Source organism: Elaeis guineensis, chromosome 16 (assembly GCF_000442705.2).
Source record: "Elaeis guineensis isolate ETL-2024a chromosome 16, EG11, whole genome shotgun sequence".
Classification (NCBI taxonomy): Eukaryota; Viridiplantae; Streptophyta; class Magnoliopsida; order Arecales; family Arecaceae; genus Elaeis; species Elaeis guineensis.
This window is the reverse complement of record NC_026008.2, coordinates 22538404-22610492: the sequence shown is the minus strand read 5'-3', so window position 1 is coordinate 22610492 and position 72089 is coordinate 22538404. Positions and strand designations below refer to the sequence as shown.

Sequence of the window (72089 nt, the reverse complement as noted above, 5' to 3'; positions counted from 1 at the left end):
ATGACTTCACTTGTGGCATCTTGAATCGAGATGAGATCGGCTCATCCAAGATGTGCTGAGAGAGAGGCTGGGCAGTATGGAAGTCGTAGTCACCAGAGGACTTCCGACCTTCCACCTAAAGTCGGGCAAGTCGACGGTCAATTTTTTGGAACTTGTGTTTATAATCGTCTAACCGTCATTGCTAGGAGACTTCGAGGGTGGAGCCCCTTGAGGAACTTGAAAGAGTGGCAGATGGTGTCCATGGTCGTTTCTCCTTCCCAACACTGTGGAGATGGGAAGGAGAGGGGGAACACCATGAATGGTGGTTGGCACGGTGAGAGTGTCGAGAATGTGGTTGTCCATCTCGATGAGAATGTCAAGATAGTCGCTCCGAGGAGGAAGAAGGTGATCATCACGGAGGATGACGACTGTGCCTGGATGGCACCGATTGTGCCATCGATTGCTCCGCTGATGGCTGCTGCTGCTACTGGGTTTGTTGCTATTGCAGGCTTTTGACCGTCTCCATCAAAACATTCATCTGCTACACAAGTGCAGTGATCTGAGCATCTGTGGTGATCACAGGATGCGAAGAAGTGGGCTCTACTACTGGAGGTGGGGGAGGAGCATCTTTTCGGTGGGAGGAGTGCCTCGTCAAGCTGATTGAATGTTGGGCTCTGATTTTTGGCATGATTGATCATAGTTTTTTTCCTACCTAGTGCATCAATCTGTTATGGTCAACTCCCTATCGTCTGTCGCCGATGATAAGCACCTGCAAAACAAGATCCTCACAAATTAAAATTGTGTCCGGTGGGGACCCTCCGATGCTTAAGTCAGAGAGAAAATTGATGAACAATAGATTTTGAATGTCGAGAGTAGTAGAGCTCTGATTCGAAAGTATCTTATCGATGCTGCTCACTTACCCTTCTTTTATAGATAATTTTGATGTAACCATCGAGCACGTGGTCTCACTTTTTATGGCACTAAATTATCGGACCATTATTGTAGAGTTAGTGGATCGTTAATTTTTACTAATTACCGTGACACATAGTTGATAACCGTTTACAATGGTCACAGTATGTTGAGCAGATTGGCCAACTATGTGTCGGTAGTATTGATATGTCGGTCGAAGGTCCGAGCGACCATCGATAAGTAATTCTGATATGCCGACGGTATTAGGTTAGAGGTTGTTCAAGTCGTCTGTTGTTGGTCGATAGTAGCCGATTATCTATCGGTTGATCGATTGTGGGTCGGCATAATATACTTAGTCGGCCAACGTAGAGTCAGAGTTGTATGTTCGATCGGCCATTGCTGAGTCAAAGTCGAGGGTCGGTTGACTTGCCCTAATAATAGAGAATTTAGATTTCTACATCATATGCAATATACAATTCAGATCATTAAATCTAATTTGTATATCTGAATTTATTTTACTAAAATTATAATTAACCATAAATCACTTTAGATCTAATCTAAAAATATTTATGATCAAAATAATTTTAAAAATTTTTTCACTGTTCTTCAACATGAGATTTGATCATAATGGCACCTCTACACGTCATAAGAGCATCCCATCAAATAGAAAGAGAGGATCTTTAAACCCTAGTTACTCTTACGATTGAACGACTTGGTGATTTTCTCAATTCGAGTACTGAGCTACTAGGATCTGAAATCTAATTTCAAAAACTAATTATATGAATATATAAATTGTCATACAATCCATGCGTGCCCATAATCATACAAATATGATGTGCATCTAATTATATTAGATCAATACATAAGTTTATTTTAGATCTAAATCTACTTTTATATAGCACATAAAATTATTAATTTAAATCTAAAATAATCTAAAAATCTATTTCAAATATATGTATGATTGCATAAAAAAATTTTAGTTAGAGATGTGATCAAACATATATCGATATTATGCTGAAATCAGATCTAAAACTTAGTCAAACAAATTCAGATCTGAGTCTGATTCAAACATCAATTCTCTAATTGAATTACATCACAAAAAAACTATCAAATAGATTTAAATCCATGCATAATTAAGTATTAAATCAGCATAAAAATCTATATAGAAAATTTTTGCTAAAATAGATTTTCAGCAGTCCAGATTCAGGGACTGATTGATTCGATACTCTAATCAAAATCTGATAAAAAATATACATAAGAGATCAAGGTTTAATCACATCAAAATTTTGGTTCAAAACTAGATCAGAAAAAAATCAAAACAATCTTGAAATTTGACTATGCAATCATGACATACAGACCTGGCTTTAATATCAATTTAAGAAAAAATTCATCTGATCGCATCAGATGTCAGGAGAAAGAATAGATTAGTAATTAAAATTTTTTATAATATTTATGAATTTTTTATCTTGATTCACAGTAGAAAAAGATCAAGATTGAAGAACCTCTTCGATCAATATGCTTCGCGAGATCCGGATGTATGGATCCTCTACTTTGCGTGATGCCAAACTCTATAGAAGAGAGGGATGAATATCTTCTTCAAAGAGGAGGGAGAAGAATACTTGAGATTTGATCTTAAGACCTTGAAACAGCCCACACACCACCACAAAAGGAGGGAGGATGCTAAGAGGAGAGAGACGCCCGGTGATAGGTGACGCCCAAGAGAGAGGGGACGCCCACACCAAAGGATCTCCATGCCAAGCCTAGGATTGATTCCTTCTTTCTCTTTTCCACACCCCAACTTATATAGATAAGAGGTCTTAGATTAAATCAAACTCCTTTGGATGCTAGAAAAAGAACTCTCCATTTTTGGATCAAATCCAAACTCCATAAAGTATAAAGAATCCTAATCCAAGTAAGAGAGGTGCCTCCCTTCATTATGGCACACGCCCCAAGGGAAGGGGCTGTTTCCAGCCCCTTTTCGACCACCTTGATTAGTCCATAAGGAGAGAGTATATCTTAAAAAAGTGATAAAGTATACCAAATCAGATTTGGTTCAGATTTGGGTCAATTCGAATTCAATTCGAATTCGATTCGAACTAATTTCGAAAAGACTGTTGAACCTAATCCAATTAGGATTCTCATCTAAGTCTAACTTGGATAGTTAACCCAATTAAGCCTTAATAAAATCAAATCCAATTAAATTAGATCGGATCTAAAGTAATTAGATTTGATTTATTTTTTCATAATTGTATAAAATAATAATTTGATCTAATTCATCCACGAAATCAAACCAACACCTCATACACAGTGCTAGCTAAACATAGTTAGTGTTTAATTCTATATAACCTACAATTTAATTTTTAATTAAGTTAATCTATATTTTCAATGAAATCTCATACTTTCAAATTGAACACATAAATATTCAGTCAATTTTTTTCTACATTGTTTGACTTTTGTGCGTGACTCCATAGATTCAAACACTAAGCCGGTAGCATAGAAACTCCTTCCTATACTAATCAAAGTGATCATCTAGTAATCATACCCAACATCTACAAAGGTCAAATATTTGCAAAGTAATATTTAAGAACCTCAACATATGGTTACCGCATAATTCATCCTTTTGATCCTAATGCTCAAAGTGATCTAGAATTTAACTGTCAACTCTGAAACAATCATCCACATTATATTTTAATCTTTCAAATTCATCACATGGATTATCCTGATCAAGATTTTACTAAATTAAAATATAATGATGCATTAACTTCTATAATTCGGAGGGGTCAATCTCATCTTGATCCACACACAGACTTCGTACGTACTTGCTGTACCCAGTAGCCTTCTGTCACTGTATTAGAAAAGCAGGTAGTCCGGTACCTAAGCACAGTGAGTTGTTTGCAAGTTACTATGATGATCTTAGGTCTAAAGGATATTTATGCCCATACATTTTGCGAGCTACTTTTGATAGCAGAGTGCTCAACAGGTGAGTCACTTGTTCTATCACAATGTACTCCTACATCTCATCTGTATGCTATACCAGTGTCTCCACACACCTTGGTTACAAGGATAATCAACCTATATGGCACACAATGACCTACACTTGATAAATGTCATCATCCTATTAATAATATATCATTTGGCTGTGAGCACATTTAGAAACTATTCGATAAATCTTTCTTTATCGATCATAATATAGTTCTAAAGACTTCATCACTACACAAGAGTTCTAATAAAGAAGATATACATCTTGTGATGAAAAAGTCAAAATAATTTTTATTCATTTATCAATAATTTATATATAAAATTTAATTATTTATAATAAGTCAATTGACTTTAGGATATAATTTCTAGCACAATCCATCAGGATTATCGAGTCAGGTCTGCTGAAGACTAAGGGAAGCTTATCGATGTAGTGCTACTTCTGGATATCTCGGGAGTTTGGCCCATCAATGCTAGAGTCTGGGCTAAGGCACCAGAGCTGCTTGCTGAGCTGGGATCGAACATATCAAACCTTGAAGTGGCTCCCTTGGATATGGTGGAGATCATAATTTAAGGTGTCATGGTGGAGTCTCCGCCTGTCATCATCATCGAAGTCCTAAACACAACAGTCAAGACATCATAGGCTGCCTATGCAAGGACTAGATATCAACCTATGTAGGTGACTCCAGAGGCTATAGTGGACTTAACTAAAGTTAAGGATGAGGTTGTGGAAGGAGCAATCATCGGAGTGACCAGAATGATGGGAGAAATCATGGGTCCCTCTCATCATGCTGTCGAAGTGTCGCCATCTTGTCTTCCATCTGAGCCTTTTCTTCCCATTCCCCTTAGGCAGACTCTTTATCCTTTCGCTCTGGATGGTCAAGCCAAGAGGATGAGATAGTGATCTTCGAGTACCATCATTCTTAGAAAATAATCAAAGGATTGATACCTCCTCGGGATGAAGAGTACCTATCCGGGATGATCGATGAAGAGGCACTGTTGAGCTCATATCACAGCATCCTGATGTTAAGTTTTCTTTTCTTTGCTCAATACTTGTTTATTTATTTTTCATTGACTGGACCAACTTTGTAGGTGGATTTCAATATTTGAGCATTGGAGGCTCAGCTGGCTACATTGCATGATCATGCAAGGCAGCCAAGGAAAGCATGTTTCAGGCCAAGCATCAAGAAGGATTGCTAAGCATGGCCAAGCCCTAGCAGAGCTAGAGTGGAGCACCATCAAGGAGGCTAGAGAAAATTTCCAAAGACAAATCAACAATTTTCTTATCAAAAACAAGAAGTTGAAGAGTACCTTGGAGGTTTCTCAGTGAAAAGTTGAAGAGCAGAAGAAGAAGGGCCTTTAGTCGCTTAAGTTTTCATGTCCTGCTTTCTGCGAATGAAGGATTCAATCGGCTCATGTGAGGAAGGTGATCAGCTTTGATGAGCCGCTTGCAGAGAGGTTGGTTTTCAATATGAAATCACCAAACTTAAGGAGCTTCGAGCAGTGATGGGTAAAGCCTCCTTTGCTCGAGTTGATAAAGCCTATATCTTTCACCAAGTTGTCAGGATGAAGATGGAGTTAATTGAGTCTAGGAGGAGGATCGGTTGTTGGAAATTACGTCCTTAAGTCAATCATCAGTCTATTGACAGCTAAACTTATTATTGTAATTATATATGAATTATTAAATTAATAAATATTATTTAATTTTTTCACCACTATGTACATCTTATTTTGAACTCCTGTTATGTGATGAAGTCCTTAGGACTATTTGATTCGATATAAGAGGATATATCATTTAGTCCTTAAATCTTAAGCTCATGACCAAATGATATACTATTATTAAGACGATAGCTATATCAAGTATAGGTCGTTGTGTGCCATGTACGTTAGTTGTCCTCTTAACTAAGGAGTATGGAGACACTGGTATGGCATACAAGTGAGACGTAGGAGTACATCTCACTGAACATGACCAACTGCTGAGCACTTTGCTATCAAGAGTAGCTCGTGAAAGATATGGGTATAAGTATCCCTCTGATCTGAGATCACCATGGTGACTTGCAAGCAACTCACTGTGCTTTGATGCCAGACTACTTGAATTTTTAATTCAGTGATGAAAGATTTTTGGACATAGTCAAGTACTTGCGAAGTCAGTGTGTGAGTCAAGATGAAATTGACCCTTTTGAATAAGTAGAAGTTAATGTATCAGTATATTTTAATTCAGTAAAACCTTGATCGGAGTAATCCATGTGATAAATTTTAAAAATTAAAATACAATATAGATGATCATATCAGGATTAATAGTTAAACCCTAGGTCACCTTGAGCATTTGGATCAAAGAGAAGAATTCTATGATAACCATTTGCCAATAGATTCTTGAATGATGCTTTGCAATCTTTCGACCTATCCGGACGTCAGCTATCATTGCTAGATAGTCACTTTGATTGGTATATGAAGATTATTCCTATACTACTAGCTTAGGTTTGAATTTATGGGGTCACACTCAACGATTAAGAATCATTTTAGAATAAAACAGCCAATTCGATTGACGATTAATCCTATGCAAAAGTTACAATAAATTAATTCGCTAATTGTTGATGAATTATAGGAGGATTGATTAGTAATTAGATTAATAATTAACTTAATTTAATTGAGCATTGAGGTTTGGATCAAATCTAATTGAATTGGATTCAATTTGATTTGACCCGATTAGGTTATGAGATGACCTAATCACTAAGGATGTTCGATTTCTAATTTGATCAGAACTTGAGCTCGATTAATTTTTGATTTGATTAAAATTTAATCAAAGCTATATGCTATCTAATTAGATTAAGTTTAGTGGTCCAATTATGTCTAACCTAATTCGGTTGGGTTAAGAACCTAATTGGATGAGAAATGAATTCGAATTCAAATCCCTTGTGCCTCCATTCTCTGTGCCCTCTTATTCTTTATGCAAAAAAAATTTGTACGTAAATTTTTCTTATGCTCAAAAGTTGTTCTACATTCTACATCTGATTTCTTTTTGAATTAAAAATTTATTGGTCTAAATTTAAGTTCAAATAGATTTGAATTTGAATGAAAACTTAGAGTCCAAATTGAGTTGGACTCTTTTCGTCACGCCATCACCTTTCTCCATACATAAAATATTTTTGCATAAGATTTTTTATACCATTCTAATATTGGTTGGTCTCTCTCTGAGTTTATAAGATAAAGATAAAATTTGGCTCAAAATTTAATTCAAATTTAATTTGAATTGGTGATAAGGATCAACCAACGTCTAAAATTAAACTGAAACTACCTCTTTCTTATCCTTATCTTCTATGAGATGCCACCTTTAAGAAGGGATCAGTTTTCTGCAAGAAAAAAAAATAATTTTTGGCATGAGAAACCTCAAAGTTGGGGCATGAAAAGTTGAGGATGGGTTGGGCTTCCATGCATGAGAAACAGAGGAAGTGATCTTCCTCTCGGGCATAAGGTGTAGGGTGGGTTCTAGGGTTTCAACTCTAGATTTTGTGAGAAGAAAAATACAAGAGTGAGTCTTATTTAATCTTCCACACTACCACCTCCTTGTAAAGCTCAATCTTCTGATTTAGAAGAGTCAAAGAGATATGAAGAAAGAAGCTTGGATCAGCTATCCAGAGCCTTCGACGTGAGCTAGCACTCCTGTGAAGGAAGATCCAATCAGGACTTTGAGTGAATGATCTGTAGAGGTCGGATGACCTATGTGGCTGCTCGACATCAGTGAGAACTTTATACCATACCTATCAGTAGTATAGATCATTGATCCATGAGAAGATGATGAGTTCTGAACTCAATCGATATGATCTAAAGGTTAGATCAGATTCAGGGTATCGATGTGATCGATGCAGTTTTCTATTTTATATCAAGTTTTATATATAAATTTTTTATATCATAGATCTCTAATGGTAGTTCAAATCTGATTCAAGGCATGTTTAAGAGATTAAAGTATTTAATCTTTTATTTTTTTCTATAAAATTTTAAAAATACATGCTTTGAACTATCTATTTTTTCTTTAAATGATATCAGAGCAAGTTTTCTTATGACATAAATTTTCTGCATATAACCTGATATTGCATGTATTTAGATCTATAATTTAATTTAGATTAGATTTGATATATGATATTTAGATCTAAAATTAATTGTAGATCTAATCATATAAACTGATATAAGGTTGTCCTGCTGTAAGGTTTACCCCTTACAGTGCAAAGAGTGTCCTAGTTTGTGCTGATCTTTATAAAATTTAATTTTAATTATTCAGATTAGATCTAAATAATTAATTTAGAATCAAAGTAGTATACCAATCTGATTGGATAGATCCTCATAGCCATCTAGTCATAGGAGAAATCAGGATTTCATAATTTTATTTATCCATTCGATGGGATCTCCTATGGTGTGTAGGGATGTTGCACGGTCCTTTTCATGATGATGAATAATAAAAAAAAATTTAAAATTTTATTTTAGATCTAAAATAATATATATTAAATATAAAATTAAGATTTTGATCATTAGATGATTGATTGTAAAAATATCTTATAAAATTAAAAACTATTTTCAAATACCGAACTCGAACCCATATCAGCCCAAAACTTAATTAAGACTTAAGCGATCTAGATTTGAGAATCAAAGATCTAAAGCATTAATTTCATAATTCATGGATTAAGGGGTTAGCTCGAGTCAAGTCTATTTAACTAAGTTAGACCTAGGGTTAGAAATCATTGATAATAGATCATGTTAGTAATTGATCAAATCTAATTAAAAATTAATTCTGATTGGATCAATTTTTTCTCTTAATCAATTTTAATAGTTATAGTTGGTCAAGTTCATGTCTTTGATTAGACCAATATGGACTTTGATCATAGCTCCATGGTCGAACCCAAGTCTATAAGTCGAACAAATTAAAAATGACTAACCAGTTGGTGTCTAAGATAAATATGGCAACTTTGATCGGTGATCATTAATTGGGAGCTACTCACATAGATTGAATCTATATCGAGTTAATGACATATCCCTCCCACCAATCTCACTTACCTGGCTAATATGGTGAATCATATTTTGATTAGATCACTTAATGATTGAGATTGACCCATGCTAACTAAAAAATCAGTATGACTGATTTAGGTGCTCCTAGTTCAACTTCTCTTGAGTGCTCTTCATGACTTGATAAAATCAGTGGAAGGATTTATGACTGGTTGGTCGGACCAGCTTATATCTGATCTTCTTTAATCTGACTTGGTGAAGTCAGTGAGAGGATTAAGATTAACTGAATAAGTCTTTTCTTATCTCTCAATTCAACTAATTAAATCCTCTAAAATTGTTAGGTCTCTAAAAATAAAATAGTTATGGTGATAACTAGATCATAGCCTCCCATTAAGTTGGGTGATAATGAGTCCAACAGTTTAGATGATCACTGGAGGTGCCACACGCCTGGTGCTCATCTGGCTGTCAGAATTATCATTCATAATATGTTGATTTAGTTGTATCTTTCTAATGATGGTCAAGTTGGTCGAGCCACATTCAGATCTAATCACTCATTTGTTAGATATACTAAATTATGGTATGTTAATAGTTGAACCTAACTAGAACTTTTAGTAGAGGCACCACACGACAACTGAAGAGGTGTCTAGGGCAAAATTGAATGCTAAAAATTATTTGATGAAATAATTGGTTAAGAACCTATCCATGGGTGCACAGGGGATGGTCGAGCCACACTCGGGCCTGTGTGCAGTCCATATGGATTCTAGTACCCACTAAAAAATTAGTATAATTTTTCGAATTAGAGGTAGAGGCTACCAATTCGAATAAAATGATGAAAAAACTTTTAGACTAAAATTTATATCTTTAGGCTTAATCAATTTATATACTAATTAAGTTTTGATTTTTTTTTATAGTTATGGCCACCACCTTGTCGCTCCGATTACTATTAGATAGTGATAAATTGATGGGATCAAATTTTGATAGCTGGTATCGAAAGCTCAAAATAGTTCTGGAGCATGAACGGATCTTGTATGTGTTGACAGATTCGACATCAAGGAGCCAGCACCGAATGCACGCAGCATGATCAGAGACACTTATCAGAAGTGGCTCAACGATCAAACTACGGTTCGTTGTATTATGCTGGCAATAATGAATGATGAGTTTAGCCATCGTTTCAAGAATGCTCGATCATAAGACATGTTGTAAATGTTGAACGAGTCTTTTGACACATCAGACGATGTTGAGAGGCACAAAACTAGTTGTGCCATCTTCAATGCTCGAATGAGAGGAGTGTCAGTCACCAATCATGTATTGTACATGATCGAGATGATTGAACACTTAAGCAAACTCAATTTTTTCTTGCATGAGTAGCTAAAAAAAGATGCCATTCTGAACTCTCCACCCAAGTCCTACCTTTCTTTACTCATTTTCAAATGACAAAGCCTGCAGTCAACAACCACGATTTGCTGAGGTTGCTGCAGAACTTTGAGAAGGATCACCAGCTCCATAAGGAGTCAGTGAATGTAGTGGGAGGGTCATCTTCTGAATGTCGATCATTTAAGAAAGGAAAGAAGAACAAGAAGAATAAGAAAAGGGTACAAAGTGCTGGGGCACCAAAGCCTAATCTGACCAAAAAACTCAAGTCCGATCAGAGTTAGGCAGAATAGTTCTACGGCAAGAAGCAGGGGCACTGAAAAAAAAATTATCTTCAGTATAATGCCTCCCTAGATCCGAGCAGGCCGAGAAAGAAGCATGTTGTTGCTGGACAAAGTAATTATATGATAACACCTTGTAATTTCTTAATTTATAATTCTACTACCTAGGTATTAGATACTAGAAGTCCTTTTAATACTTATAATTCGTTGCAGGGTCTGCAAGTCAGTAGGAGATTTGAAGAAGGCAAAAAATTTTTTAATGTTGGAGATGGAAGATCAGTTTCAGTTCTAACATTAAGGACTATTAAGCTTGTATTTAAATCTAATATAATTATTCTTAGTGAATGTCACTTTTGTCCATCCTTTTTATCGAATATTATTTCTGTAGTCCTCTTGATCATGTACGGTTATGAAATTTTAATAAAAAAATAATTTTAATATCATTATGAATGGTGTTAGTGAGATGAATGGATAGCTGAACAATGAAATTTATATTTTGTTCACAATCTGTTAGTGTAATGTACACATCCAGCAAACACCCTAAAATTAGTGATGTCTCTAATATCTATCTTTTGCATCATAGGTTAGGTCATGTTGATAAGAACAGAATAAACAGATTGACACAAGAGAAAATCTTCGAAGTCTGTGATTGTGAATCACTACCAACTTGTGAATCCTATCTTCTTGAAAAAATGGTCAAGTCACCTTTGACTGAAAAAGATGAGCGAGCTAGTGAAGTTCTAGGTCTGATACATACTGATGTATGTGGACCAATGAATACTAGTGCTAGAGATAGATATTATTATTTTATTATATTTACAAATGACCTATCGAGGTATGGGTACATCTACTTAATGATATATAAGTCAGAATTATTTGAAATATTCAAACGATTTCGTAATGAAGTAGAAAAATAAACTGGAAAGAGTATTAAAACTCTTCAGTCGATCGAGAAGGTGAATACCTCTCTAGTGAGTTTCTGACATACTTAAAATAGAATGAGATTCTCTTGCAATGGATCTCTCTTGAAATATCATAGTATAATGGTGTATCGGAAAGGAGAAATCGAACCATGTTAGACATGGTTCGGTCCATGAGGGGCTTTGCAAGTCTCTCGATCTCTTTTTGGAGATATACACTTGAGTTGACTTATTATATTTTAAATAAAATTTTGAGTAGGTCTGTAAGTAAAATACCACATGAGATGTGGACAGATCATAAGCCAGCACTATCTCACTTTAGGGTTTGGAGATTTTCGGTTTATGTCAAATATTTGAAAACTGACAAGCTTGGACCTAAATCTGACAAGTGTCTATTTGTAGGGTACTCAAAAGAGACCAAGGGATATTACTTCTACATTACTGATGAACAGAAGGTGTTCGTCAGCAATAGGACAGTCTTTTCAGAAAAGAAATTTTTTGGAGAAGAAACTAATGCCTCAAAGATTGAATTTGATGAAGTTCGATCGGTAGAAGAACTGATACAATCTAGTAAACCCATAGTGTTGGACTTAATTAGATCAAATCTGAAATCTATTATAGAAACATCTTTAAGGAGATTCGATATAGTACCGTGTCAACCAGATAGATACTATATTTTTTTGGTCCGGAATGGTCATCCGATTGAATTCGATGAGAACAATGAGGATCCGATCATCTATATGGATATGATGTAGAGGTCTAACTCTGATAAGTTACTGAAAACCATGAAATTTGAAATGGAGTCCATGAAAGTCAACAATATATGGACATTGGTTGACCCACCTGAAGGAGTAAAATTCGTAGGGTGTAAGTGGATCTTCAAAAGGAAAAGGGGCGTAGACGAAAAGGTGGAGACTTATAAAGCCCATCTGGTTGTCGAGTATTACCATCAGCATTATGGTATTGACTATGACTAGATGTGTTCTCCTATGGCAATGCTCAAGTCTATTTGGATCATGCTTGCGATAGTAGCACATATAGACTATAAAATCTGGCAAATAGATGTGAAAATAGCCTTCCTAAATGGAGAGCTTGAAGAAGAGGTATATATGATACAACCTAAAGATTTCATATCCATAGATGAGTCTAAGGTGTGCAAACTTCAGAGGTCTATTTATGGACTTAAGCAGACACCTCAGAGTTGGAACATTTGTTTTGATAAAAAGATCAGAACGTATGGCTTAATTAAGAATGGAGAGGAATTATGCATATACAAGTAGGTTAATAACTCTGTGATAGTATTTCTTATTTTGTATGTAGATGACATTCTCTTGATCAAGATGACATCCCCACATTACAAGAAATAAAGGTTTGATTATCATCACAGTTCCCTATGAAGGACTTGGGAGAAGCATCCTTCATCCTTGGTATGAAGATCTATAGAGATAGATTTAAAAGGTTGCTTGGATTATCCCAGTTGATGTACATTGATACTGTGCTGAAAAGATTCAATATGAAAAATTTTAACAAAGGCTATCTTCCGATAGGCCAATAAATTTCTCTCTTGAAGAGTGATTGTTCGACAACTCCTTAAGAGAGAGAGAGTATGAGCAAAATTTTATATACTTCGATAATGAAATCTATTACATATGCCATGACATGTATATGATCGGATGTGACATACTCACTAGGGGTAGTGAGCAAATACCAGACCAATCCAGGTGAGAACCATTGGAAGGTCGTAAAGACCATCCTTAAGTATTTGAAAAATACTAAGGACAGTGACTTATATATGAAGAATCTGACTTAAAACTTATAGAGTTTACTAACTTTAGTTTTTAGTCAGATCATGACGACAGTAAAAGCATGTTGGAATATATTTATATCCTGAACGGTGGAGCAATCTACTGGAAGAGTTTCAAGCAGCACACTGTGGCCAACTCTATTTGCAAGGTGGAATATATCGCGGCATCTGATGCTGCGAAGGAAGCTGTGTGGTTACGAAAGTTTATCAATGAGCTCGGAGTAGCACCCTCCCTTGATGGTCCCATCTTGTTGTACTATGACAGCACTGTTGCTATTGCTCAAACGAAGGAATCGAAGTCACATCAGTAGATCAAGCACATTCTATGCTGCTACCATCGGTCTGAAAGATCGTGGATCGAGGTGACGTCGAGCTTCAGAAGATCGATGGAAAGAAGAATCTGATCGATCCATTTACTAAAGCCCTCAATGTCAAGGAGTTCGAAGTTTATAAATCAAAGATAGATATATAATACTATACCGATTTGCTTTAGTCTAAGTGAGAGTTATTGAAAATTATGTTCGAAAGTCAATCGTTAGTCTGTTGACGGTTGAACTTATTATTATAATTATATATAAATTATTGAATTAATAAATATTATTTAATTTTTTCATCACTGTGTACATCTTATTTTGAACTCCTGTTATGTGATGAAGTTTTTAGGACTATTTGATTTGATATAAGAGGATATATCATTTAGTCCTTAAATCTTAAGTTCATAACCAAATGATACACAATTATTAGAATGATAGCTATATCAAGTATAGGTCGTTGTGTATCATGTACATTGGTTATCCTCTTAATCAAAGAATGTGGAGGTACTGGCATGGCATACAAGTGAGATGTAGGAGTACATCTCACTGAATGTGACCAACTACTGAGCACTCTGCTATCAAAAGTAGCTCGTGAAGGATATGGGTATAAGTGTCCCTTCGATCTGAGATCACTACGGTGATTTGCAAGCAACTCATGTGCTTTGGTGTCAGATTATTTAAATTTTTAATTCAGTGATGAAAGATTTCTGAGCACAATCAAGTACTTACGAAGTTGTGCGTGAGTCAAGATGGAATTGATACCCTATGAATAAGTAGGAGTTAATATATTAGTGTATTTCAATTCAGTAAAATCTCGATCGAAATCATCCATGTGATAGATTTTAAAAATTAAAATGCAATGTAGATGACCATATCAGGGTTGACAGTTAAACCCTAGGTTATCTTGAGCACTTGGGTCAAAGGGATGAATTATACGATAACCATATGCCAATAGATTCTTGAATGATGCTTTGCAATATTTCAACTTATCCGGACGTCGGGTATCATTGCTAGATGGTCACTTTGATTGGTATAGAAAGATTATTCCTATACTATCAGTTTAGATTCGAACCTATGGGGTCACACTCAAAATAAGTTTCTGACTGATCGTATGGTTGATCAACAATTAAGAATCATTCTAGAGTAAAATAGTCAATTCGATTGATGATTAATCCTGTACAAAAGTTATAATAAATTAATTTGCTAATTATTGATAAATTATAGGAGGATTGATTAGTAATTATATTGCTAATTAGCTCAATTTGATTGAGCATTGAGCTTTGGATCAAATCTAATTGAATTAGATTCAATTTGGTTTGATCCGATTAGGTTATAAGATGACCTAATTGCTAAGGGCATTCGATTCCTGATTTGATCAGGACTTAAGCTTGATTAATTTTTGATTCGATTAGAATTTAATCAAACATATATGCTATCAAATTAGATTAGATTTAGTGGTCCAATTGGGTCTAACCAAATTTGATTTAGTTAAGAACCTAATTGGATGAAAAATTAATTCGAAGTCAAATCCCTTACGTCTACTTTCTCTGCGTCCTCTTATTCTTCATGCGAGAAATTTTTTTACATAAATTTTTCTTATACCCAAAAACTGTTTCACATCCACATCCAATTTTTTTTTGAATTAGAAATTGGTTGGTTTAAATTTGAATATCTAGGATCCAAATTGAATTGGACTCTTCTCTTCACGCTACCACCTTTCTCTATGCATAAAGTATTTTTGCATGAGATTTTTTGAGCCATTCTGATGTTGGTCAGCCCCTCTCTGAGTTCATAAGATGAAAATAAAAGTTTGATTTAAAATTTAATTCAAATTTGATTTGAATTGATGATAAGGATCAACCAATATTTGAAATTGAACCAAAACTACCTCTTTCTTATCCTTATCTTCCATGGGATGCCATCCTTAAGAAGGGTTCAGTTTTGTGTGAGAAAAAAAAGTAATTTTTGACATGAGAAACCTCAAAGTTGAGGCATGAAAAATTGAGAGTGGGTTGGGCTTCCGCGCATGAGAAACAGGGGAAGAGATCTTCCTCTCGGGCGTGAGGTGTAGAGTGGGTTCTAGGGTTTCAACTCCAAATTTTGTGAAAAGAAAAATATAAGAGTGAGTCTTGTTCAATCTTTCACACCACCACCTCTTTGTAAAGCTTCATCTTTTGATTTGAAGGAGTCTAAAAGATTCGAAGAAAGGAGCTTGGATCAGCCATCCAGAGCCTTCGACGTAAGCTAGCACTCCCACGAAGAAAGATCTAATCAGAGCTTTGAGTGGATGATATATAGAGGTCAGACGATCTATGTGGCTGCTCGACATCAGTGAGAGCTTCATACCATACCTATCAGTAGCAGAGATCATCGACCCATGAAAAAGTAATGTGTTCTGAACTCAACCGATGTAATCTAAAGATTAGATCAGATTCAGGGCATCGATGTGATCTATATAGTTTTCTATTTTATATCAAAATTTATATGTAAATTTTTTATATCATAGATCCCTAGTGATAGTTTAAATCTAATCCAAAGTATGTTTAAAAGATTAAAGTATTAAATCTTTTATTTTCTTCTATAAAATTTTGAAAATGCATGCTTTTGAACTATCCATTTTTCCTTCAAATGGTATCAGAGCAAGGTTTCTTATGACATGAATTTTTTGCATATAACATGATATTACATGCATTTAAATCTATAGTTTAATTTAGACTAGATTTGATATATAATATTTAGATTTAAAATTAATTATAAATATGATCGCACAAACTGATATAAGGTTGTCCTGCTGTATGGTTTACCTCTTACAGTGCAAAGATTATCCTAGTTTCTGCTGATCTTTATAAAATTTGATTTTAATTATTTAGATTAGATCTAAATAGTTAATTTAGAATCTAAGTAGTATAGTAATCTGATTGGATAGATCCTAATAGTCATCTAGACATAGGAAAAATCAAAGTTTTGTAACTCTATTTATCCATTCGATGGGATCTCCTATGGTGTGTAGGGGTACTGCACGATCTTTTTTATGATGATGAACAATGAAAAAAAATTTAAAATTTTATTTTAGATCTAAAATAATATATATTAGATCTAAAATTAAGATTTTGATTATTAGATGATTGATTGTAAAAATATTTTAAAAAATTAAAAATTATTTTCAAATATCGAATCCGAACCCATGTCAGTCTAAAATTTAATTGAGAATTAAGTGATCTAGATTTGAGAATCAAAGATTTAAGGTATTAATTTCATAATTCATGGGTTAATGGGTTAGCTCGAGTCAAGTTCATTTAACTGGATTAGACCTAGGGTTAGAAATCATTGATAATGGACCATGTTAGTAATTGATCAAATCTAATTAAAAGTTAATTCTGATTGGATCAATTTCTTTTCTTGATCAATTTTAATAGTTATAGTTGGTCAAGTCCATATCTTTGATTTGATCAATATGGACTTTGATCGTAGCTCCGTGGTCAAACCTAAGTCTATAAGTTGATCAAATTGAAAATGACCAACCAGTTAGTGTCTAAGGTAAGTATGGCAGCTTTGATCGATGGTCATTAATTAGGAGCTACTCGCATAGATTGAATCTATGTTGAGTTAATGACATATCCTTCCCACCGACCTCACTTACCTGACCAACATGGTGAATTATGTTTTGATTAGATCACTTAATGATTGAGATTGACCCATGCTAACTAGAAAATTAGTATGACTGATTTAGGTGCTCCTAGTTCAACTTGTCTTGAGTCCTCTTCATGACTTGGTGAAGTCAGTGAGAAGATTTATGACTGGTTGGCTAGATCAGCTTATGCCTAATCTTCTTTAATCTGATTTGGTGAAGTCAGTGGGAGGATTAAGATTAACTGATCAAGTCTTTTCTCATCTCTCAATTCAACTAATCAAATCTTCTAAATTTGTTATGTCTCTAAAAATGAAATAGTTATGGTGATAACTAGATCATAGCTTCCCATTAAGTTGGGTGATGATGAGTCCAACAGTTTAGATGATCATTAGAGGCACCACATGCCTGGTGCTCATCTGGCTGTCAGAATTATCATTCATAATATATTAATTTAGTTGTGTCTCCCTAATGATGGTCAGATTGGCTGAGCCATACTCAGATCTAGTCACTCGTTTGTTAGATACACTAAATTCTGATATGTTAATAGTTGGATCTAACCAAAACTTTCAGTGGAGGCACCACACACCGACTGAAGAGGTGTCAGGGCAAAATTGAATACTACAAATTGTTTGGTGAAATAATTGGTTAAGAACCTACCTATGGATGCGCAGGGGTTGGCTGAGCCACACTCGGGCCCTCGTGCAGTCCATGTAGATTCTAGTACCCACTAAGGAATTAGTAATTTCTTGAATTGGAGGTAGAGGCTACCAATTTGAATAAAATAATAAAAAAAATTTTAGACTAAAATTTATGTCTTTAAGCTTAATCAATTCATATACTAATTAGATTTTGATTTTTTTTTTACAGTTATGGCCACCACCTTGTCACTCCGATCAATATTAGATAGTGATTAATTGATGGGATCAAATTTTGATAGCTAGTATCGAAAGCTCAAAATAGTTCTAGAGCACGAATGGATCTTATATATATTAACAAATCCAGCATCCGAAGAGCCAGCTCCGAACACACATAGCATGGTCAGAGATACTTATCAAAAGTGGCTAAACGACCGAACTATGGTTCGTTGTATTATGCTGGTGGCAATGAATGATGAGTTTAGCCATTGTTTCGAGAATACTCAGCCACAGGATATGTTATAAATATTGAACGAGTCCTTTGACACATCCGACGATATTGAGAAGCACAAAACTAGTTGTGCCATCTTCAATGCTTGAATGAGGGAAGGAGCATCAGTCACCGATCATATATTGTACATGATCAAGATGATTGAGTGCTTAAGCAAGCTTAGCTTTTTCTAGCATGAGTAGTTGGAAAAAGATGCCATTCTGAACTCTTTGCCCAAGTTCTACCTCTCTTTTCTTACTCATTTTTGAATGACAAAGCCTGCAGTCAACTACCACGATTTGTTGGGATTGCTGTAGAACTTTGAGAAAAATCGTCAGATCCACAAGGAGTCGGTGAATGTAGTGGGAGGGTCTTCTTCTAGACGTCAACGCTTTAAAAAAGAGAAAAAGAGCAAGAAGAACCAAAAAAGGTGCAAAGTGCTAAGGTACCCAAGCCCAATCAAATCAAAAAATTCAAGTCCAATCAGAATCAAGCAGAATGCTTCTACTGTAAGAAGTAGGGGTACTGGAAGAGAAATTATCCTCGGTATATTACCTCTCTGGATCCGAACAAGTCAAGAAAGAAGCAAGTTGTTGCGGGACAAGATAATTATATGATAACACCTTGTAATTTCTCAATTTGTGATTCTACTACTTGGATATTAGATTCCAAAAGCTCTTTTAATATTTATAAATTTGTTGCAAGGTCTGCAGGTCAGTAGAAGATTTGAAGAAGGCAAAAGATTCCTTAATGTTGGAGATGGAAGATCAGTTTCAGTTCTAGCATTAGGGACTATTAAGCTTGTATTCAAATCCAATATAATTATTCTTAGTGAATGTCACTTTTGTCCTTCCTTTTTATGGAACATTATTTCTATAGGCCTCTTGACCATGTACGATTCTAAAATTTTAATTAAAAAAAATAATTTTAATATCATTATGAATGATGTTAGTGTGATGAATGGATAGCTGAATAATAAAATTTATATTTTGTTCGTAACCTTTAGTGTAATGTACACATCCAGCAAATATCCTAAAATTAGTGATGTCTCCGATATCTATCTTTGGCACTGTAGGTTAGGTCATGTGACAAGAACAAAATAAACAGGTTGACACAAGAGAAAATTTTCGAAGTCAGTGATTGTGAATCACTTCCAATCTGTGAGTCCTGTCTCCTTAGAAAAATGACCATCACCTTTTATTGAAAAAGATGAGCGAGCCAGTGAAGTTTTAGGTCTGTACATACTGATGAATATGGACCGATGAACACCAATACCAAAGATGGATATTATTATTTTATTATATTTATAAATGATCAATTGAGGTATGGGCACGTCTACTTAATAGCACATAAGTCAAAATCGTTTGAAATGTTCAAACGATTCTATAGTGAAGTAGAAAAACAAACTGAAAAAAGTATTAAAACTCTTCGGTCTGACCGAGAAGATGAATATCTCTCCAGTGAGTTTGTGACATACTTAGAAGAGAATGAAATTCTCTCGCAATGGACCCCTCCTAGAACACCACAACATAATGGTGTATTGAAAAGGAAGAATCAAACCCTGTTAGACATGGTTTGATCTATGATGGGTTTTGCAAATCTGTCGATCTTTTTTTGGAGATATGCACTCGAGTTGGTTTGTTATATTTTAAATAAAATTTTGAGTAGGTCTGTAAGTAAAACACCACGTGAGATGTGGATAAGGTGTAAGCCAACACTCTCTCACCTTAGGGTTTGGAGATGTCTGGCTTATGTCAAACATTTGAAAACTGACAAGCTTGGCCTTAGGTCAGACAAGTATCTATTTGTAGGATACCCAAAAGAGACCAAGACGTATCACTTCTACCTTGCTGATGAACAAAAGGTGTTCGTTAGCAATAGGGCAATCTTTCCAGAAAATGAATTTTTTGAAGAAGGAACTAATGCCTCAAAGATTGAACTTGATGAAGTTCAATCTAGAAGAACCAACATAATCTAGTAAACCCATAGAGTTGGACTTGATTAGATCAAATCCAAAATCTGTTCTAGAAATATCTTTAAGGAGATTCGATAAAGTACCGCATCAACCAAACAGATACTACGATTTCTTAGTCCAGAATGGTGATCCGATTGAACTCGATAAGAACAATGAGAATCCGATCACCTATATAGATGCGATACAGAGGTCTAACTTCGATGAGTGATTGGAAGCCATAAAATCTAAAATGGAGTCTATGAAAGTCAACAATGTATGGACATTGATTGACCCACCTGAAGGAGTAAAATTCATAGGATGTAAGTGGATCTTCAAAAGGAAGAGGGGCACAGACAGGAAGGTGAAAACCTTTAAAGCTCATCTGGTTGCCAAGGGTTACCGTCAGCATTATGGTATTAACTATGATGAGATGTATTCTCCTGTGGTAATGCTCAAGTCTATTCGGATCATGCTTGCGATAGCAGCACATCTGGACTATGAAATCCGATAAATGGATGTGAAAACCACGTTCCTAAATGAAGAGCTGGAAAAAAGAGATGTATATGATACAACCTGAAGGTTTCATATCTACAGATGAGTCTAAAGTGTGCAAACTTCAGAGATCCATTTATGGACTTAAGCAGACATCTCGGAGTTGGAACATGTGTTTTGATAAAAAGATAAAAATATATGGCTTCATTAAGAATTGAGAGGAACCTTGCATATACAAGTGGGTAAATAACTCTGTGATAGTATTTTTTATTTTATATGTGGATAACATGCTCTTAATCGAAAATGACATCCTTACATTACAAGGAATAAAGGTTTGGTTGTCATCATAGTTCTCCATGAAGGACTTGGGGGAAGCATCCTTCATCTTTGAGATGAAGATCTATAGAAATAGATCTAAAAGGTTACTTGAATTATCTCAATCGACGTACATTAATATTATGCTGAAAAGGTTCAGTATGGAGAATTTCAAAAAAGACTATCTTTCGATAGGTCAAAGAATTTATCTCTCAAAGAGTGATTGTCTGACAACTCCTCAAGAGAAAGAGAGTATGAGTAAAATTTCATATGCTTCGACAGTGAGATTTATTATATATGTCATGATATGTACACGATCAGACGTGGCATATTCACTATGGGTAGTGAGCAGATACCAGTCCGATCCAGGTGAGAATCACTGGAAGGTCGTAAAGACCATCCTTAAGTATTTGAGAAATTCTTATAAGGATCAGTGGCTTATATATGGAGAATCTGACTTAAAACTTATGAAATTTATAGACTCTAATTTTCAGTCAGATCATGACGACAGCAAGAGCGTGTTGGGATATATTTATACGCTGAACGGTGGAGCAATCCGTCGGAAGAGTTTCCAGCAACACACTGTAGCTGACTCTACTTGTGAGGCAGAATATATCGCGGCATCCGATGCTATGAAAGAAGCTGTGTGATTATGAAAGTTCATCAACGAGCTCGAAATAGCATCCTCCCTTGATGGCCCCATCTTGTTGTACTACGACAGGACTAGCGCCATTGCTCAAGTGAAGAAATCGAAATCACATCAGTGGACCAAGCACATTCGACATTGCTACCACCTGATCCAGGAGATCATGGATTGAGATGACGTCGAGCTTCAGAAGATCGACGGAAAGAAGAACTTGACCGACCCATTTACTAAAGCCCTCGGTGTCAAGGAGTTTGAAGTTTACAAATCAAAGATGGGTATATGATACTGTACCGATTGGCTTTAGTCCAAGTGAAAGTTATTGAAAATTATGTCTCAAAATTAATCGTCAGCCTGTTGACGGTTGAGCTTATTATTATAATTATATATAAATTATTGAATTAATAAATATTATTTAATTTTTTCATCATTTTGTACATCTTATTTTGAGCTCCTATTATGTGATAAAGTCCTTAGGACTATTTGATTCAATATAGAAAGATATATCGTTTAGTCCTTAAATCTTAAGTTCATGACCAAATGATATATTATTATTAAGATGATAGCTAGATCAAGTATAGATTGTTGTATGTCATGTACGTTGGTTATCCTCTTAACCAAAGAGTGTGAAGACACTGGTATAGCATGCAAGTGAGATGTAGGAGTACATCTCACTGAATGTGACCAACTGCTAAGCACTCTGCTGTCAAGAGTAAATCGCAAAGGATATGGGTATAAGTGTCCCTCCGACCTGAGATCACCACGGTGGCTTGCAAGAAACTCACTGTGCTTTGATGTCAGACTACCTAAATTTTTAATTTAATGATTAAAAATTTTTTAGCATAGTCAAGTACTTGCGAAGTCGGTGTGTGAGTCAAGATAGAATTGACCCCTCCGAATAAGTAGGAGTTATATATCAGCGTGTTTCAATTCAGTAAAACTCGATCGGGGTAATCCATATGATGAATTTTGAAAATTAAAATACAATGTGAATGATCATATCAAGGTTGATAGTTAAACCCTAGGTCACCTTGAGTATTTGGATTAAAAAGATGAATTATATGGTAACCATATGCCAATAGATTCTTAAATGATGCTTTGCAATCTTTCAACTTATCTGGATGTCGGGTATCATTGCTAGATGGTCACTTTGATTGGTATAGGAAGATTATTCCTATACTACCAACTTAGATTCGAACTTATGCGGTCACACTCAAAAAAATTTCTAACTGATCATATGGCTGATCAATGATTAAGAATCATTCTAGGATAAAACAGTCAATTCGATTGATGACTAATCCTGTACAAAAGTTATAATAAATCAATTCACTAATTGTTGGTAAATTATAGGAGGATTGATTAGTAATTAGATTACTAATTAGCTCAATTTGATTGAGAATAGAGATTTAGATCAAATCTAATTAAATTAGATTCAATTTATTTTGACCCGATTAGGTTATGAGATAACCTAATCGCTAAGGATGTTCGATTCCTGATTTGATCAGGACTGGAGCTCGATTAATTTTTGATTTGATTAAAATTTAATCAAAGCTATATACTATCAAATTATATTAGATTTAGTGGTCTAATTGGATCTAACCTAATTCGGTTGGGTTAAGAACCTAATTGGATGAGAATCAATTCGAATTCAAATCCCTTGCGCCTCCTTTCTCTACACCCTCTTATTCTTCACATGAAAAATTTTTTTCCATGAATTTTTTTCATGCCTAGAAGCTGTTGCATGTTCATATTTTTTTTTTAAATTAAAAATTGATTGATTTAAATTTGAGCTCAAATAGGTTTGAATTTGAATAAAAATCTAGAATCCAAATTGAGTTGGACTCTTCTCTTCATGCCACCACCTTTCTCCATGCATAAAATATTTTTGTGTGAGATTTTTTATGCCATTCTAATGTTGATCGGCCCCCTTCTGAGTTTATAAGATAAAAATATAGTTTAATTTAAAATTTAATTAAAATTTGATTTGAATTGGTGATAAGGATCAACCAACATTTGAAATTGAACCGAAACTACCTCTTTCTTATCCTTATCTTCCATAGGACGCCACCCTTAAGAAGGGATCAGTTTTGTGTGAGAGAAAAAAAAAATTTTTGGTGTGAGAAACCTCAGAGTTGGGACATGAAAAGTTGAGAGTGGGTTGGGCTTTCGTGCGTAAGAAATAGAGGAAGTGATCTTCCTCTCAGACGTAAGGTGTAGGGTTGGTTCTAGGATTTCAATTCTAGATTTTGTGAGAAAAAAAATACAAGAGTGAGTCTTGTTCAATCTCTCACACCATCACTTCCTTGTAAAGCTTCATCTTCTGATCTAGAGGAGTTCGAGAGATCCGAAGAAAGGAGCTTGGATCAGCTATCCAAAGCCTTCGATGCGAGCTAGCACTCCTACGAAGGAAGATCCGATCAGGACTTCGAGTAGACGATCTGTAGAGGTCGGATGACTTGTGCAGCTACTAGACATCAGCGAGAGCTTCTACCACACCTACCAGTAGCAGAGATCATCAACCCACGAAAAGATGATAAGTTCTGAACTCAATCGATGTGATCTAAAGGTTAGATCAGATTCAGGATATCGATGTGATCAATATAATTTTTTATTTTATATCAAATTTTATATATAAATTTTTTATGTCATAGATCCCTAATGGTAGTTTAGATCTGATCCAAGGCATGTTTAAGAGATTAAAGTGTTTAATCTTTTATTTTTTGCTGTAAAATTTTAAAAATACATACTTTGAACTACCATTTTTTCCTCAAATCGATCAACTTGAGAGGGAGGTAGCTAGTATTCAGAGAAGCTCCTAAACCCGACCCAATCAGGTGGGCTCTACAGATGAGGCTCATCATCCAATCAGTACCAACCCTTCAATTATGGTGGAGTAGAGGCCTCCTAGATTTGGGATCGAAGTTGCATCTAGTTCTAGGATGATTGTCGCAAGCAGGTCTCTCAAATTGAAAAAAATATAGGAGTCAAATGATTCCTTCAGCCAAGGCTACTAGTGCTGTCAGTTGATCCTTCAGGGCCATCTTTGGTCATTGGAGGATGTATTGGACTCCCTCATCCCTCAACCAGCTTATTTCGAGGCAGTGGTGAAGGCTCAAGAGAAGAGAAAGAAGACGATTCAAGACTTGATCGCCTATCTTGTACCTTAATGTAATGTTTGCTTTTGAAATAAAATAAAACTTTCTTCCACTCCTTGCATTTCTTTTATGTGTTGTGGATGTCTGTTTTGCTTCTTCAGTAACATAGGCCAAACAACTTTTCAATGTTCACCCTATGCCGATTTTTGGACTTATGCCATGGCATTATGTCCCCTAGTCACATTGGAGATCGTGCCTTGTGCTATCTCCAGCTATTTGCTTTGCTTCCTATGAATTTGGGGCTATGTTATCTGAGAACCTTGAGGAGCATTTATTGCTTTGCCATTCGGTGCATCTTCCTCTCTGGAAGATTGCACAATTCTTTAATGCTGCAGTGCTCGAAATGGTATTTGACTGAAAGGGACACATGGAGTGCCTTTTTCTGAAAGGTGCAGTCTTCTGGAGCCACTGGGGTGGTGACACCTGGTGCCTTATTTGGGAAACAAAGGGGTGCTTTTCATATGAATCTTCCATAAATAGGAGAAAGGAGCTCTTGCTTGCAGTCAATTTTTTTTCCAAATGTCGCTACTACGATCTTCCCATGGGGGTGCAGTTGTCGCTGGTGGCTACTACATCATGGAGGGATTCTCGTCCACCCTTTGGCTGGCTGTAGCTGTCCAAAAGGGCTTGAAGAAGCTGTTGAAGTTTCAATCATTCCAATGAGATTTATTGAGGTTCCAACCATTCTAACCAAGATCAGTAGTTGATTTCTATTGTTCCTTGATTTATCATTTATTTTGTTGTGCATGTTTATTGCTTTCATCATACACTTAGTTACTTTAATTGAGCACATGCTTGTTTTAATATTATAAAAATTTTTGAAAATTCAATTCACCACTCTCTTGGGTTGTCTATTTGGGCAACAGGCCATGATCTAACATGCCATTAGGATAGAAAGTCTGTCCACTAACTTGCGAATTAAAATTGTTAGTCATGGGTGTCAATTGTGGGTTTTACCCACATTTTGAGAATTGTTGGAAGATTTCAATGAATCACCTACATTGCTTAATAGGCTAGTGGCTTGAGATTGGTGCAAGATCGAGGTCCTGCCTCAGATGTACCAGCACCTATGCCGATCATTGGACCTTATTTCCTATCATCAGTAAGATTTTGATCCTGGAGGTCAGTAAACGTCTGATTCAGATGAAAGCCAATGGCACAAAGTTGCTTCACTTTGGCCTCTTGGATCTCTTTTTGGCGTTCTAGTCTTGTTGAGTCATCAGTGAGTGCTTGATCATGATGCAAGGAGGGAGAAGGTTAGATTGGATGGTGGATAACCTCCATAATACTTTTTCAATCATCTCCGATAAGGATGCCTCTTATCATCATTTTTGTTTATACTTTACTGAGTCGGATATCTACTAGCCAACATGGTTGATCAAGACCATTGACTTGATCATCGATACCCCTAAACTCTCGAGGGAGACAATCGAGGGGTTGATGCTTCTAGAAGATGAGAAGTATCTCCGAGTAATGATAGTGGGGAAGCTTGTCAGCTTCGATTATATCGCGATGGTTGAGATAAGCATCCAGGTTCTAAGGTCTTCATTTATTACATCTGATTCTTCTTGTTATCTTGACTTATCTCTTTGATTATAGTACACCATGCCATCTGGCCATTAGAGCTATCCTTTTGGTCTACTTATAAAGGATAGTGGCAGCAGTGCATGAGGTTTGTAAGGTCGAGTGGGGAAGGGCTTTAGTGGAGTCAGAGCTAGCGATAGCTCAAGACACAAAGGAACAAACTGAGGAGCAAGCTTATCTTTCTCAAAAAAAAAGCACCATACTTCAAAGCTGAGCTCTTCAAGGCATGGAGGAGGCTCAAGGAGGTGAGGAAGGAATTGAAGGATATGGCAGCTCAACTCGAGGAGGAGATTACTTAGCTTGAGGAGGCAATGGTGGAGGTGGAGAGCATATTTTCTCGAGTCCAAGAGAAATTCACCTAGATCAAGAGCTAGGCAATTTGAGCTAGAAGCGGCTTGTCGAGGTTGAAGAGAGGGCCATTTGAGCTAAGGAGTGGACAATCATGGTCCAAAAAAAGGCTTGGTAGGAAGTTGAGGACTTCAAAAGCTCATAGGACTTCTAGTGTGATATGTTGGAGGCTACCACGAACTCATTCAAGAAGGGGTTTGTGGCATGTTGGATGATGGTTGACAAGCTATACCCCCATGTCAGCCTTAGCTACATCATTTTTAGAGGACCCTCTATTCCCAAAGAGGTGGGATCTTCTTCTAAAGAGGAAGGAAGAGAATGAGAGTAGAATAGGCTTCTCTTTTCTTAACTCAACTGTGGGGCGAGCTTCCTTTTGTATTTTTTTTTTTAGTCCCAAAATTTTATTATATTTTAATATAAAGAATAGCTTCTTCAAAATTCCATTTTTGCTTTGCTTTGGTGTTAGGTGTCGTAGCCCAAACCAATATCAGTAGCTCATTTGTAGGCATTACATAACTCATTCATCAAGACCTTGTTGGTTAGCTTTTGTTGGTTGATGCTTGGGGTAAATGTGGACTTTCAAGCCAATTACTCCTCAGTTTCAATGCAGCCAAATATCGAAGATTGCCGATTCTCAAGGTCATTGAGTAGTCTTATAAATAGGTGACTAAGTGATGTCAGTCCAATTGTCTATAATTGTTTTATAGAATTTTTCTTGGTCCCACCATTTAGATAAAGCATTCTATAGAATCCAAGGTGGCCTTTATAAGGGCTACAATTTCATAGTGATGGCCTTTAAAAGGTCAAGCCTTAGGGAGCATTTCCCAAAGGAAGACCTACTATCAAGGGCCCAAAGGGCACATCACATGTCTGACATTATCAAGGGCTTAGAGGGCATGCCACATGTTTGATGATTATGTCAGTTGAGTTAATCCCAGTCGTCAAGATTGTCTGTAAAAGGAGGGGGTTGCCCCCTATGGATGGGGTGAATCCCATTCTCTTTATTCTTTCTCCGTTTCTCCTTTAGCCGCATGGACCCCTTGCTGGTGGACTGGCTTTTGAACCACCTCAAGGTACTCTAGCTCACTCTATCATAGGTCATAGAAAGAGTAGCCAAGATTAAGATGGAGCTAAGGCTTCTATGAAGTAAGCTAACCATGAAGAACGCTGCTGACATCCATCGAAGGGTGGTGGAAATATAGGCTAAGCTAAGAGGAGACCAAGTCAAGGCAAAGGAGGTGAAGCTCAATATATCTGAGCTTAGAAGGAAGCCATGGATCACTCATCATTAGGCTACTAAAGTAGAGAGAAAGGCTATCCGAGTAATAGAGTGCAAACCTTCAGATAAGTTTGAGTGGAGCATCATGGAGTCCTCACCATGAACTGTTGGAGGATGTCCCCTTCCTGAAGAAGCATGGCTTAAGGTGAAGGCCAAATCTCTTCTAGATATTGTAGTCAATAAAGAATTCTTCCAAATATTGTAATAAATGAAGTCTAACCAATCATAAATTGCTTCTAGAAGAGAGAAAAAAATTGACTGAGAGGGAGTGTGGTTTCTCAATCAGTGACCTTCTCACCCAATTTATTTATTCTATAGAGTTAGTTCCGTAATGTTAGTCTTATTCTATAAAATCCTTTGGTCATCAAGGTGACATCATTTTGTAAGTACAATAATAAATGGAAATGACTTTAGCTCATATTGTATCACTTTATTTTTATTTCAACTTTGTTGGGGATGTCTGGCCAAGACACCACCACCATAGGACCTTTTCGAAACCACTCATGTCGCAGTAGGAAGAAAGAAGAAAAAAATACAGACATAATTAGATACATGGAACAGCCTAAGCACTGTCTCTACGGGGCATGCAAGCTTCACTATGAAAAAAAAATAAATACAAGAGAAAAATACCCTCTCTCAACTCCCTGTATACCATCCTCTCTTAATTAGAAGCTACCCTCACAAAAGCTCTCTCAAATTCTCCAAGGAGATTCTCTCATAGGTCTGTCAGTACCAAGATCCTCGATGCCCCTGGACGCTTCCTGTGGAGTGAACTGCTACATCGTGCCTCTCCGTAGCTGCTCTGTCTGATGCTTGGTTCTACCCCCATCCCCTGTCGGTGCTCTATAGGGTCTACTCTGCCCGCTGCATACACTCGGAGCTCTGTCGGACTCCTTCTGATAGCTGCATGAGCCACCCTCGCACTAATGCCTCTGCTCACGACTCTCTCCCGCATCTCTCTGCATGCGTTCTCAGCTCTGTTCACCCACAGGGTCTCTTAAAAGCCCTAAAATCTAGCTCAAATCTGAATCAGACTTTGGTTCAGACTCCTGTAGCTTCTCTGCCATCTAATTGAGCCTCAAATCAAAAACTGGCCATTGGATCGCATCCCATCGTGACCCTACTTGTCTCTAATCTCCTCTAATCCGTCTGATCACAATCGCGAGCATCCACAGCCACACAATCGCATATTCGGACCATGAAACAGCCTGTGAGCCATGAGAAACCACCTTAAAACATCGTCAGTCCACCATTGACTGCATGAAACTCGAGGTGAAATGGTTGTCGATCCACGCACCATGCATGGACCGCGTGAAGATGGGTAGTGCCCCGCACACGCCTGCTGGGCCGACCCGCATGCCCTGCACATGCACTCCTATGGCCCAACGCCCACTAGGCCGCATGCCCATGCATGGCTGGCCCGCACATCTGTAGGCCCGCATGTCCTGTGGGCCAGTCTGCCATCTATGGGCCCTACCAACCCACCTCCTTACCTTTTTTTGCATGTATTTTCTCCATCTAGAATCTGTTTGGGCTGTTCTTAAACTTGTTGTACTCCATTCGTCATCCTAAAACTCATTATAGGCTCCTTGTAGATCAAATCTTGAGACATATTTTCTAGCAATCTCTATCTCGACTCGATATTCGACCTCCATCTGACTTTGAGATTTTTTTTTGGATCTTCTCACCTCCATATCCTAGAGCAATCACCTGCAACTTATGTATGAGCAAACATGGGAGTCGAGCTAGACCGCTCGATCCCATCTCCGTCATATGCTGTACGCACCTCACAACACCTCCTAATCTGAGATCTGCTCGAGGTAGCCTCTACACAACATCAGTCATCCTCTTGAGTCTCTCGTGCAGTGCCCGATCCATCTCCATCTAGAGCTCCACTTTGCACTGGGCTCTCATTGGCATCCTCCATGTAGACAGCTCCTTGTACAAGAGATCATAGATCAACCCTCTACGATCGATCTCCACCTTGATTGCATCTGTCTTCTCCATCTTTAATCTTGCTCACCACTATCATAATCTCATGCTGGTACCATCTCGCTCTGATATCAATTGTTGGGAATATCTGGCCAGGACACCACCACTTTAAGACCTTTTCTATACCACTCATGTCGTAGTAGAAAAAAAGAAAAAAATAATACAAACACAATCAAGTACGTGAAATAGCCCAAACTGCCTCTACGGGGCATACAAGCTTCACTATGAGAACAAAATAAATAGAAGAAGAGAACACCCACTCTCAAATCTCTGTATACCATCCTCTCTCAACTAGAAGCTACCCTCATAAAAGCTCTCTCGAATATCCCAAAGAGACTCTCTCACAGGCCTGCCAATACTAGGGTCCTTAATGCCCCTGGATGCTTCTTGTGGAGCGAATCGCTACATTGTGCCTCTCCGTAGCTACTCTATCTGATGCTCTACTCTACCTTCGATCTCCTATCGGTGCTTTACAGGATCTGTTTTGCCCGCTGCGCACAGTCGGAGTTCTGTCGGACTCCTCCCGATGGTGTATGAGCCTCCCTTGCATTGATACCTTCGCTCACGGCTCTCTGCCACATCTCTCTGCGTGTGTTCTCAATTCTGTTCACCCACAAGACCTCTTAAAGGCCCTAAAATTCAGCTCATATTGGAATCAGACTCTGGATTGAACTCTTATAGCTTCTCTGTCATCCAATCAAGCCTCAGATCGAAAACTAGTCATTGGATCATGCCCCATTGTGACCCTGCTCATCTCTGATCTCCTCTGATCTATCCGATCATGACTGTGAGCACCCACAGCCATATGATCATGCATCCGATCCATGAAATAGCTTGTGAGCCATGAGAAACCATCTTGAAACATCGTCGGTCCATTATGGACTGCATGAAACTAGGGGTGAAACGGCTATCGGTCCATGCACTGCATGTGTACCATATGAAGATGGGCAGCACCCCACACACACCTATTGGGTCGGCCCGCATATCCTACCCTTGCACTCCTATGCACTGGGCCACATGCCCAGCATGGCTGGCCCGCATGCCTTATGGACCCATCTGCCATCCGTGGGCCCTACCAGCCCACCTCCTCGCCTTCTTTCATGCGTATCTTCTCTATTTAGATTCTATTTGAGCTGTTCTTAGACTCGTTAGACTCCGTTCGTTGTTCTGGACCTTGTTGTGTTCTCCTTGTGGATCAAATCTTGAGACGTATTTCCTAACAAACTTGCATATGAAAATGTTTATTGGCTCGTTGTAGGTTGGCTCTGCACATAGTTATCCTAATCATCCCTTAGGTTAGCGCATTTAAGAGTTGAGAAAATAGACCATCCACAGTAGGTCATAGGGGCCTTGCTCCTTGCCGACAGGTCGTAAGGGCCTTGCCCCCTATTCTTAGCCACACTTGGCTGAAGCCAGAGGCTTGAACTCTTCCAAGGGAACATCCAAAGGCTTGGGGGATCTGAGGGCTCATCTTTCAAGCTACTAAGATCCGAAGATTGCATTGTTGTCAACAAAAGTGATGGAGTCGGACGTTATAAGTTGCTATAGGCTTTAGTTGTCTTGAGCTTGTCAAATTCCCTTCATAAAGGAATCTAGTCAACTTTGCAATTATCTAGAGGCTGTCATCTCCATCAAGTCCATCCTAGTCTAGAGAGATTGACTAGCTCATCCAGTCTTCAGAATGAGGTAGGTTCGTTCACCTGGGCTATCCTTATCTAAAGAGGTTGGTTAGTTCACTAGATCTTTGGTGCAAGGGCTGCTACCTTCACCCCAGCGGTCTCGATTTAAAGAGGTCAGTTAGCTCGCTAGGTGTTTGGCTCTCTCAACCTATGGTAGCCATGTAGGCTTGTAGGATGGAGGTGTTGCCTTCTTGGAGCAATTAAATGGCTCACCTAATCTACTATGCTTGAAAATGCCTTTGTCAATAGTTGTAGTAGAATGCATGCTATTGATAGCAACTGCATGGGTTTGCAAGTCGGTAGTTGATGTGCTCAACCTATGACAAGCATACAGGCATATAGGTAGGTAGTCATTAAGGAGACTAAATCAATATCTGGAGCTCATGATCGGGGTTCTTTGCGAGGGGTGGCCAATTAGAAAAGTTTATGTCCACTTACTAAGGATTCAGAGATCGATGGTCTTTAGAGGATACGTCCAATTCTTCTTTGTGTGTTAAAGAGCAAATTACCCAACCTGAAACACTTTGATAATTTCTAAAGAAAAAATATTTTATTTATTGTAGTTAGGTTCACATAACAATAGAATATGTCTTATTAAAATTATACTTGGAGTGGCTAAGTTTCATATTTGAGGTACAGATGTCTCGTCAAGATGCTCAAAATAGTAGATCCGGAAGTGAACGACTTCCATCACTCTATATGATCCTTCCAATTAGGTGCAAGCTTGCTTTGTTTTTATTGATCACAAATGAATTTTCTTATTTTGCTACTTGACTTAAAGCATATGCTGTGCAATCTCCAATTGGTAATTGTAGGCATAAACTATGTCAAATTTCAAAGCAATTCAAAGTACTATAATAAAATCTATGCATAATATGTGTACAATATTCATGTAAGAAAGATAATATTTAGTTATTTTATAAATAACAAAATGGTCATAAACAAAAATGAGATAGGTTGTGTGACCTAAGGCTGGTTGGATCTTGAAAGGTGATCCTATTGGTCATTCAAGTTATCTAGTCTATCTAATATCATATTGGTTCGAGATTTGCCATATCTCTAATAATATCTACCATATTTTTGCCCACCTTTGTTGGTTTTTCATAGGCCGATATCTTCTTCACGATTGGCTTCTTCTTCTCCATTGGCTTTTTCCATTTATATCTCTTGAAATCAAATAGTCAATCCAGCCATAATGGTAGCACTTAATGGCTTAGTCTAGCCCTTTTTCTCCATGTTAAATGGGAAAATTTTTGAGTATCCAAATAAACGTACTCTTTAGCTATCAAGAAATTATTGATGTTACAAGGTCAAAATTTTTGAACATGGAGAGAATCCAACTAATGCTAGCAACAAGCTACTCTTTGGCTATCAATAAATTCTTAGTGTTAAGGAGGTTGAAGTTGCTGAACTTGGAGAGAATCTAACCAATGCCCAGCAACAAACCTGTTGAGAGATCAAAAAGAAGGATCAAAAGGCATTCTTTTTCATTCATCAAGATATCAAAATAAAATATTTGAGAATATGTCCGAAGCAAATATAGCAAAGCAAGTATGTGATATTTTAGAACAATTCTACAAACAAGTTGAGAAAGCTATAAAGATGAGACTTTGAACTTTCATATGTCAATTTGAGCTTTTGCAAATAAAAAATAAAAGTTTCAATATTTTTCATTTGCAAAAGCTCAAATTGATATTTCAAAGTTTGAAGTCACATCTTTTTGGCCTTCTCAACTTCTTTATAAGATCTTTGTAGCTTTAGCCTAGAGATCTTTTCAAATATTGTGTCATTGACATCTTGATGATTAAAAAATAATGCTTCCAGTCCTTCTTATTCTCTTGGTAGGCTTGTCACTAGGCATTGGTTGGACACTCCCAAGCCCAGCAACTCCAACCTCTGCAACTTCAATAATTTTTTAATAAATAAAGAGTGCCTTTATTTGGATACTCCAACAATCAATTTTTTTTCCATCTAATATAAAGAAAGAGAGTTGGATTGAGCCATTAAGTGTGTTTTCATTAGGACTACACTGGCTGTTTAACTCTAAAAGAAGTGAAGATAGAAGAAGTCAATAATGTTAGAGATGAAAACTAGCCTCTGAAAAATTGATGGAGGGCCACTGTTGAAGATGAAGCAAATCTCATTAAAGATATGGCAATCCAATGATTAGAGCACCACCCTTGAAGTTGAGTGTTGGGCAAGTTGAGGCCCATGATGAAGATCTAGGAAGCTAGGAGGGAGCACTGGAGGAGTTGCAATGGTAGAAAAGGAAACACTCACTTTGATACCAATTTTATTAGGGCAAACTCACAAGCACACAAAGAGCAAACTTCAAAAGAGGAGAAATTAAAAGAACTTTTATTATTAGGCCAACTAAAAGATAAACATCTAAAAGATAGACTTCATCAATTAAATAATGATAGACTTCATCAATTAGATAAAGATAAGAGACAATGATAGACTTGATCTACAAAACAAGCATCCAAACTAATCCCAAAAGATGGATATAAATTAGAAAGGATTAACTTCAACAATATAAGGGCCAAAAAGCAATGTCATGACAAGTATTAAATGGTTTAATAGTTTTCAATTTAGAACTGATAGTTCCTTATTTTTATTTAGCTCAATAATCAAAAATATAGTCAAGAAGTGTAGATGATTCAAATTGATATGCCAAAATTAAAAGAAAAGTTAAAATAGTCTACATAGATCAAAAAGAGACAAATTTTGAAATTCACATTTTCTAAGGTAAAATTAGAAATGACATGCTAGACACAAACTATTTGAGAAAAAATATATATTCAAGTTCAAGAACTTCTATAGTATAATAAATACTTTCCAGTTAGTTGTTTGAGCTTTGGTGATGGAAAGATTTCAAAGAATCACAGTGCTAATTGCTGCCTCCCAACATCTTATAAGTAACTCAATGATAAGCTGTAGTGCATCAGATTCAATGGAGATGGAGAACGAAGTAGATTCCTCGGTGAGAAGCATCTTTAAAATTCTTTGGTTGTTACTCTGTTCTCTTACTAGATAGTTATGGTAGATGCCCCTCCTTTTCAAGATCTTAAGAGCCTATTTTTTAGGGGATAAAAAAATTTATCTAAAAATCTATATTTTTTTGAGTAAATATTTTTAGATAATATTTAAATAGAAAAATAATCTATCCATGTTCTTTTATACATTGGAAAGTGGTAGTCATAAAAGTGTAGGACCTAAGTTTCAATTGGTTAGCCATCCAAAATAAAGTATTAATAAGAGTTAATATGTTAAAGAAAGAAACCTACGGTCCATTTATTTGCCATCTCTATCAAATGGCTAAAGAAACTGGTGGTTATCTCTTTTTGCAATATGACCACTTTATAGATCTAAGGATATTTTTGTATAAATACCTAGAGAACCTTAGAGAGCTAGGGACATGTTGGAGAGAAGAAATGACTCCATTAAAGTGGAAGAGACGATGGGATCCAATCACTACAGTGACATTGGGGCATATGTTGCAAAAAAAAAATTATAGAATCTTCCATGATGTTTTTGTTGGGAATAGTGTCCCAAAGCCAATCGTCAGTCTGTTGACGGTTGTGCTCCTTTTGTATTAGTACATGAATTATAAATAAATAAAAGTTATTTTGGTATTTTTTCATCACAAATGTTTCATCTTCTAATGAACTCCTGTGTTGTGGTGAAGTCCTTAGGACTATTTAGACTCGACAAAGGAGGATTTGTCGCTTAGTCCTTAAACCTGTTCGTGACCAAATGATACGTTGTTACCAAGGATGATAACGTTTATCGAGCATAGGTCGTTGTGTGCCATATGGGTTGGTTGTCCTCATAACCAAGGAGTGTAGAGACACTGGTATGGCATACAGGTGAGATGTAATGGTACATCTGCACTGAACGTGACCGACTCCGGAGCTATTTCTGCTGTCAAGATTTGCTCCGATGGGATATGGATATAAATGTCCCTCCGATCTGAGACCGCCACGGTGACTTGCAAGCAACTCACTGCACTTAGGCACTGGACTACCTGAATTTCTAATTCAGTGACAGAAGGCTGCTGGGTGTAGTCAAGTACTTGACTTGTCGGTGCGTATGTCAAGATGGGATTGACCACTCCAGTTTAGGAGTTGTGTATAGTCATGTTTCAATTTAGCAAAATCTTGGCCAGGATAGTCCTAGTGAGGAGTCACAGGACTAATTGAGTTGAGCACGATTCGGATGATCTCATCAGGGTTGACAGTTTAATCTTGAGTCGTCCTAAACATATGGATCAAAAAGGATGAATTATACGGTAACCATATTCACGTAGGTTCTGAATGTTACGATTGCGACTATTCGACCTATCCGATCGTCGGGTCCCATTGCTAGATGGTCACTTCGATTAGTACAGGAATTGATTCTTGTGCTATCGACTTAGGTTCGAACCTGCGGGGTCACACACATTAGAGATTCTGAAAAATTTTTGAAGTGTTCAAAATTTACCGAGAGGAGAGAAAAAGGAGAGAGAAGTGGGCACAGGATTTTTGGTGTGTACCCTAAGGTTTCTACCAAGGGTTCGGAAAGTGAGATTGGTGTGCCACGAGTGTCGTGAGTCCACCAAATTTTAGGGAGAGATCCATCAGCCTCTCAACCAATCATGCAGATGATCCAGAGCATCCGAGGAGTCGGCACACATCGATCGAAGGAGTTCGATCAACATCAGCCATCAAAAGGGTGAAATCACGAACTAGCATTCGTGAGGAGCCGATCAGATGGAAGCTTCGTGTGGACGATCCGTAGAGGCCAGATACTAGTGTGGCTGCGATGTGATGATCAGAGCCCTCCGACGGTGATCAGATTGTGGTGATCGACTATCCGTAAAAGGTGATGTGTTCTGAACACAGTACAGTAAAAAGTTTACTGTTTCAAATTTGAATGCATACTGTTGTATCATATTTAAATCCTAGTGTAGGGTTAATAAGTATTAATTAATAATTCTACTGTAAAATAGTAATTTTGAAAAAGTTTTAAAATTACCATTTTACCCCTGCACTGAATTTTCACTTCTAACAAATGGTATCAGAGCATGGTTCTAGAATATGATACACATATGCATGCATAGATTAAGGTGTAATCTATAAGTTTAAATTTGAAATTCAAAATTTTAAATTTAAAATTCAAAATTTAAAATTTGAAATTTGTTAGAAGTTTCAAATTTGAAATTCAAAATTTAAATTTTGAAATTTGAAATTTGAAATTTGTTTGAAATTTTAAATTTAAAATTTAAAATTCAAAATTTGAAATTTAAAATTCAAAATTCAAAAATTTAAAATTCAAAGATTGAAAAATCAAAATTTAAAATTTGGTTGAAATCTCAAATTTGAAATTTGAAATTTGAAATTTAAAATTCAAATTTAAATTTTAAAATTGGTATATTTAGATATACTTGATCCAAGTAGCAAGTAATCTAATTGGGTTGGTTGCCATGGCCGTCCGATTATAGGAGAAAAGTAGGGTTTAAAGGCCCTCTCTTCCCATTCGATGGGGTCTCCTATGGCGGTAGGGGTGCCGATGCAATTATATCCTATGCCGATGAAGCAGCGAAAGGACTTAATTATAAAATTTATCATGAATGTGTTAGATTAGATCTAAAAAAAAAATTATGATTTATTTTGATTTATTTTCTGTTATGAAATGAGCAATAGGATTGCTGTTTATGAAATGTGTTGATCCGTTTGTGAAATGAGTCAACACATTTGGTGAACAAAAAATAAAATCTTTCAAAATTTAAAAATTATTTTTGAAATACCAAACCCTGACCCATCAACCCAAGTACTTAATTAAAAGAATTAAGTATTGTCTAGTAGATCTAGAATTGTGAATTAAGATCTTAGACAATTGCATAAACTTGTGGGTCAATGGGTTAGATAATTTAGGTCCATAATTGGGTTAGACCTAAGGTTAGCTTAAAAAATGGACTAAATGGAGTAATTGATCAAATCTAATCAAAAGTTGAATTAGATTAGGTCAAGGATACTCTAGACTCAACTTCAATAGTTGTAGTTGAATGGGTCCATGTCTTTAACTAGACCAAGATGGACTTAATTCATGGCTACGCGGTGGAGCCCTATTTACTAAGTTGATCAAAATTAAAACTAATAAACCGGTTGGTGTCTAAGGTAAGTTCGGCAGTTTTGACCAATGGTTCTTAAGCGGGAGCTACTCGCATTGATTCGATCATTAACGAGTTAATGACAAATCCCCACCACTGATCTCACTTACCTGGCCAATCTGATAAGTTAGATTTTGATTAGATCACTTGGTGATTAGAGCTCACCCATGTCATTAGGTAAATCAGTGTGACTGATTTAGGTGCTCCTAATGCCAGCTTTAATTAAATCTTTTTTAATCTGACTTGGTGAAGTCAGTGGGAGGATTGAAATTAGCTGGATGATTTCTTCTCTATTATCCTTTAATAAAATCCTCAAAAATTATTAGGTCCCTAAAATGATTAAGTTATAATGATAACTAAGTCAATGCCTCCTATTAAGTGAGTGATAATGAGTCCATTAGTTCAATGATCATTGGAGGCCCAAAGGCCTGGTGCTCATTGGTTAATGGAATTATCATTCATAATATGATAATTTGGTTGAGTCTTTCTGATGGTGGTTAGGTTGGCCGGCCAAAGTCGGACCTGATCATTTATAGGTCTGATTCATCAAATTAAGTCATGTTAATGGTTAGACCTAACCAGATTTTTTCAGTGGAGGCTAAAGCCTACTGATTAGGTTCTGGGGCAAAATCAATTACTAGAAGTTGTTTAGAGAAACAACTGGTTAAGAACCTACCCATAGATGCACATGGGTTGACCAACCAAAGTTGGGCTCGTGTGTAGTCTGTGTGGATTATAGTACCCATTAAGGAATTAAAGTAATTCTTCGAATTGGAGGTTGAGGCTACCAGTTCGTAAAAATATTGGAAAAAATTTTAGATTAAAGTCCAAGACTTTAGTATTAATTTATGTACTAATAGAGGTCTGGTTTTCCTTTATACAGCTATGGCCACTACCCTGTCGCTCCGGTCATTATTAGATAATGACAAGCTCATGGGACCTAATTTCGATAGCTGGTATCGAAAATTGAAAATCATCCTTGAGTATGAGCGGATCCTTTTTGTAGTAACGGATCCAGCACCTGAGGAGCCAGCTCCGAACGCTAGTAAGGTGATCCGAGACACTTACCAGAAGTGGCTCAATGACTGCACCACCGTCCGATGTATTATGCTGGCAGCAATGAATGACGAGTTCAGCCGCAGGTTTGAGAACGCCCAGCCACAGGAGATGCTTCAAATGTTGAACGACTCCTTTGGCACGCCTGACAACATTGAAAGGCACAAAACTAGTTGTGCCATTTTCAATGCTTGGATGAGGGATGGGGCCTCAGTCACTGATCATGTATTGTACATGATCGAGATGATTGAGTGCCTAAGCAAATTGGGTTTTCCTCTGCACGAGCAGCTCGGTAAGGATGCGATCCTTAATTCCTTGCCCAAGTCCTTCCTCCCATTTCTTACTCATTTTCGAATGACAAAGCCTGCAGTAAACTACCACGGGTTGTTGGGGTTGCTGCAGAACTTTGAGAAGGATCACCAGCTCCATAAGGAGTCGGTGAATGTAGTGGGAGGGTCTTCTTCTCGTCGTCGACCCTTTGGGAAGGGGAAGAAGAACAAGAAGAAGAAAAACAAGGAGATGCAGCCTCATGCTGGGACGGTTGCACAGGGTCAGACCAAGAAGCGCAAGCCCGACCAGAGCCAGGCGGAGTGCTTCTTTTGCAAGAAGCAGGGGCATTGAAAGAGGAACTGTCCTCAATACATTGCCTCCCTGGACCCGAACAGGCCGAAGAAGAAGCAAGGTAATTATATGATAACTCCTTGCAACTTTTCCATTTGTGATACTACTGCCTGGGTATTGGATACCGAAAACCCTCATCATATTTGTAATTCGATGCAGGGTCTGCAAGTCAGTAGGAGATTTGATGAAGGTGAGAGGTTCCTGAACGTTGGAGATGGAAGCAAAGTTTCAGTTCTAGCTTTAGGAATCATGAGTCTTGTAATCAATTCTCGTAATGTAATTCTGAGTGAATGTCACTATTGTCCAAGCTTTTTATTAAATATTATTTCTGTAGGCCTTTTGGCCATGTACGTTATGATTTTTTAATAAAAAAAATATTTACAATATCATTTTGAATGGTGTTACAATGTTTGTTGGACAATTAAATAATAAAATTTACTTACTATCACAACCTGTTAATGTGGTTCAAAACTTCGGTAAATACTCTAGAATAGATAATGTGTCAGAAGTCTACCTTTGGCACTGTAAGCTAGGTTATATCAATAAGAACAGGATAAACAGGTTGGCTCAAGAAGGAATTCTTGAACTTGGTGATTGTGAATCACTTCCAACCTGTGAGTCTTGTCTTCTTGGAAAGATGACCAAGTCACCTTTTACTGAAAAAGGTGAGCGAGCCAGTGAACTCTTGGGTCTCGTACATTCTGATGTATGTGGACCTATGAGCTCAAGTGCAAGAGGTGGATATTTCTACTTCATAACCTTCACAGACGACCTATCGAGGTATGGGTATGTCTACTTAATGAAGCATAAGTCGGAGTCATTTGAAATGTTCAAACTATTCCGAAATGAGGTAGAAAAACAAACTGAGAAGTGTATTAAAATTCTTCGATCTGATCGAGGAGGTGAATACCTTTCCAATGAGTTTCTGACATATCTAGGGGAGAATGGGATTCTCTCTCAGTGGACTCCTCTTGGAACACCACAGCGAAATGGTGTGTCTGAAAGGAGGAATCGGACCTTATTGGACATGATTCGATCCATGATGGGGTTTGCTGGTCTGCCGATCTCTCTCTGGGGATATGCGCTCGAATCGGCTTGTTACCTTCTAAATAGAGTTTCGAGTAAGTCTGTAGCCAAAACGCCATATGAGATATGGATAGGACGTAAGCCAGTACTCTCGCACCTTAGGGTTTGGGGGTGTCCGGCTTATGTTAAATATTTAATTACAGACAAGCTTGGACCTAGGTCTGACAAGTGTAATTTTATAGGGTACCCAAAAGAGACCAAAGGGTATTATTTCTACCTTGCTGATGAGCAAAAGGTGTTTGTCAGCCTTAAGACAATCTTTTTAGAAAAGGAGTTCCTTAGTGAAGGAACTGTTGCCTCTAAGGTCGAACTTGACGAAGTTCGACAGGTGAAAAATCCGACACATGTTACTGAACTTGAACCGGATTTGATTAGATCAGATCCGGAGCCCATTGATTATGCACCCTTAAGGCAGTCTGGTAGAGTACCACATCAACCGGACAGATACTATGGTTTCTTGATCCGGGATGGCGATCCTGTCGAACTTGATGAAAATGATGAGGATCCGATCACCTACATGGATGCAATACAGAGACCTGACTCTGAGAAATGGCTAGAGGCCATGAAATCTGAAATGGAGTCCATGAAGGTCAACGATGTGTGGACATTGGTTGACTTACCCAAAGGAGTGAAACCCATAGGGTGTAAGTGGGTCTTCAAGAGGAAGAGGGGTGCAGACGAAAAGGTGGAGACCTATAAAGCCCATCTGGTTGCCAAGGGATATCGTCAACGTTATGGTATAGACTATGACGAGACGTTTTTTCCTGTGGCAATGCTCAAATCCATTCGGATTATGCTTGTGATAGCTATCCATCTAGACTATGAAATCTGGTAGATGGATGTGAAGACAGCTTTCCTAAACGGAGAGCTGGACGAAGAGGTGTATATGATACAACCTGAAGGATTCACATCCACAGATGAGTCTAAGGTATGCAAGCTACAAAGGTCCATTTATGGACTTAAGCAGGCATCTCGGAGTTGAAACATACGTTTTGATAGGACAATCAAAACGTATGGCTTCATTAAGAACGGAGAAGAGCCCTGCATTTATAAGTGGGCTAATGGTCCAGTAGTAGTATTTCTTGTATTGTATGTGGATGACATTCTCTTAATCGAGAATGATGTCCCTGCATTACAGGGAATAAAGATTTGGCTATCGTCATAGTTCTCCATGAAGGATCTGGGAGAAGCTTCCTACATCCTAGGGATGAGGATCTATAGAGATAGATCGAAAAGGTTGCTTGGCTTATCCCAGTCCACGTACATTGATACTATGCTGAAAAGGTTCAGCATGGAGAATTCCAAGAAAGGCTATCTACCGATAGGTCATGAAATTTCTCTCTCGAAAAGGGATTGTCCGACAATACCTCAAGAGAGAGCGTATGAGTAGGATTCCATATACTTCGACAGTGGGATCTATCATGCACGCCATGACGTGTACACGACCAGATGTGGCATACTCACTAGGGGTAGTGAATAGATACCAATCTGATCCAGGGGAGGATCACTGGAAGGTTGTTAAAACCATCCTGAAGTATTTAAGAAATACTAAGGACCAATGGCTTGTATATGGTGAATCGGACTTGAGACTTATAGGGTTTATAGACTCTAGTTTCCAGTCTGATCGCGATGACAGCAAGAGTGTGTCAGGATTTATTTTTATCCTTAATGATGGGGCTATCTGCTGGAAGAGTTCCAAGCAGCACACTGTGGCTGATTCAGTATGCGAGGCAGAGTATATTGCTGCATCAGATGCTGCTAAAGAAGCGGTGTGGCTGAGAAAATTCATCATCGAGCTCGGAGTAGCACCCTCCCTTGTTGGTCCAGTTTTGCTCTACTGTGACAGCTCTGGAACCATTGCTCAGGCGAAGGAACCGAAGGCACACCAGCGAACGAAGTATATTCTGCGCCGCTACCATCTCATCCGGGAGATCGTGGATCGAGGTGACATCGACCTTCAGAAGATTGATGGAAAAGAGAATCTGGCCGACCCATTCACTAAAGCCATTGCGGTGAAGGAGTTCAACGACTACAAGTCGAAGATGGGTATTAGATACTGCACCGATTGGCTTTAGGCCAAGTGGAAGATTGTTGGGAATAGTGTCCCAAAGTCAATCGTCAGTTTGTTGATGGTTGTGCTCCTTTTGTATTAGTACATGAATTATAAATAAATAAAAATTATTTTGATATTTTTTCATCACAAATGTTTCATCTTCTAATGAACTCCTGTGTTGTGGTGAAGTCTTTAGGACTATTTAGACTCAACAAAGGAGGATTTGTCGCTTAGTCCTTAAACCTGTTCACGACCAAATGATACATTGTTACTAAGGACGACAACGTTTATCGAGCATAGGTCGTTGTGTGCCATATGGGTTGGTTGTCCTCATAACCAAGAAGTGTGGAGACACTGGTATGGCATACAGGTGAGATGTAATGGTACATCTGCACTGAACATGACCGACTCTGGAGCTATTTCTGCTGTCAAGATTTGCTCCGATGGGATATGGGTATAAATGTCCCTCCGACCTGAGACCGTCACGGTGACTTGCAAGCAACTCACTGCACTTAGGCACTGGACTACCTGAATTTCTAATTCAGTGACGGAAGGCTACTGGGTGTAGTCAAGTACTTGACTTGTCGGTGCGTGTGTCAAGATGGGATTGACCACTCCAGTTTAGGAGCTATGTACAGTCATGTTTCAATTTAGCAAAACCTTGGCCAGGGTAGTCCTAGTGAGGAGTCACAGGACTAATTGAGTTGAGCACGATTCAGATGATCTCATCAGGGTTGACAGTTTAATCCTGAGTCGTCCTAAATACAGGGATCAAAAGGAATGAATTATACGGTAACCATATTCATGTAGGTTCTGAATGTTGCGATTGCGACTATTCGACCTATCCGATTATCGGGTACCATTGCTAGATGGTCACTTCGATTAGTACAGGAATTGGTTCTTGTACTACCGACTTAAGTTCGAACCTGCGGGGTCACACACATTAGAGGTTCTGAAAAAATTTTGAAGTGTTCAAAATTTACCGAGAGGAGAGAAAAAGGAGAGAGAAGTGGGCGCAGAGTTTTTGGTGTGTACCCTAGGGTTTCTACCTAGGGTTCGAGAAGTGAGATTGGTGTGCCACGAGTGTCGTGAGTCCACCAAATTTCAGAGAGAGATCCATCAACCTCTCAACCAATCGTGCAGACGATCCGGAGCGTCCGAGAAGTCGGCACACATCGATCGAAGGAGTTCGATCAACATCAGCCATCAAAAGGGTGAAATCACGAACTAGCATTCGTGAGGAGCCGATCAGACGGAAGCTTCGTGTGGATGATCCGCAGAGGCCAGACACTAGTGTGGCTGCGACGTGACGATCAGAGCCCCCCAACGGTGATCAGATTGCGGTGATCGACTATCCGCAAAAGGTGATGTGTTCTGAACACAGTAAAGTAAAAAGTTTACTGTTTCAAATTTAAATTTTAAATTTAAATGCATGCTGTTGTATCATATTTAGATCCTAGTGTAGGGTTAATAAGTATTAATTAATGAGATTAATTAATAATTCTGCTGTAAAATAATAATTTTGAAAAAGTTTTAAAATTACCATTTTGCCCATGCACTGAATTTTCGCTTCTAACAGTTTTGACTCAGATTAAATTTTTGGATAAATAGTTAGTTATAGGGAGCAAGCTTCCTTTTTGTGTTTCATGGATTACACTTATTACTATGATTGAGCTTTCGTACTTTATTTTATAGTCTAAGTCCCTATAATATTTTGAGATTTATAGTAGTGTTGTATGACCAATTAGCCAACTATTGTTATTTTTTTTTTAATTAATTTGAATTAGGCTTAGCCCAATTCTTTTCTCCAATAAGAAAATGATTTTATAGACCAACTTAATATAGTTAGATCTAATGGCTTGGCTTTGTTATCATATATTATTTGCTCGATTGTTTCTATAGTAACTTCAAAACTTATGCATATCACTGCATCCAGGTATGCAAGTGCACATATATAAAAAAGATGGTGGATTGCCAACCTCAACATTAGCATCCCTTATCACACATACACAATTGCACACACTAAGAACGAGGAGGAGGAGATTGTGGTGGACTAATAATTGATTAATATATACAACTCAATGCTTCATAAAATCATCATTATTTATATCATGCCATATTATCCACCACTCCATTTTGAGTTAGAATATAAAAGACAGGCTTTCTAGAAAACTCAAGATTTACTGAGGATGGAACTACTAAAAGTACGATCCATAATATTAAAGATCCTTTGAAAGTTTTTTAATAAATTAGATTGTTTTTTTCACCATTTAGGTTCGAATCTGGTGTAAGTTCATAGAAAATTCACTTTATCTTTAGTTTTGTACGTAAATGTCTAGAATTTTCTTCTCTTTTACAAGATTATGAATAATTAGTTTTTCTTATGCAAGCTTATCCTTAGATATTTTGCATTCCACTATCATTGATTATGGAGAGAAAAAAGTAGAGGAAGAGAAGCTCTTCACAATCATCTTCTCTTGTGCCATTCATGATCAATGATCTTTACCATCATCACCAACTCTACAATTAACTTCCTCTCTTCCTATTCCTTGCCACAAATGATGTTCACCATCATTCTTGTTAGCTCCACGATCATCTTCCTCTCTTTTGGCCATTTCAACCTATGATTTTTACTACTTATCACCGACTTTACAATTCTTTTTCTCTCTCATCATCCACTATAACCAACGATCTTTTCCACCATCATCAGCTCCACAATCCTCTTCCTCTCTTCTATTCATTGCTGCCAATTATCTTCACCACCATAACTGGCTCTCCATTTTTTTTCTTTCTCTCCCCACATTGCCTTGGGTGTCATATTTGTCATCTTCACCATTCAAAAATAAAGAAATAGAAGCAAATGAGAATCACATTTCTTTCTTCTTTTCATAATAGATTTTATGGTTGCCATTGCACCACCATAGTTACTATTCACTGGGAAAGAGGAAGAGGAGGATAAGAATTAGGTAGCCACCACCATCTTTTATCTTCAAAAATAGAAAGGAGGGAGGGAATTATGATAAGTTTCAGACTCCCTTTATTATCATTGTTACTACTATCTTACCAAAATTAAAAGGAGACAAAATGATCCTCATCATCTTATTATCATTCAACATTATTGTTGTTACCATTGCTACTATTTCCTCCATAAAAATGGATGAGGGAAAGAGTAGAAGCATGCAAAGTTTCATAATCTCTATCATCAAATTTTCACTACTAAGAGGGATTTTTAAGAGATAGAGAGAGAGAGAGAGAGAGAGAGAGATGAAAAGTATATCTTTGATATTATTGAAATAATTTTTAAATACCATAATTGATTTTTCTTGAGTTTCAAATCTACATAGATATCTTCTTGATATGTATGCATTTCTCTTGAATTTCATATCTACTAGAGGTATCTTCTTGGTATGTACACATTTCTCTTTAGTAAATAGACAGTTAATACTGACAATGAAAATTTTATCCACTTGGTGATACACAGCAAAAACAATGAATGGACATACTAAAAGGATGCACATGTTAAAAGCAAATATTCATATACAAATTGTACATATGGCATATATTATGTAGAATATATTTTAATGATTGGAGAGGCTAGTACATTCTTTTAGTGAATAAAGTATTTGTATGCTCAACTTGTTTGAATATAAAGTATCACAAATGTATATTATGTGTTCTAAATTTATGCATTAAAGATCACAAAGTAAGAATCATTTAGAGAAAAGGTGTGCCAATTACTTAGATATGTGCATTATATTTTAAATGCACATCCATACTGGCATCACATACTTCAAACATGTGCATATATATATATATATATATATATATATATATATATATATATCCACTTACAGTTCCATATTTTAAAGTCTATATCATGTATTATAAATGAATTATTATTTTATTGATGTATATATTGCTTGTCTCAGATTTGAGTATTAAATGATCTCAAGATGTGCAAGGACCATTTTAAACTTATACCTGAAACATTAAGTGCCATCCTATTTTAAATGATGAAATGTTAACAAAAGGCATTCGATAACAAGAAGGACATATCATCTCAATTTTGCTTCTCTTTTACATTTTTGTATAAGAAATATAGCAAGTAATGACTACATCAAATTCATCATAAATTTTCTTCATTTTTTTCATTTTAATTCAGGTGGATGGTGGCAAGATAGAAATAATCATAAAACTTGTTAGAATTCTTACTTTGCTATTCCCTTTTAATTGATGAAGCATATGTGATGGCTAATGTTGATGAGAAGGCATTCATAAACACCATGAATCCATCATAGAGAGAAGAAAGAGAAGGAGAATAGGAACCATCATGTTTCTTATATCTTTTTTCTCCAATGAATAGTGAAGATGACAACAACAACAGTATTGGCAATGTAGAGGAAGAGGAGGGAAGAGAGTTGTGGGCTTTTCTTCCTTTTTCTCTTAAGTGAACAGCCATGATGATAATAATGGCATCAAGCATCGTGGATGGAATTAGGGTTTATAGACTTTACTTTCTCAGTGAACAATGACAAAAATAAATATTAATAAGCTTAATAATGTAAGAGTAAAAGGTTCATAGAGTTGGCAATGGTGGCAGACATGAAAGGGAAGAATATTGAAGAACTGAAGATAGTAGTGAGATTGTCTATAATAATAGATAATAAGAGAGGCGGAAGATCATGGAGCCGCTAGTAGCCATAAATATTGTTAGCAGCAATAGACAATAAGAAAGATAATCATGAAATTAATGATGGTGGTGAAGATTGTCCACAATCATGAATAGAACGACAGAAGAGGGTTGTAACGATGTTCTCTTTAAAAGAAAGAAATTATTTAAGGATGCCGCCCAAGAAAAGCCAATTATGCAAGACCACGACAAAAAATCCTCATGATTGTATAAAATATAAAAATATGCATTAAACAAAATCCTTGAACCCAAAACCTCCAAAGAGGGACGTGCACCAACCATGCCAATAGCTATTGACAAGATCTCTGTAAAGCAATTTTAAAAATAATAATCCTCATCAAGTTGCAAGAATTCAAATGCATCATGCAAAATGTTTATGAGCAAAACCAAGATCCCTGTAGCATTTCATGCTGGTCGTAAGACCAAACCTTGTATGTATTAAAAATGTTTGCCATGGTTGACATCTAGTAATTTACTTTGATTTGGTGCATGCACAAATCACACAAGTCAACTTACATGCAATTAGTGTCCTTTGCAAACTTTAACTGCACCTTCAAATTATAGTCGTGGAGAAGTATTGCAAAGCATCTAGACAATTAAAAATAACATACATCCACCAACAGTAGAATCGTTGCACGAACAATGCTGTGGAATCGAGCTCTGTAGACAAACCACATGATGGCAAAGTATGGTAGCATAAAGATTTTTATACCAATCAACCTTGAGAAATTGATTTCCACCATTAACCCACACATACACATAGGAGGAAGGCAGGGAGGGAGGGAGAGAGAGAGAGAGAGAGTCAATTCCATTAATCCCCTGAAGATGGGGAGTTTCAACTACATGATCAACCACCATTATATGTTGCAACTTGACATCATTTCCATTGAATTTCCTGAGAAATGAATTCTAAAGTGCATTACAATGTTACCGTACAATAAGAACTGTACATTATACAGGGACGAGCTGAGAAAATGCCCCATTAGTTGGCAGCTCTGTGGGTGATACACTAAACTTCAGGAGGGTCCCCTCTTTTGAACACTATAACTCAAAAAAGTACCGAGCCCCTTTGGCTCTGGACTCCCTCGTAGGACGACATTCTAAACTCATATTCATTATTTAAGAAACAAGAGGTGCCAAAAGTTGAACATAAACAACCATCGACAATCAAGAGCAAATTTATCTAGTTTTCTGTAATTCTATCTTTCATCAGAGGCAGTCAAACAGCCGCAGTCTTTTGCGGAAGTTTCAAGTCGTTTTTCTCTTTCTCATCAGCCTTCAGAGAGGTCCTACCAAGCAGGTCCTGTGATAGCTTAAGGTCCAATATCAAGTCTGGTAATTGGCTAATCAATGTCAACATCGTGAAAATTTTGCTATCCTGCATGATGCCTTCATTAGTTAATACTTGTCCTCGATCAGATCATTCCGCTCATTTTGTAAGCAAAATTCAGAATACACTGCACTAAAATGCAGACCTTACAATCACATCTCTCATATAAATGTATTTGGTAGGAGTAATCATTATCTTCTCACATCATAGCCGATTACAGCTGGTGCATTGAGCAACTCATGTTCCTTCTCATTTGATGATTGTCACCCAACTCAGTCCACACCACCTATATATAAAGAAACAGCTTTCTATACAATGCCAACTAACCAAGGCATCATCTCATGGGCTTTGAAGCTATTAATATCCTTATCATTTGTGAGCAGCCACATAATAACACACATCGACACCATATGAACAATCTGGGTAATCAGCCCAATCATGCTGAGAGCCACACCATGAGATGAATATGTCTAGATGCAATTTATAAGTCACTGCCTGGTTCAACTTCATCACATCATATTCTGTGCTGTTACAGACTTTGATCCAATTCTCAGGTTTCTTAGAAACAAGAGTCCCTGCAGATTCATGTTATCTATAATATCCCCAGCTTCAGATTCCTTGCCAGCAAACTCATACAGATGAACAGCAGCACTTAAGAAAAACCCATCAGGTTTTACAAACCCATTGACTGTTTCAAAGAATGCTATACCTTTGTCAATAAGCCCATGGTCCATATATGCCCTCATCATAGCTCGACAGCATGCTAAATCAGGACTCAAGCCCATTTGTTTCAATTGCCCATACACTCTTTCTGCCTCTGGAATGTTCCCTTCTTTTATGAAGGCAAAGATTAGGTGGTTGAAATGAGCACATGAAGGACTAATTCCCTCCTTTAACATCCTCTGAATAATATTCTCTGCTTTGCAATAGTTATGGTTCTCAGTGTATGCTCTAATCAGTGCAAGGTATGTGAGGGAATCAGGGAAATGGCCATCTTCTTGCATGTCTTCAAAAAGATTTTCTGCTTGATGATGAAGTCCAGAAGTGGCATAAACATTGATCATGATATTGTAACTAATCTGCTAGGTCATATATCACACCAGTGTAAGACAATTTTTCGCAATAAAGTAATGCCAGGTAACAGATTTTGGCAGTGATTGACTTTAAATAATAGAAGTAAACCAAGTGTGCATGTAGAGAGTGTAAGAGAGAGGAAGAGAGGCAAGCAAGGATTTAAATCTTAGTACCAGAACCATCTTGGTTTGCTTTTCGGATGGTACAGTCCAGATGGACTGAAACAATCCTAATAATAAGAAAAAAAAAGAAAAAAATAATGTATCTTAGCCTATCTTGGTCCATCCAAATGTCTTGGAGCATCCTGAGTGTCAAGACAATCAGGAATCAGCATAGTCAGGACATCCCTGTTCGAGAGAGAACCGATGTCCCACACCTATCTTTGGTCCTGTTTTCTTGTCACAATTGTAAGGTACCAATGTAACCGCCTTGCTCCAGCAGGACATTAAACCTTACAGGTGATTGTTTATAGCATTTATAAGAAAGCAATGCACACAAGATAACAGATGACTAGTATTGACAAAATGCAGCAAGATCATGCAAATGCATTAATGTTGCTACTATATGATTAGCCAAAATTACAATATTTATTTTGGATCTGCCATCTTTTGTAATGTATAGATAAAATATATACTACACGTATCCATGACAAAATTTGTTCTAAAGATGTTGATGTAACAATGCTGCTCACCCTACCAACAATGCAGATGTGTCAATGAAACTTTTCACGTGAGATGTCAGCTCCAGCTAGTGTTATTCTAGAAGGATTTTTTGTTGAATCAATGTTTGAAAAACTAGTCAGTTCGGAATGTATCGCTCAATACATACTCTTCTGACCCTAAAATGGTACAAGGAGTCTCCATTTAAGCAGATCATAATTATTAAACCTAGATAGGACTGGCCAATTCGACCAGAAACTGCTGAATTGGACCCCTACACAGTGCACTTTTATAATTAGACCAGATATGCATTTGACCCAGGTGAAAAATGGTTAAATCAGACAGGTTCGAAAAAACTGGGGAACTAGGCAAGTAGAAAACCAAGCGAGTGGAAAACTGAGTCTAATCTTGGTTCAAAAATATCACATCAAAATTCTATTGCATTGAAGATTTGAACCACTAAACCCGTGTATAGACAAAATCCTCTCAATCGGAGACACAAGTTGTAGTTAACCATTGTCCTTATATAATATATATTACCGTGTAGTTAATTCAAGCAAGTTATAATATTTTCAATAATTTTCATCAAAGAAATTATCAATTATTTTTTCCTCAGGTATATGAAAAATAAATATATTTCATTTTATTCTTTTGGAAATTTTCAAAACTTGACTATTTAAAATAACTTTAAAATATAAATCCTCCAAATTTTCCCATATTATATAATCTTTTTGGCAATTCTTTTTAAAAAAGTTGATGATTCATGATTATTTTGTATTTATTCTGCAATTATAGAGTAGTGTAGAATGTAGATTGTGTTTTAAATAGCAGCATCTAAAGTCAAAAATTTTATCAATTATCATGTAGATTTTTCTTAGATTTTATCTTACTTTTCTATCAGGTGTTGGCAACAATAAGGTTGCTCTATTATGGCCTCTTTGTCACTTATTCAAAATATAGAAACAACCACTCTGCACATGAGGGTAAGGCTGCATACATCTAACTCTCCTAGAACCCTGCAATGGCGTGAGCCTCACGCACCAAGACATCCTTTTATATCTTTTTTTCTATAATTTTTAATATATTTTAGTATAAACACAATTTGACCAATTGACCTGGTAATAGGAACAGTGAATCGGCGACCCAACCCTTGGCTAGGTCAATCTAGAGTCCAAGTTTAATAACTATGGAGCAAATAGTACCAAATCACACTTGAATCACTCAAACCAATATGAATCAAGTGGCGGGGGAGATCAAAGTCAACTTACCCCATACCAAGAACAAAAGGATGCCCGAACCAAGTAGTTTTGCTTGATACTCCTTAAGTATGGCTTTTAGTGAAGCTTGTTCTCCACAAATACCTACAGAAGGAGATCCTAAGAAGCATCCTATGCTGATCTTTATAAGATTCAACTTTGAATTTTTGAATTTCAAGGCTAAAAGAACCATTTTTTGTTTAAGTTTTAGTCAAAGGAAAGTAAAGAAACAAGAAATCAAGTTATAAAGCAAATAAATTTAGGAAATAAGCTTAAGAAATTTAATTCAAAATTAGGTAGAAAGAAGACTTGCCATATGTCGAACTCAATACAATAAAGAGGTCATCCTAATTCAAGGATTCTCACTGATTATTTGCTGATGAAGAAAAGGAGAAATTGAAACTTTTATTATTATTTCACATAATTTTATTTTATCTTTACTATTCCTATTTGCTTATATGTTATAAATGTGCACACTATAAATCTTTATCACATATACCATAAGTTATTTATCTACTTTTAATTCCAAATTATATGATTTTATGTGATAGATACATATCATTGACTTTAGCACACATAGAACATGCCTAGGGCACTTAAATTGATCTTTCCACATTATTTCTTGCAAAAGCAATGATTAAGACAACAATACATGCTGTAAATGCCAGAACGAAATTTTGAATGTTAAAAAAATGTTGTACCAAAGATGTTTGAGGCATATCTACATGTACACATCAGTGCCCTTTATCAGCACAATACTTTATGTGGTGCATGGCATACCGCCCTAGTCAATGCAAAGTTTGACCCTCCACATCTCAAACCTCGTGTTCAACAAAATAGAACAAACAATCACACATAATGTGCCTCAGTGGTTTGTGTACTACAAATTACATCCAGCTCATTGCAAACGCTTGACCAGAACCATTAAGAAGCATGGAAAATGTCAATAAGGAAAATGTCCTAGGAGGCAGCAATTTTCTTTACAAATCTACAAAAACACCCATTGCTTGTGTCTCAAAGCATCTCCCCAATTAGTCCAAAATTACATGTCAGGACCCCGGTAACCTCTAAAGAATGTGAAAACGATGTTAAGAGAAATAAAACCACAGAGAGGGAAGAACATTATCAAGGGGAAAAAATGAAAAAATAACTAATGTTGGATTGTCACAGAGAACCTCTTTACTTACTAGTATTTTTCATGATCTTCATTAACACCACTAATTTGTCATGATCATAACCCTAACAATGCTCTCATAAAAATTTTAACTAGAATGAAGCAAGGAATATATATCAAGAAAAGAAATTTATATAATTAGCATTTTATAAAAGTAGCACTTCAAGTTAAAATAAAAAAAAATATGTAGTTCCATCATATCAAGAATGCTACACGGCATCCAAGTTTCGCCTCAAAGCCCAAACCTATCTCTGCATGTGGGTATGCATGGGATAACAAATTTGTCAATCCCATTTCTCACTATATACCATAGGTGGTTTAAAAATTTAATCTCTAATAACCCCTGTTAGCTGGACACTTGCATCCAACTCCAATAATCTGTATCAGAAGTGAATTCAAGTCAGATATGTATCAGATACTTGGATACCTATAAAGTTCTTTGATAGCCACTTTTAAAGATCGAATGAGCGTTAAAATCTTCCAACAATAAGTTTAGTGCCCTATTTCTATAATAGGAGCAAATATTTATTCTTTTTGGAGATCGATCAAGGATGTAGTATTGAAATAACTTCACAAAATATTATTGTTCTCATTATCATTAGGTTTATTGGAATGTTCAAATAAGAAACATGTATATTTAAAGATCTTAATAGATATATCGTTTTAATATTTTCTTTCAATATTTAAACAAAACAATATTTAAAGGTAATACGTAATAGTATATAATTTATTTAAACTTATAATTTATCCTATATATCCCTGTATCTCCCTTTTTTGCTCTTGTCAAGTCAAATACTTCAACACGCATCTAAATCCATCATATCCTTGTCCATGCAACATTGTTAATAACCAGCAAAGCTATCAACTTTGAAGCAGCATTCTAGCAAGGAAGAAGATACTTTTGTTCATATACTCTTTATTTCTGAAATGTAAGTGCATACCTTTCCAGGTCTTATTCCACCCCCCTTCATTTTACTAAATAGTTGATAAGCTTCTTGACTCCTACCTGCATAGCCACAAACCAATTTTAGGCAAAATAAACAAGCATAGACGATTATCTTATGATCCCAACTATTTCATGTTGGAGTTAAGATGCAACCGCTTAACAAGAGTAAAAAATTTCTAAGTTAATATATAGCATGTAAAGCAGTTAAACCAAACTTGATATTACACATAACAATGAAAGTCAGCCTAGCTAACAATAAATTCAGCTGCTATAGTTGGAGGGTGGAGGAAAGAGAAACCCACCAGCCTTTCCATAAAAGCTAATCATATTGGTATATGCTTTCTCATCTATTATGAGACCCGAGTCTTGTGCAGTGTTGAATATCTCAATAGCCTTCTCCAACTTTCCTCCTTGACCATATACACTGCATTTTTTAGAATGGAAAGGAAGGCATCAAATAGATGGAAGCAACTACCACCCAAGAAGAAAGATGCATACAGCTGAGAGAAGAAGAGACAGTTCTGCCACAAATATCATCCTTCCAATGTATTAAACAGAGGCGCATAAATGTGCCACCTGATCATAGTGTTGTATGTCTGAAGAGATGGGGGAACACCAGATGAAATCATGCGGTCATATATGCTAACAGCAGAGTGCAGTTTACCTGCATGATTTTCATTAGTGGTTTAATATTAGCCATCAAAATCAAAAATCCCAGCTTTATTGGATAATGAAAAAACTTGGATGGCTAGAGCCTTGACCTGCATCAAGCATTGCTTTTATATAAGTATTGTATGCAACAGTATCAAGCTCCACGCCATCATGAAAACTGTCATTGATAATGTTTTCTGCCTGCTGATATTTGCCTAAAGAGTACCAAATCAACAAATGAAGATCAGATATAATGCTTTAGTATGAGATGTAAATAGTGAAATCATAAGTCCCCAGACAATTCTGCAGAATTAGAAAAAATGATGACGAAAACTATAAATTGTCATTTGTTATGAAGCCTTCACATTTTTTACTTTTGACAAGACCCTGAATGAAAGACTAAACCACCACCTCACCGATGAGGCCCACTTCAGCAATTGTAAACATCTTATGCCCATACTCCTAATCTTCATGGCAAGTAAGCCTTCTTAATAACCAAAATTGGCAATTTCCTCCTCTATGTCATTTATATCATATATACGATATGAAAAATAGCGAGTTGGGGTCCTTGAGTCTGTCGAATTGGACCTTGCATGGAAAACTATTTAGTTCATGTGATAGCCTGGTCCATTAGACCAGCCCATCACTAAGATGGCCCAAACCTCACCCAAACAGCGGCCAAAAAAAAAAAAAAAGAACTGAGATGAAGAGTCCCAATAGGAGTCTTCTTTTCCACCATGTCCGGCTAAGAATCGGACTCCTAAGGGCTGCCAAAGACCCTTGGGAGTCCTCCATAAATCCCCCCCTCCCCCTCCTAAGCAATCCACGACGAACCCGGTCTTTCTCCATCTTCTTTCTCCTTGTTTTCTCTCATTGAAGTCGCACACTACCCTCACCGTGTCTGCCAAAAATCATCGCCTGAGATGTCACCAGAGCCCGAGGTATGCCCCAGCCTCTCTTCCTCTCTTTCTTCCCCTTCTTCCCATGCCCTTGCACATGGCCACCAACCGTTGAGTTCATCGAAAAACCCACAAAGACCGATGCCCTGTTTTTCCCCTATTTTGGCCGAGCCTTCTTCCCCTTTTTCGGGCCACCACTGCTGTCACCTTCGGTGCCGCACCTCCCACCTATTTGCTGTCTTCCCCAGAGATCTTGGCGTGGATCCTCTGTTTTCTATATTTTTTAACTTGATTTCCTACCGTTCGGCCCTCGCCGCTAACCGTCCCTTGCTCCACCACCGCCGGCAACCTATGTCACCCTCCGCTGCCAAACTTCCGATCATGAGCCATCAGCCCCTTTGCTCCCCTATTCGGCCAAGAAAGAAGAAAAAGAAAGGAAAAAGAAAGAAAGAAAGAAAAGAAGAAGAAGAGAGAGAAAAGCTCTCTCTGGTGTCTCTCTAGGATTTTCTCTCTCTCACGTGTCTTTTCCCTTCTCTCCAGTATTTCTCTCTTTCCCTCGGTAATATGGCCATGTTATGTCCCGGATTTGGGGCGTGACAGTTCACATCAAAAACTTCACTATAAACTAATAATATGAAAAGCAAATCTATAAAATAATGATGTAAAGTACATCTCTCTTTTAATCACTCAATCTTTGAATTCTACTAATCAACATGACCACCCCCCATGTATCCCATGCCAATCTTGGGGATTCATGATAATCCCACTTCTTTCGGACTCTATTAGAGATTCACAAGCATACCACAAAAACTTAGTTTTCTAGAATTCCACATATCTGAATTTTTCCATAAACATCCACTCCCTATTTGCTATTTCAGGTAGGGAAATGCCATCCCACTGCAATTTTTCATCCAAGCCCAAGGGCTTGAGCCCATGCATCTTGCACATCCCAAAAGTGTTTGCATATTAAACTATATTAAAAATTAAATTTATTAACTTTTCTATTTATCTCCTTTGTATTTAACATGCATCAGATGTGCAAGCATGCTACAAAATAATATAAAAAAAACTTTTGTATTTTAATAATCTCATCAGCTCAACTGGTCACTGGAAAAAGGAGATGAGTAAATTGAAAACCAATATAGATTTTATAAACATCAATTGAACTCATAACAATGACCCATTCTCTTCCAAGAAGCAAGCTTTCTTCCAAACACTTCCAACAGCAAAAGCAAGCCACAGAGCATGGCCTCCCAATACATAAAACAACTAATTTCATAGATTAACCAATTACTCAATATTACGCCCACTTCATTCACCTAATGTCACCACCATCCATGCTAATCCACAAGATCAAAAGCCTAAACAAATTTTGTTTTCTAAATAAAAACTATTGTGACCCAATTCTTCTTGAAAAAAACAAAACCCGATCGTCTCCATCCACATTGGAAAACATGAATCATCTACAAATCATATGACAAATATAGAGGTGTCATTCTTAACTAAATTTCTTTAATCACCCACCTTGTTCTGCCATACCTAAAGGAAAGGATCCCTGACAGACCTAAAGCTTTCCCACCCTCCCCCCACACCAACCCACCCCCAGGGGGGCTTCGTTTCCCCTCAATGGGATTTCCAGTTGGGTCTACAGTCACTGCAAAAAAAATAAATAATATTGACACACTAATTGGCAGCTAAAACCAATATCTTGCTCACATTCTTTTTAAGGAATTGGAAACAAAAAGGCTTCCACTCTTCTGATTAATTAATAAGAGCAAAAAGAAAAAAAAAAAAAACAGCTAGTGTAGTTCTTAAATTGGATTTATACCGTGCTTCATTAAAGCATATACGAGTATACTGATGGTGACCGCATCCGGAGTATAGCCTTGATCAACCATTTTTTTGTAGAGCTGGTTTGCCTCATCGATTTTACCACATTTGCAAAAGGTATCTACCATCGAGTTATAAATAGCTCCTCTAGTGCTTGAAGATTGAGCCATTGAATCAAATATTTCTTGGGCTTGTTTTAGTTGCTGGCACTGACCATATAAAGTAATCATAGAAGCAGCTGCTGAGTCCAGAGGTCTGAAACCAAGCTCCATTAACTGTCTATACATGGATTCCGCTTCAGTTATACTTCCTATAGCAGAATACTAATGGATATTAGTCCCACAAAATTAGACAAATCTGACTTTCATGATTAACATAGATCAAAATGAAGATTGTTGTCCAAAATCCACTAAAAACGGGCGTAGAGAATTATTGGAATGAGCCTTCATAAGCCACTTACCTTCCCTAACAAATTTGCAGATCAGCTGGCTTGCAGCAGACAAGCCACCAGTAGTCTCCAACATGGTCTTCAAAATTTCTTTGGATTTACAGGTATCACCATTTTCTATGTACAGGCAAAGCATCACACTGAGTGCTGTAGTGTCTGGTTGCTCTAAGGTCTTTAACAAGTCTTCTGCTTTCTGAAGCCATCCAGCTTCCCCATACATGGCCATCAATGACGTTTTTGTGGTGTTATCCATGCATGATCCAACATCTTCCATCTCCTTTATTAATTGTTCAGCCTCATTTATCATCCCCTCTCTGCAATATACTTCCATAACAGTCTCATAAAGGTTCTCATCAAAGTGGACTTCATGTTTTGTCATCTGTGAGATTAATGCTTTGGCCTTCTCCAGAAGACCTAATTTAACATAGAGCGTAAGTAAGTCATTGCAGCAGATTGAATCAGGAAAGCCATTCCTTGATAGATTTTGAAACACATATTCTGCAGAAGCCACGTCTTCCTTGGAGACATAACACCGAAGTAAAAAACTATATGCAAAATCTGACAGCTCCACATCTTTAGACCTCATGAGCTCAATAACTTCTAAAGCTTTCTCATGGCTTCCAACATTCAGATGAACCTGCGCCATTGCTACATATGTTTTCTCATCACTAAGGAGACCTAATTTTTCAATGTCTTCAAAAGTTTTTTGCGAATCCTCATACAGGCCAAGTTTGCCATATATCCTAATAAGTATACCATAGATAACTTCATCAGGCATAATTTTATTCCTTTCCATCTCTGAAAAGAGTGAGAGCGCTTTAGAGTAATCAGCATTTTTATAATGCAAAGACAGAAGCGAAGCATAAGTATAGTTACTTGGAATAATACCCAGAGGCTTCATCTCTTCATAAAGTCTTAGTGCCTCATCTCCTTTGCCATGTTTTGCAGTTAAGCTGATCAAAAGGCCATATGTTGCCTCCTCAGGGATGAGTCCAGATTTTTTCATTTTTCGATACACATCCAAAGCTTCCTCCATAAGGCCTTCTTTGGCATATGAACTTATAACAACTGTATAAGTGAAACGATTGGGCTCTACTCCAGCATTCAACATCTGCTTCCACAACTGGATAACCTTTACATGCAGCTTCTGCTTTTGCAAAGATGAAATCATGAAATTAAAAACTGCAACAGAGGGTAAGATATCTCGCCTACGCACAGCAGAATAAAATAATAACATGTCCTTATGCCGTCCCCACCTAGCATACGTGCAAAGCATAGTGCCACAAGCAACTTCATCAGGTTCACAGCCTGCTTCAAGCATCTCCAGAAATATCTGTTCTGCAAGTCTGATCTTTCCAACTTGGCCATATGTTTTAAGAACAATCGTGTAGACAATTACACTGGGTCTGTAGCATAGCTGCACATCAACAATAAGAACAATGGCCAATGGTGAGTAATGGTAAGTCGAGTTCAACAACATGAATGTATACTCAAGTATTAAGAGGCAGAGTAGTACAGCCATATAACTGATATACACCAAGTATATTCAGCATTTCCCAAACCATAACAAGGGGCATCAACTTATAGAATTTTTTCCAACAGAAACTATCAATATATTAGTGATGTAACAATGCTTTAAAAATAACGATGCTCTATCCTTTCATATCACAACTAATCAAAATATTGTACCAGAAGCATCATCTTGTTAAACAATATAAAACCCAGTGATTGACACAAGAACCTCAGAACCAAGCAATCTAGTTCTTTCAAAATTCAGCCATTTCTGCACTATGACTGAAGAACTTAAAGATTTACTGATCCATTCAATTTTTCCAACAGAACATGGAGATCAAACAGTAATGCTGCCCTACTTAAGCTAACAATTCTGCTACTATAACCCATCCAAAATCACAACTTGACAACCAATCTTGCTCTATTAACAATAAAGCTTCATCAATTTAAAACAAATCAAACTCAGCAAGAGTAAAACATAAAAAAGTGTACATTGATTCAAAAAAAAACATCCCCAGTCACATAACTGCCTAAACTTCACTTAAAATGCAAAATTCTTGCTTCTATCATGGCCCACACCCATTTTACATAGAAACATCTTGTCCAACATTCAAAACCATTCTCGTTATTTCATCAATTTTGTTCTTCCTTCCTCTGTTGAAAATATACATATAGAAATAGACTCTCTAGGGCCTATAATGATACCAAATCTGTCTCAAGGATGAAAGTGGATTTAGGAAACACACAAAAAACCGATTTAAAGAAGAACTTGTAGACTCTTTGGTGCCCATCAGTGCTTCACTTCCAAGATACAAGTGATCTCCTGTTTTTCTTCAACATGAGCAGGATGAAGAAGAATTAATGCAAAACAACCTAACAGATATGTCAAGCATGATAAATAACATTACAAGAAAAAACTAGATGAAGAAAGGAAAATGGTGATAGGTGTACAAATCCAAAAAGGATAAGGTGATGAGCTATCAACTAAGATTTTTGTCAACTTTCCTGAGTTACAGGCATACTTCAGTGATTCAAAATTGTATTATACATTTTTATTACTTTTTAGTAAATATTTATCTTCTTTAGTCTCTTGGCTGTCAAAAATGCTCAAGGTACAGTTAGTATAATTTACACACTGGTGCAATTTCCTCAAGTTAGGAGAATCTCAAAACACATTAATGAGTGGTCACCTAGGTTTCCTATCTAGGAATGCCTCCTAACTAAGAACTGGACAAATAACCCAAGCATAAAATTCCTTTTCCTAGAGTTATCCTTCAGAAATTCCTTTTCCTTGAGTTATCATTGAAAATTTTCTTTCTACAAGCTCTTGAATCCTTTGATCTAGGTGTTTTATTGGCCACTAAGCTGTGAGGTCTACACACACACACACACTTAAAAGTGGACACAATCCGAACAAGGTCCATATATATATATATACATATATATATGTGTGTGTGTGTGTGTGTGTGTGTGTGTGTGCATAAACTTAAAAGCAGTTCATCATTCGGCAGTTCAACAGCCTTAAATTCTTTTCGTTGTTCTCCTCCCACCCCGCTGCTGGAAGCCCCCCTTCACCCCTTCCCTCATCAAAGCAGGGGCTCCATCTGCCCACTCTCCCTTGCCTCCCTCCTCCTCCAACCCCTCACTGGCATCATCTTCTTCGCACCTTACAAGCTCAAGCTCACAGGTTCGTCCCTCTCTCTCAGTCTCTCTCTCTCTTTCCTTCAATGTTTGTAAATCTTCATCAGCAGGAGGAGCATGGCTGATCTAAGCCGGCAATGTCTGGTCCTTTCTTGATTACTCCACTTCTCATTCTCATTTCCTGGCTTTCACTTTAGCAGATCAGGTGGTCATTGAAGATTTTGCGAGCACAAGCAGCATTGAACAGGTGCTTCTGACCCCAAAATAAGGTCTCCACTCTTTATTTGCATTAGTAATCTAGACTATTTTTATGTTCCTCATGAATTTTGTCTGACAAATCAGTTGCCTCTGAAATTTCAGACTATTGATCTTTAGAAGAAAATCCACAAAAAAGGAAAAGGTGAATGGCTATTCCTCCAATCTACCACAAAGAAGATGACTGATGAGATGTTCCATCTTCTTTTCCTGAAATTATCCCTAGTTAAGAGCTTACTCTTAAGTAGGATCCAAAAGAATTTTTTTATCTTCTCTAGCATATTTGATTTCCAAATTGAAGCAGCAAGCAGGTAAAAACCCCTCTCTAATGAAGGAGGTCATAGGTGGATTTGGAACAAAAGATGCCTTGTTTGCTCCATCTTCATCTGATCATGTCACTAGAAAGAGAGTTGACAAAAAAAAACATTCAGCAGATAAGAGATTTTAAATCCCATACCTCAACATAAGGAATCACGAACTTGAAAGCTGTACTCAAACTCAAGGTTTTAAATCCCATGGGATGAGGCTGTCCCAGTTTTTCCATAGAACGGGGCACACCACCATCCTACCCCATCCTGACACTCAGGATAGGGGATGTCCTAAAATGTGCTGATTGGGATGCAAAGACAATGATGGGACAATCCTATCCCAACACATGGGGCAATACCCCATCCTGCTGTCCAATGGGATGTCCCGTCAGGACTTGAATACTTGCTCCAACTTAGTAAACCATTATTAACTATAATATAGTCACTAACTTTGATGCCCTCATCTTCAACAATTTGAAGGGTAGGTGAAAACCAATATAGACATCTCCCTAAAACAGAGTGCTTTTGCCATTGCCTACCTCCTTGTAGACTGTTGAAAAAACATTTTCAGAGCAATGGATGCCTCTTCAAATAGGTGACACACGCTACCAAAAAGATCCGCTACTTCTCCCAGCATGTCTATTCCTATAGTGCTTTAAAGACTGATTAGGACTTTCCACGGGTGATTATCCAACGTGGAGTTGGATACTCCCAATGGATTCTTCATATAGATCCTATTTTTCTCAATGATTGACCATCTACCTTCTGTTGTCAGCTGATCAACCCTGGATTCATTTACGTAGGACTCATTCATCTCATAAAATCAATAAAAGATTACATATTTTAGTCCCCAAAAAATATGTTTTGCCCAGTTTTCCTCACAGACGAATGTGTATGCATGAATTTTTTACACAAATGCAAGTATGCATGAATGTGTATGTATGTATGTATGAATTTTTCACACAAATGCAACTATGCAAGTATGTATGAATGTGTATGTATTTTATATGAGTTAGTTGGATGGCAATTTAGCCCGACCCGACCCAACCCAAATGAGGCACGTTTTACCTAACCTGATTAGAACTCAGGATGGATATGGATTCTAGAAAAAAATACCCGAAGCAAGTTTGGGTCGGGTATGGATAATGATATGCCTCGCCCAAACCTCACTTGATATAACCTTAATCTATATCTCCCCTTCAAAATTATAATTTTTTATAATATTTACGTGCACCCAACCCGACCTGACCCCTCTTATCTATCCGATCCGCACCTCTACTTGATCTGACCTGACCCAACCCGAGATGGGTACAGGACGGATATAGATATGGGATTTTTAATTATGAGACGAGTATAGGTATTAACTGACCCATACCCAACCTATTGTCACCCCTCGAGTTAGTAAATCAGATTCAGTTATGAAACTACGAAAGTGCCATTTTGATCTTATTGTTAGTGAAGAAAATCTAACATCACTCTAAATAATTATCATATGGTAATAGTATGTTGACGATAATTGGCTAAAAAATTCACCCAATTGCCTTTTCGCTAGCACAAGTTATGGACACAATGCAACTTAGAAACTCCAAGGATTCTTATGTTATCCTCCACAAAAGATGCCCAACTTCAGCTTGTTCCACCAAGGCCATCCCAGTGTGGCACCTTGGATAGGCTTTTATTGTCTGCTGTGTTTAATCTGTTGTATTTGTATATTGCCTTATTTTCTTTTCTTTTGTTTCGAGCTATTCTTATTTCTCTTCCAACCACCAATTGCATCACGGAGGAAGTAACATATGTTTCTTTGAGCTCATTTTTATTAGTAAATATGTATAGTAATATATATTTAACCTCTTTTTTTCTTTTTAGATGTTAACGATGAGCGATACCAAACATTCATACAATTGAAATACCAAGTTCCATTAATCAAACCATAGCCACGGGTGTGGACAGTAGAAAACCTCCCATCAATGCTACTTCAAAAGGGAAAGCAACAGCAAGTGGTAAGACAAAGAGATCCTAAAACAAATCAGATGTTTGGACTTTGGTTCATTTTACTAAAGTTGAAAGTGAAGAATGTGATATAGTTAGAGCTATATGCAATTATTGTGATGTAGATTATGCTCATCCTAGTGCTCATGGTAGTAATACCTTAAGGGCTCATTTAGGAAGATGCAAGAAGTACTCATTTAACAATGTAGATACAAAACAAAAGACCTTAGCTTTTAAAAGAAACAGGACAAGAGGGAGATAGTGCTGTAGTCTTAAGATAGTGAAAATAGATCAAGAAGTGTGCAGAAAGGGGCTCGCTAGGATGGTAATCGTTGATGAGTTACCCTTTAAATTTGTTGAACGTGAAGATTTTCATGAATTTATTACTCTTTTACAACCAAAGCTCCATATTCCTTCATGTACGACTATGGCAAGAGATTGTGTTGAAATTTATCTTAAAAATCTCTAGCATAAGACATCTTGAAGAATGTCTTACGACAGATACATGGATTTCTTTGTAAAATCTCGATGATTTGTCTTACCAAACATTTCATAGATAATGATTGGAAATTGCACAAAAGAATTTTAAACTTTTGTCCAATTTCTAGTCATAAAGGTGAGGCCATTGGTAAGGTAGTTGAGAATTGCTTGCTTGAGTAGAAAGTGGAGAAAATTTTCATTATTACAGTTGAAAATGCGAGTTTTAATAATGTTGCAATTGGGTACGTAAAGAAAAAATCAACAATTGGAAAGGAAATATGTTAAATGATGATTTTCTTCATATGAGATGTGCACATATTCTGAGTCTTGCTGTTAGTGATGTAATGCAAGACAAAAGCTCTAATACCAAATTGATGTAGGACAAAGGCTCTAGTACCAATGCAGTACAGAAGAAGAAGAGAGAAAAAGATGAGAGAACAAAAGAATGAGGTGGAGGATAAAGCAGAGTGAGAAGGCAACTCAATATTCTGCATTCTCAAATCTCAGTAATGCAAATTGTGTTCTCAATTAACATAGCAACAGGTTTATATAAACAACCCAAAATCCTAATAAGAGTTTGCATAAAAATAAAATACTAATGTTCTAATAAAATTCTAATTCTAAAATCCACAAAACTATGGCCTAGAGTTCACATAAAAATGAAATTCCCCAATTCCCAAAAAAAAATTTCTTAATTTTTATATTTGTGCTTAATAGAAGTGCATCTAGACTTCTTTTTGGGCGGTCCTCCATGACGAGTGTTCAAAGTATTCAAATGATTCAATTATTGGAATCCGTGATGCCATGAGATATATGAAGGTTTCTCCTGCAAGGTTAAGTAAATTCAAAATATGTGCATAGTAAAAGAAAATCATAGGTTAAAGCATGTTGTGTTTAGATGTTTTGACAAGGTGGAATTCAACTTACATGATGTTAGAGGTGGTTGTGAAATTCCAAAAAGCTTTTGAAAGGTTGGAAGATCAAGATTCAGGATATTTGAATGGACTTGGAGGGAAAAATGGCGCACCTACCGACAAAATTGGGAAAATGATTGTGTATTGATGAAATTTTTACAAGCTTTTTATGATGCTATTCTACACTTCTCCAGTTATCTCTATGTCACTTCTAGTTCCTTTTTCTTGAAAATGTTGGAATTCAATGCCTCTTGTTAGAGTAGGCAAAAAAGTGATGATACATACTTAAGCTTTATGGCTTCGAGACAAAAGCCAATTTTGATAACTATAAGAGAGATGTTTAGAAAATGAATATGTTGTTATTTGTTGCGGCCGTGCTTGGTCCTTGATACAGATTGAAATATATGAAAGTTTTTTTAGCTAAATTTATGAATCGGATGTGACTTTTGCAATGACTAGAATAGTGAAAGAAACTTTGCTTTGTTGGTAGGAGAATTATAGGATCCTTCCTGCAGCTTCAAGTGTGCAATCCACTAATAAAGCTCAAAGTTCAAGTGAGATGGATATTGATCAATAGGAGCAAACTCCTCATTTGTTGACAAAGTCTCGACCGAAAAAATTATAGAAGAAGATGAGGACAACAAATCCAAGGTGGATCGGTGTTTAGAGCATGGATGTGAAAAAGATGATGCAAAGTTTGAAGTTTTGGGTTGATGGAAGGTGAATTGCTCTAAGTATCCAATTCTCTCTCAAGTAGCAAAAGATGTGTTCATCATTCCTATTTCTATTGCTGTGTCGGAGTCTGCATATAGTACTAGTGGTAGTGTACTTGACTCATTCCAAAGTTTTTTGACTCCTAAATTAGTGGAGGATCTTTTATGGGCACAAGGATGGCTACAAGCTTCGTCACTACCAACTAATGTTGAAAAAAGCATGAATGAGCTTGAATGACTTGAATCAAATAATACAAATGAATTTATTAAGCTATAGTTTTATTTGCCAGTAGCTTAATGTGTTTATTATTCATTTCATTAAAATGTAACTTAATTTATTGTTTATTTCAGAATTTTCAACTTTGATGACAGAATCCATGCTTTTAGGAGATTGATGATTTATTGTTTATTCTAGTAAGTTTCATTTCTTGGTTATTTGACTCTTAGTTTCATTTCTGCATGATGTATCAAAATTGTTTTGCACTACATATGCTTGTATGGTTAACCTGATTGAGTGAGACTTGATTCTCAAACATCTATATGGGAATGAAAACATCTAGAAAGCTTCAGCCTAGACAGATCACTCCCTCTAGGTGCCTAGGTGAACCTTATTAACATCCATGAAAAGTATGCAAAGTATTTATTATTAAAATTCAGGATACTTTAAGAATGTAATCAGAGTTCCTAGAATTCAAAGATCCCACTATTTTATCAATACAAGTTATTTATTTGTTTTTCTCGCTGAATGGTAACATATTACAAATTTTTGTTGTTAAAATACAGTACCACCATGTAGTGTGACATTATCTTTCCAATCCTCTGCAGATCATCATGTGTTCACCATTCAAGGAGCCGATCTAGGCAGAGATATTGAAATCTAGTCACCTGAAGCTAGATTTCAGCATTTTCAGATTTAGGATTTGGAATTCAGTCATCTTTTTGGTCTGTTTGATACTAACAGGAAAAGGTTGATATGTATAACTTTGGATGAGCAACATATGTATCACTGTGTGCTTCATCCGCTGACAATTATTGTTGTTCACTTGTTGCTCGTTTATCTTTGGATTCTCTTGTGTGTAATGTTCCTTAAACAATGTATGGATTTTGGTAGCTGGTTTTGTACTAATGGCATACTCAATTAAAGGTCTGTATCAACCAGTGCCCTGTTTGATATCTCATGATCTTTGTGGTAATCTAGAAATTCAAAGCTGAAGTCTTCAAGATTTTATGATATAATGTAATATAGGCCCTTCAATTTTTTTTGATATAGATAATATAATATGGACCTGGTTAAAAATGTGTAGCCTACACACTTACCTTATACGATCCATTATACTTACCTAATTTTTTTGATACTTACCCTATACATCCACTGTACTTCTATAGCTTTTCTACCACTATTTTTTTTTCAATGACTTTTGCATAATAGGTGAAATACCCAAACTTTTTATAATGTACACATCTTTGGGCACATGTACTTACCACCTAAGCCCAACATAGTGTTTGTCAAACTAGGGATTCTAATAGAAGAGCGGAATATAATCAAACCAACCTAACAACCTAATATTTCAACTAAGTGTTCCTCAAACCAAACATTCAAAACCTAGGTGTCAATAGTCAAACACGTTTCTATCAACATCACTATAGAATTGAGGATTCACAAGCAGAACCCAGTTCATAATTAATGAAAACAACACAGGTAACTGTAAAAACGCAAGAAATCTAGTGCTTCAACAAACAGACGGGAACCTATATGTGGAAAAACAGGTATAAAACTTGAAAAAGGAAGGATTTTTGCGGACCTGCAGCTTCATCCAGGCAAAGAAATCCCTGACCTGGCGCCACCCACGCTGCTCCTTGAGCACGATGCACATCTCCCGGAAGCTCAGCTTCACGACGAACGACGCCATCACCTCCCTCATATCGTAGGACCCCTCCGGCCACCCGGAGAGGCTCCGCACGGCTTTGATTGCCGCCACCACGTGCTTCCCGTATAAATGCCCGTCCCTGTCGTCCTCGATGTACCGGACCATCTGCTCCGGCGTTCGGCGGATCCAGCGCGGGGTCTGGGCGCCGCTCCCTTGGTTGCGGCGCAGACGGCTGAGGTACTGGGCCTTGGCGTTGATGATGCGGCGGGCGTCGTCGTCGGAGAGGGGCTTCCGGGGGTGGCGCCGGTAGGGCCTCGTCAGGGGCTTGCCGTTGCCGTCGCTGAGGGTCCAGGGGTCAGAGACGTAGCATGCGCGGACAGGGGCGGAGCGGCGTGGGGTTTTGAGGGGTTTTGGGGGGCGATTTGTGGATTTGGAGGGAGGGAGGAAGGGTTTTTTGGGGGAAGGGGACAAGGGGGAGAGGAAAGGGGTTTTGGTGGACTCCATAGTTTTTTTTCTTTTCTTTTTCTTTCCAGGGGTTTGGGGCGGCGGGGCGAGGGAGGGAGAAGAGTGGGAGGGAGCCGCCGAGACCGCTGGAGAGGATCAGAGACGATAAGCTTCGATATCGAGTGCCAAGCACGCGGGATGGGGATAGCTTGGATATCGACAGGCTAACGAAAACTTTTCCAAATTAGAAATCTCGTAGACTAAGGAGTGCAGCCTACCGGGTGACAGATCGGGTCTGGATTTTAGTAAGATCCAAATCCATACCAGGCCCAACATCAGGTCAATTCCGATAGACCTGGTTAAGAAAATATAATAAAATTACAGTTTCACCCTCTCATATTTAACCAATTTGCATTCTCTTCCTCCGGGTTAAAATTTTTAGTTGAATCCTTAAGCTAGGGTACTGATCCAACATCATCTGTGATTTGTCTACATAATAAAGTGGTGTCACAAGTCCGTCACATGATTAATTTTCTTTTTAGAACTAAAATATGCTGAGCATCAATTGTTCAGACTCAAGCCAGGAGGAAATTGAGAAGCCTCCAAATGATCTTCAAGTGCTTTGACATGAATGGTGATATCGTCATCACATTAAAGCTCTATGGCAAAGGTCTTGACAACAACTACAACGACAAGCTTCCTAGCACATCCAGTTCTAGATCACTTGCAATCAAGTTCTTTAGCATATCTAGTGAGACATTATTGCATATCGATTATGATTTTACAAAAAAAGTAGAATGATACTTTCCAAATGATGGTAACCAATCTATCCATTGATTTTCTATAAAAGATAGCTATGCAGCTCCGATCCTATTTAGAGGAGAGTAAGTATGGCCTGTTGGAGATGCTTTCCTGCCAAGTGGCATTATGTTAAAACTACTTGTAGAGTGATATACGACAGTGTTAGAGTTTGTGATAGAACAAGCTAAGAAGCTTGATCCTATTATCAAGAAAAAGGATTGCCTAACCACGACGCATTGTGATATATATTATGATAAATTTGGTTGATCATACAATTTAAGTAAATGAATTGGCCTATTGCACTTAGGAACAGTGTGACTAGATTCCCTAGAAGTCTAGCTAGTTAGTTTTGACCTATCAAAGAGGTGAAGTTAAATATTACTTAGAGTACTTGAACTTGTTTAAACCAAAGTAACTCAGTCCAGTGTGAGGAATTACATGGAGTTGGAGTCTATACTCCAATCAATGAAGCCAACCACTCCTTAATGGATGAAGAGTACAATTATGACCCTAAGGTACTAATAACCTTTGCCATAAGGGTTGGGGCCAGCCACATCAAAAGAAAACATCATGCTCTGCTTGGATGATATACATGTTGAAGCCATAAGTCGGGGGGATATTGCAATTTTAGCAATTCCTAGAAATTTGTAAAGTATGGAGCATGATCATTTGGATAGTTAAGGATCTACGTGTGGACTATGGATAAGATAGATCTAAATGCTACATAAAAAGATCTATAAAAGATCAAGAGGGTGTTAAATTTGGTCTGAAAGCGAATAGAATAAAATAATATTATATATCTCGTAAGAAGATATTCTACTATGTATGGTTAGATTTCAGTCAAAAGGTTGATACAAACAATAATACCCTATTCTAAAGATAATGGGCTCTATTTTATAGGCCTCTTACAATGAATTTTACTCTTTCCCACTCATCTTGAAGAATTTGAGATATTTTCTTAGAGGTGATGATCGTGTAGAAAAGGATCAAAAGCTAGGTAATGATCCTATAGAATAGGGCCAAAACCTAGGACTTGTATGTTTCTAATTGTTGTTGAGCTATGTCTAAAGCTAAGAATTTCTCCTTGTTGTTGCACTCCAGCTTCACTATGTCCTAGCAAGCTTCAATCAATTGTGATTCAAGAGACACAATCAGATTCTTTCAAGAGTGAAATCTATCTTACCAAAGTATACATATCCAATGCTAGCTTAATATTTACTTATAAGGAAATGAATTTGAACACTAGTTCATCTATATGGGACGTGAATATGTCTACTTTCTGATCAAGTTAGCTAATAGATGGTGAATGTCAAAGATGTTGGTCAACCTATCTTAAAGATCAACAGTATAATTTGCCAAAAAGTAAACTGAGCATTGTAGGCCCAGATCACATTCAAAAACTTGGCAATATTTTCTAAAGAGACTAGTTTATCAACTAGGATGGTGAGAATGTACTATAACTTGTTAACCATTCCCACTTTTGCAAAAACATCAGCCATGAAAGAATAGCTGATCTCAATGCTAGCTAATCAGTTTAATAATCTAACTCACTATCACAAATCAGCCTTTCAGCGAAAGATAAAATTTCTTGGTGAAAGTCAAAAGTTCCTTGATGAAGAGATTTATCGAAAAATTTTCAAAAAAAGTCCATTTCTTGGAATATCTGATATTGGTGAAAGTCTCTCTCAAAAATCCCTCGATAATTACTAAGGGATTGAAAAATTTTAGAGAGAAAATTTTTCTTGATGCAATTGAAGGTCATTTGTCAAGAACCAACCATTTTTCAAGAGATTCACTAATTAAAATATACTCAAAAATCTCTCAATAATTACCAAGAGATTCATCGAAGGAATATCTCTTGCTAAAAATTGATCAATTGAATGATTTGTGAAGAAGTTACCCATCACAGATCCCTCGATGATAACCCTTAGTAGTCCCTTAATGATAGTTTGAGGTTTGTTAAAAAGTCCCTTAATAATCTCTTGATAAAGTTTCCATCTAGCATTTTATTTTTTTTGCAAATTTCTTAATAAAGCTTTCACTTGAAAGACTATTTTGCAAATATAGTAGCAGATCTGTGTATATCCTAATTCTTAACATATCAGCCAGAATCTAATATTTTATAACACAAAACAACACAACAATATATTTGAGCAAACACATTTCAGTAAAACTTTTACAAACATAAGTTTAGCATCCATCAAGATTTCAATCCATAAGCAAATACAATACTTCAAAATATTAAACAATTCAACTCTAATTAGTATCCAGCATCAAATATAAGACTACACCTAATAAGTTTATAATCAAACATCAATCATATGGAAGATCAATTGGAGAGATGTTTGACTCAGTGCCTTCTTATAGAGGAAATGACAACTACTCAAATGATGTGAAATCAAAATTAGAAATAAGAGATCGCAGTATTTCTCTATGTTGAGGATTCATCAAAGCCGCTATAATATGCTCCTGCATAATCTCCATAGCCCTTGGACCGTAGAGTTGGCGATGAATGCACTCCCTGAAGGGTTGTCTGATTGAGAAGTAGAGCATGATGTAGAAGTCTTCACGATTATGCCAGATGAATACATATGCAATCCAAATCCATACATTTTATTCTTAGAAACACCTTCCATGGCTTCCACCCACACAGTAGCATCAAATAAAGGTTGTAAATCAATCCCTGAACCATATTTTTTTATAAGAGCAATCTTATATGCCTCCTGCAACCATATATTAAAAAGGTTCAGATCTTTTTAAAAAAATTGAATAAGCAAATATCTCTATTTCATGGATGATATGCATAAAAATAAAGAGCAATAATAGTTTATCTATTAATGTAACAATCCAATTCTATAAATCTGAATATTTAAAATCTATCAGATATTTCTTAAAAATTTGGTAGAGTTTATCCTAAAATTATGACTTTTCAAAATAGCAAACACATAACATATTAATAATGCGAACAAATCATTCAATTTAACACCCAACCATTCAATACTTATAGATATACTTATATATATATATATATATATATATATATATATATATATATATATATATATATATATATATATATATATATATATATATATATATATATATATAAACATATAAATATACTTCGATATAAAATTGAGAATCTATGCTAACTTTTTTGGATTTTGCATCTATGAACTCCTCTATCCTTTTTTTCCTATGGGTGCGATCAAAAAGTATTATAATAGTAGGTTCTACATTATTCACTTGTATCTACAATAAATTATTATATCATAAATATATGACTGAAAATAAATATCAATAATAATAAAAAAATACTTAATAAATTACTATCCTCCTCTTGTGCATCACAAAAGGAACGGAACCTCCTGAATGCTTAGTGATCGATCCCTCCTTTTGCTTCATTCGATTTTCTTTAGCAGCTTTAGACTTCTACTGCCACTTATCCTTAAGCCAATATCTTTGACACAGTTCATCCCATATCTCTTGCTTCC

General features: G+C 36.9%; 1 protein-coding gene across 3 annotated transcripts; it reads right to left on the bottom strand.

Moving 5' to 3' along the window:
• Nucleotides 1-48209: 48209 nt before the first annotated feature.
• LOC105060646 (pentatricopeptide repeat-containing protein At5g27270) lies at nt 48210-67995 on the bottom strand. Of its 3 annotated transcripts, XR_012137563.1 has the most exons (9): nt 67285-67995; nt 57683-59087; nt 57221-57532; nt 54604-54708; nt 54419-54506; nt 54145-54266; nt 53838-53902; nt 51735-51827; nt 49674-49812 (listed from the first exon to the last, which is right to left on the bottom strand). XR_012137563.1 is itself a non-coding variant. In XM_019845837.3 (8 exons), exons 1-8 carry the CDS (start codon nt 67852-67854, stop codon nt 49243-49245), a joined length of 3237 nt encoding a protein of 1078 aa, XP_019701396.2. In that variant the 5' UTR covers nt 67855-67990; the 3' UTR covers nt 48210-49242. The 3 variants fall into 3 exon arrangements, 2 of the variants coding, with proteins under 2 accessions (XP_019701396.2, XP_073106306.1); XM_019845837.3 differs by lacking the exon at nt 51735-51827 and having other exon boundaries at nt 48210-49812; nt 67285-67990; XM_073250205.1 differs by lacking the exons at nt 49674-49812; nt 51735-51827 and adding an exon at nt 49857-50258.
• Nucleotides 67996-72089: the final 4094 nt, after the last annotated feature.

What these genes read in the sequence shown, in the direction of transcription:
- LOC105060646 (XM_019845837.3), bottom strand. Translation starts at nt 67,854, where the DNA reads ATGGAGTCCACCAAAACCCCTTTCCTCTCCCCCTTGTCCCCTTCCCCC. An exon ending in AAAAGCAATGCTTGATGCAG is followed by an intron (nt 54,507 to 54,603) that starts GTCAAGGCTCTA and finishes AAAATCATGCAG; the next exon opens with GTAAACTGCACTCTGCTGTT. An exon ending in TAGCTTTTATGGAAAGGCTG is followed by an intron (nt 53,903 to 54,144) that starts GTGGGTTTCTCT and finishes GTGGCTATGCAG; the next exon opens with GTAGGAGTCAAGAAGCTTAT.